This window comes from Perca fluviatilis, chromosome 13 (assembly GCF_010015445.1).
Source record: "Perca fluviatilis chromosome 13, GENO_Pfluv_1.0, whole genome shotgun sequence".
NCBI lineage: Eukaryota > Metazoa > Chordata > Actinopteri > Perciformes > Percidae > Perca > Perca fluviatilis.
This window is the reverse complement of record NC_053124.1, coordinates 11,462,818-11,516,807: the sequence shown is the minus strand read 5'-3', so window position 1 is coordinate 11,516,807 and position 53,990 is coordinate 11,462,818. Positions and strand designations below refer to the sequence as shown.

Here is a 53,990-nt window from a genome sequence, read left to right as displayed (position 1 = left end):
GAATGGTGGCGGGAGGGGGAGGGCTTGCCATCAAGCATCTGGCAACCCACCAGTCACTATTACCCTTTTATTTACCACTCTGCCCAGTGGGAGTTTGGTGGCTGCAAAATGGAATTGTGGTGGTGGTGGTGGGGGGGGGGGGGATTGTTGAGTGATATAAAAGAACAAAGTAAGGAGAGGGAGATAGCGGCAACAGGAGGGCACAGTAGGGCAGCTGGCGAGGTGAAGTATTTGTTAGAGCACCTAAAGGAGAGAGCTCCTACTCTGCATCTGGTATAGGTATGCCAGGTGACGCTCGCCACCACCACCTGCCTGCTATTGTGCTACAAACACAAAAGACTTCCCCTCTGACACACAGAGAAACACACACACACACACACACACACACACAGTAACCACACCAGTGAAACCTGAGGCTTTGATTAACAGTCACTGCTGTTTTTAAAAACACTAACAAATTGACTAAAAAGACACATGCCGGAGAGTTTTGGAATTAGACGTGTGTACAGAGAAAACGCGAGCAAAATGGTGCAGGAGTGCTTAGAAGGATCTTAGTGTTTATTTTTGCTCTTGTCAGCAATTCAATTAAGCAAAGCTGGCGTTGACAAGAAATGCATGGAATACATCACATGTTTAAGTGGCTGAGCGTAAATTAAACCAGCAGTATGCAAATTTAGACTAGATGTGCCATGTGCCAAAGACCAGGCCAAATTTAAAGTTTAATAGCTCTAAGACGTGGCTGTGTGAAGACTCATTGTTCCCAAACACACACACACTCATTCCTCTGACAGAGTCAATACAGTTAGTTGTAGCAGATGGCCATTTTTACAGTTACCGCTCTGTATTTCTCTGTAATGACGGAGTCCCAGACCGTTCCCAACAGAGTTAGAAACTCCAGTCTATTGGGCGTCCGCTGCCCTCAACTCCACAGTTCAGCCTGTGTGTGGAAAGGATTAAGCCATAATTAAGTTGTGTCTTACAGGTTAATGGGATTAATTTACATTAGTATGTGCTCTTATTTTATGAAAAACTGCTCCCGACTAGATCCAAAATTTTTAGCCATGTTAGCAGGGTGGCTCTGTTGATTACAATGTCAGTCGATCAATGGGTCGGTCCACCCCTGTTGTCACGACTGAAATATCTCAACAACTATTTGATGGCTTGCCTAGATATTCTGTACATTCATGGTCTCCAGAGGATGAATCCTACTGACTTTGGTGATCCCCCTAACCTTTGCTCCAGACAGTGCCATTTCTGACCATACTCCTACTATTTAGCGCTAACTAGCAAATGTTAGCATGCTAACTAATATAAACTAATATGGTGAACATGATCAACTTTATACCTCCTAAAAATCAGCATTAACCTGTGTTATTGGGAGCATGTTAGCATGCTAAAGTTAGCATTGAGCCCAAAACATCGCTGTGACGAAGTGCAGCCTCACAGAGCTGCAGGCGTGACTGTTGACTCTTGTCAGGACTTCTGTTTACCCCTTCAGCCAAGCATTAATCTAGTTTAAAGTGATGGTTCGAAGTAATTTCACCCTTGGGTCCTTTGCACCATGACCTCGAGCCAAACAACCCCCCAGAAGCTTTTTTCACCTGGGTCGAACATTGGGAGAGTTAGTTATCAGCTAAATAGCTTAGTGCAGAGGCTAATGGATCCACGTTTGTATCTTGTAAGTTACCCCACTAATAATGCCCGAAATGATACCATTAACTTTAAAAAATTTTATTAAAAACAAAAATTTGAAAATAAATAAAAGTTTGTTGAACTGCTGCTGCTTGCTGCTGCTACCGGGCAGTAAGAGTGCTTAGGGACGTCTACAAATTACAACACCGAAAAGAGATACAACAAAAATATTTATTAATTTAATGATTAAATAAGGTAATGTCTCCAAACTTACCTCAATTATAGCTTGTCTCCTTCTAGTTATACTACAGCACTTACTTAAAAAAAAAAAATTAATTAATTAATAAATATTTTTGTTGTATCTCTTTTCGGTGTTGTAATTTGTAGACGTCCCTAAGCACTCTTACTGCCTGGTAGTAGCAGCAGCAGAGAGCAGAAGCCAACAGGCAAGTGTTATTTACATAAACTTCTGGTGTACTTTCCAATCCATCGTTTTATGAGTACATAACCTATTTGTACTAGTGTAGAAGTTTGGGATCATTTCAGGCATTATTAGTGGGGTAACTTACGAGATACAAACGTGGATCCATTAGTGCCTGCGCTAAGCTATTCAGCTGATAACTAACTCTCCCAATGTTCGACCCAGGTGAAAAAAGCTTCTGGGGGGGTTGTTTGGCTCGAGGTCATGGTGCAAAGGACCCTAGGGTGAAATTACTCCGAACCATCACTTTAAACTAGATTAATGCTTGGCTGAAGGGGTAAACAGAAGTCCTGACATACATTCCTATAGCATAGGTTTTTATTTAGTTTGATTTGAGTTCAGTGTTCTATTTCACCCATTTATATCCCCACTGCAGCACTAAACGGGTGTATCAAAAATGATTTAAAAAGTATAAACATTGAATAATGTGAGCATAAACGGCGTAGCTCCGGAGCTTACCTTAACCCAAGATGAGCAGTCACAGTTCTTGCATTCCCTATGTGGTATCTCCATTGCTGTTATGTAGTTAATTGTTTATTTTCTGCTCACATATTTTACTTATTTTATAACTCTATTAGATACTCTAAATGTATTATGTATACATACAATTTTATTTTTATTTTTGTATGTGTTTGTTTACACCGTTCTTTACAAGATGCACACACCCTCATTTCCTGTGCATCTGCGTGTCTTCAATCAATGAAGGGCAGTGGCTCTTGATACAGACAGACAGACAGACAGACAGACAGACAGACAGATCCACAGACAGACAAGCAAAGCAGGGACTGGTGCTGCTGTTTAGTGCTGAGGTCTGGCCTGGAGACTGCTGACTGATGCAAATTAGAAACACAGGGGTGGAATAGTTAGAAGAAGGGAGAGAGAATGAGAGAGTGAGCGAAAGCTGAAGCCTGAGAGAGAGAGAGAGAAAGAGAGAGCACAGGGAGGGAAGGGTGGGAGGAAGGAGGGAGAGAGGGATAGACATTATCGAGCCAGTGTGAGTCAGCAGGTTGACAGAGCTTCAGGGTGCGGCTCCAGCACATCACTGCTTCTGTAAATTTCCCACTTCGTATTGGATTCATCCTGAAGTCCACTTCATCCTCTCTGATATAATGTGCCTCACTTTTGGAGCCTGTGGGTTTCTTATTAGATGTAAAATAATCAGCTACATATTTAGCAAGTCAATGTAAATCCTGTCAAATGTCTTTGATGTGAGGGATCATTGATGAGCGTAAAATTGATCATGATGGTGTATACTGGCTGTCTATGAGAAACGGCTCAAATACATTGTAAAGAAATATTGTCACCAATAGGTAGTGGGCAAAATATTGTTATTGAAGGCTTTTCAACCCTCCTACAATAATAACCCTTTAACCATAAATATGGAAACACTGAATTAAAATGTTGGCGTTTATTACATTTATTAACAGCTTGTGTTGGCCTTGGTATATAAAACCTAGTAAATGTGTGTGCGTGTTTGACCCGTGTGTGTGTGTGTGTGTGTAGGACCAGGAGACAACGTGCCAGTGGTGTATGGCCTGGATGTGACGGACGTGTCGAGGTGGGAGGAGACGGTGCTGAACCCTGCACTGCAGATACTGGACAGTCTCAGCAAGGTGGGGCCTCAATAGTCTAAACTAGCATCCTCCTGAACGCAGCTTTCATCTGCTGCTATGGAAAGACCTGCGTTTTTGCCAGAACCATCGGACGGCCCACGCAGGCAGTGTGAACGCAGCCTTTCACTACTTATCCATCTCTTCCAACCTTTCCTTGCTGCTCCTACCTGCTCGGTGCCTGTGGCTTAGGAGGTAGAAAAAAGGTCGTCCTTTAATCACAAGGTTGGCTCCTCTTGTCCAGATGTCGAAGTGTCCTTGAGCAAGACACTTAACCCCAGGCTGCTCCCGATGGGCAGGCCAGCACCTTGCATGACAGCTCTGCCACCATCTGTGTATGAATGTGTGTGTGAATGGGTGAATGAGAGGCAAATTGGAAAGCACTTTGTCTGATAACGTTAAAAAAAAAAAAAAAAAATAACGCTTTATAAATGCAGTCCATTTACCATTTTACTAAATAGTATTTCATAAGCACTCTATTAAAGGAACCCTGTTGTGTTTTTGATCACTGGTTAGGAGGAAGTCTTTTGCAAATGTGTTTCTGCTTTGTTTGTATCCTGCACACAAGGGTGCATGTGGGTTACACACACTCTGCTGCCGATTTGACACTATTCTGATGAGTTTGTGGCAGTTAACATGCCGACAAGCACAGCAATACACCAACATATAGGCAGTGATGAAGAAGACTGCTAGCTGGCCAACAGAACGGGAAAAAGTCCAACCCTAGAAACCCTAAAAACTAAAAACTTTTTTTCCACAATCAATCAGGGTGAGGAGCCAGCTATTCAGCCAATCAGAGTGCAGGAGGCGGAGCAGAGAAACAAACGGAGCCATCACACATGTGATCTGTGTGACAAAGTGATCATCGGTGACCTGGAGTGGACAGGTGAGGCTGTCAAACCCGCATCACATTTCATCGACATTTCTATCGCCCAAAATCATGCATCATTTTATTTGTGTTTGTATGTAGCCATCCAAATGTATAGCCCTTTAATCTCTTTCAGATTTCTAACCTATATATATACTATATGTAGTTACAGTGCACACCCTAAATCAATAAACTATTTCTGCCTGTTATTATCTGAGCAGAGGCCATACAAACCACTTCAGATTTCTAGTTTCAGGGACGACTAAAAAAAACAAAAACAAGGTGCTTAAAAATGAAAAAGAGTGATGTCAGACCTGATCGCCTCTGGGACCCTGGCTCTCGACACCAAGTTTCACAACCTGACTCATTTTGGATCATGGTTCACCGAGATGAAACCGTGTTCTCTCATGCCAAATATATCCACCAGGGTCCTCTGTTTATTTGCTTCACCTGCAGCTCACCTGAGGTCCAAAAAGCATCACTATCACGTTAGGAAGAAGAGAAAGTTGGATCCAGCCGGTGACCAAGCCCAGGTCCCCCCTGCACCTCTTGCCTCTGCTGCAGAGATTGTGGAAAGCGTCTCAGAGGACCCTTGTGCTACTGTTGCCCCGGGCTGCACTGAAACCTCGCAGGACTCTTCCCAAGACGCCAGGGCAACAGACAAGGAAGTACCTGTGACAGTTTAAGAGTGATGCAGACTCTGGACTACATCTTCATTCAGGTTCCCACCACCTTCACCTGTATTTTCTCTTTGAACCTGCAGCTCAATCTTCTTATTTGGAATATTAGAATGGGATGACCGACCTTCTTAGCCCTGTAGATACAGGAATTAACAACAATGAATGTGAATAGCAAAGAACATATTTGAAATACCGCAACATATTTTTTTAGTTGCTCATGAGCTTCCGAGTGTGGATCCTTGAAGCGGTTTATTTTTTGTAGTAGAGGTCTTGACAGTCAGGACAATTCGACATTCTGGACCCAAAAGAAGTGTGCAGCCAAAGAAATGTAATTTTCAAGGACGCTGTTTTCCCACCGCCTATTAAAGGAAAACGTTTATTTTTTATTTTTTTATTAAATCTTCCATTTTCAAATGTGTTAGCATTTCAGGATTTATCTTTGCCATGTCTCGGCTTAACCACCACGCACTTTTAACTTCATCCACTTGGTTTTAAAGATGTTGAATAAACCAAAGGATGTCAAAGTTTTTTAAATAATGGAGGAGAATGTGTTTTGTTTCCCCGAAGTGAAAAATCCAGTTGGATTTGACAGGTTTTCACATGACTTCAGCTGTAGTTTTACCTTTTATCTCAGTCATTGGCATGCTTACACAGCACTAAGTGTTTGCCTGCTGCCACCTTGTTTTACGGTCATTAAATAAGTTTGTATAGCTCTTTGTGTGATAATGACTAGTCTCCTGATTAATGCTGTTGTCTGTCAGTGCAGCTTCTGCTCTGACAGTAGTATAAACGGCTGGCTCAGGCTGTGCGGCGTAAGTGTGTTTTCCCAGCAGTGTTTGCAGGTCTTTGTTTATCCAGCGCCGTGTCGTACCTCTTTCAAACCAAGGTGCGCCTGCCTGCTGCAAACCACTTACACAACACCGGGCATCACTCCAGAGGCCTCTTTTGGCACTCCCTTTCCCTCTCCTCACCTGCCACTTTTTTTCCCCCCCCTCACACCGTCCCTCCCTTCCTAAGAATCGGACAATTGTTCCACAGTCCCGACAAACACTCCATCATCTCTTTCTTTAAGTTTTCAGTCCGAGTCTCCGACGTATTCTTTCAGTAGGAGTTTTGTTCACAGGCTCCCAGTGTTTGACCTCATCCACATGACTAAAAATATTTCCAGCCATATAATAGCTGGAAGTGTGTGTGTGTGTGTGTGTGTGTGTGTGTGTGTGTGTGTGTGTGTGTGTGTGTGTGTGTGTGTGTGTGTGTGTGTGTGTGTGTGTGTGTGTGTGTGTGTGTGTGTGTGTGTGTGTGTGTGAGCGTGTGTCCCACATTCTCTCTTTCCAAACTGGGTCAGGCCTCAAGCTTACTGGGGCTTTACCATGCAGCATGTAGTCACACTGATAGCAAAGGTCACTGTGCAACTGGTGTCTGTTTTTTATTACCCTTTCTGTGTTTGGAATCTGGTTTGTTTTTCTGTTGTACATTTTTTTTAATCAGACTTACAAATGCTTTGCTTTGCTCTTTTTTTCTCTGGGGAATTTTTATTTTTTTTATTTTTTTCCATCTCTATGATCTATGTAATTACAAAAGCTGAAACAATGAGAGTGATCTCTGAAGAGAAATTGTTGTCATCAGTCATCTGATACACTTTTAAAAGCCTCGCATTTTTTAAGCAGCTTTATGTGTGATCTGTTCTTATCTCAGGCAGTCTGGCATGGCACCTCCAGGCACTGCTGAATCACTGACTCCACATTTATAAAAAAAAGAAAAAAGCTTGTGCAAGTCAATGACATAAGGCCTCTTGAGCCGCGTAGAGGTGGAGAACTAGGGCAGCATCCACAGTCACAAGGCTAATTAGTGATTTACGCACCGCGATGCAGTGGATCATCTATGGACACACGCGCACACACACTGAATAAACTCATAGCTGCAGACAGTGAGCACAAAGAATCAACACACCAGACCAGCTTTGAAATGGGAAACCTGCAACTATGGCCTCCCACACACAAATAAGTGCTCTAAAAGTGTGGTTTTCAGCTTTTTTCAGCGTTTTATTTGATGACTGCTGCTACTTGAGCAAGCTTAGAGCAATCGTGTGTGTGTGTGTGTGTGTGTGTGTGTGTGTGTGTGTGTGTGTGTTTTTAATATGTATAGCTGCATCAGTCAGCGAGCCACACAATAATTCACCCAGTTTTAGCGCTCCATTTCTGTCTTTCCCTCTCTCAGTCCAGTCCTCTATATAGCGGCTCAGTAGCTGTATATGTTCACAGAGCACACACTGTCCTATCCACGAGGCCCACCGTGGGGGAACTACAGGCTTACTTATGTAACACATGCTGTAGCCTATAGATGTATATGTATAGTTGTCTGTGTCTGGCCTGTTTGCCATGGAGTTTTTTGGCCTCTGGTATTGACTTTACTGCATAATACTGCATCCAGTGTCCGTATGCTGCAAAATCATACTTTTAACTACTGTAAATCAGTTTTTCTTTACATTGACTTGTGAGATATAACCTAGTTTGTATCATGATGCATATATGATACCAAGGTTTGTGTGATTTAGTGCTTAAAAGATCAGTCAACAGGAAATTAGTCAATTTTTTTAATCGATAAATTGCTTTAGTTATTTATTGAGAAAAATTGGTTTGTGCTTTTCAAATCTCTTTTAATTCTTTTACATGACATATATTTGAGATGGATAAGAGGATCGATACCACTATCAAGTAGGGCTGTGCAATTAATCAAAATTTAATCGTGATTATGATTTTGGCTCCCAACGATCACAAAAACAGAATAATCGAGAAAAACAATTATTTAGCTCATTACGTTTTGCAAGTAAACTCTTATTTTCGTGTTCTGAATGAAAAAATAAAGTTTAAATAGGAAAACTATTAAGGCAAATTTCACAGATGTGTTTTTTTTACTGTTGATTTATTTAACTTTTTCCACTGTTTTTTAAGTTCAATAATTGCAACATCTTTCCAGAAGTTAACGAGTAATCGTGTCAAATTACCGTGATTTCAATATTGACCGAAATAATCGTGATTATGTTTTTTTCCATAATCGAGCAGCCCTACTCTCAAGGGTGTGTGATAAATGTTTAGCTACAGCCAGTAGTAGCTTAGCTTAGCATGAAGACACATATCTATTAAAGGTCCCATGACATGGTGCTCTTTGGATGCTTTTATATAGGCCTTAGTGGTCCCCTAATACTGTATCTGAAGTCTCTTTCCCGAAATTCAGCCTTGGTGCAGAATTCCAGCCACTAGAGCAGTCCTACAATGAGCTTTCCTTAGTATGTGCCATTTCTGTGTCTGTAGCTATTGAGGAGGAGAGAGGGGGGGGGGGCAAGATGGAGAGTGGGGGTGTGGCCTTGACCAACTGCCACTTTTCTCGTTTGAAAGCCATGATGTCTCTCTCTCATGGGTGGGCCAAATTCTCTGGGCGGGCAAAGCAGAGAAAGGGGAGGTAACCTTGCTCCTTATGACCTCATAAGGAGAAGATTCCAGATTGGCCCATCTGAGCTTTCATTTTCTCAAAGGCAGAGCAGGATACCCAGGGCTCGGTTTACACCTATCACCATTTCTAGCCACTGGGGGACCATAGGCAGGCTGGGGGAATGAATATTAATGTTAAAAAACCTCATAAAGTGACATTTTCATGCCATGGGACCTTTTAAACAAAAGAGATATATTCTTTTAATTTACTTATCTTTAGAGGTGTTGGTAAGGTTTTGGTACATTTGGATGGAGACAGGCTAGCCGTTTACCCCTGTTTTAGTCTAAGCTAAGCAGCTTCATATTCACTATTACTCATCTAACTCGGCAAGAAAGCAAATGAGTGTATTCCCAAAAATCAGACTACTCCTTTAAGGAATTCATAAATATTACACTGGTTATATGAGGAAAAACTTAAATTGAATGTACTCTAATGCAACATTTTGAGACCGTCAAACTCCATTTTGGGTTTTTCTTGGTTGTATGCTACTGATGCTAATCAGGGTCTGTGTATAGTTGAACTTCCAGGGTAGTAGTGTGTCATCCAGTGACTGTGCGTCTTGGTAACTTGAAGTCCACTTAATCCTAATCTCTAATCCCATTTGACTAAACATTCTCTGCCATCTGGCCTGGCGAGACAAAAAAACACGCACCTACACACACGCAGACATTGTTGACTACCACGAAGAACCTTTTTATTTATGAGAAATATCAGGTCTGGTAATGTGCAGGGTAAACATGTTTTCAGATAATACAGAAGGACACATCTTTGGCAGTGGCAGAATACTAGACACCACACAGTCCCATAATCTCAGAGTAGAAGTATGCGGAACGCCAAGGACTTAGTTAAGAATGTGTAACTTTTGTCACAACAGTAAACCGTGGCAAAGGGCAACTATCAGGCTGCCAGCTGTTGTGTGCATGGATTTCTTTGAGCTTTGTCTTGAATACGGAGGATGTAGCGTGCTCTTGTTTGTGCCCTCTAACATGATTTCCTTATTTATTGTCTTTTAAAAGTAGTGTGCGTGTGCATGCACGCGAGCTTCCTCTGTTTAGGGTCAGTGTATTGGTGTCTAACAGTTAGAGGACAAAGACGATTCAAAGCTCGGGTGTTGCGTAACAAAGTGAGAAACACAACACTGTCAGGTGTGACTCAATCAGATAAAAGTGCATTGTGCTTTTCTCGGTGACCCCATTTCCACCTGGTATTAAAATCCGATCTGAGTGATCCGATCACAAGTGGACAGCTCTAAGTACTGGTGGGAATGCACCCGGGAAGCGTTGAGGATGCACTGGGATCGGTTAACTCAGGCCACGTTCGGAGGTGGTTTAGGCCACATATGGCCACATTCTTTTAGCAGTGTGTCGCATTCAAAGGTTTTTTTTCTTCTCAGAAATCACTGAGTGAATCATGTGTTTTGGATGTTGGTATCATGCTGTCAGTGATTAAAGATGGCCCGATACCATTTTTTGCTTCCCGATAACGATTCTGATACCTGAACTTGCGTATCGGCCGATACAGAATACCGATCCGATACCAGTGTGTCATATATTTTATTATGTTTTAACAACTGTATACTACTATCCCTGTATGGATGTGATATGATTTCTATCTTTGTTGTCGGTCAGGTTCAGGTTAAACTCTTTGTGAAAATGGAAAAAAATGTAATGTCCGCAACTCTCCTTAAACTCCCATATTTAATACAACTGCAACAAATCATTTTTTTCATTTTAAGTATTTTCATTTGTCCTGCACCTGCCAGAAGGTGGGATGTGCACACAATTACTTTTATAAACTCTTTGTGAAACATGAACAAACACAAACAATGAATGCCACAGAACTTTCTTTTATTATCCAGTTTGACAGTCAGCTATAACGGAAAAAGAACATAAATAAACTACTTTTAATGTAGATTTTCTTTAGGGCTTTATTACGTGGTATCGGATCGGTGCATAAACTCCATTACTCCATTACCGATGCCAGCGTTTTAGGCAGTATTGGAGCCGATACCGAACATCTCTATCAGTGATGTGTGGCTGTTTTTGTTCCGGTGCTGCCTGCTCTTATATTTCCCTGGCTGTCTGGAGCTCTGTGCCACGCGGTTGCCTGGAAAAGACAGCACTCTGATGTATGCATCCAGAGCCAAGTGCAGACCATCATTTATTGATGTGGGTGTGTCTATAGGGACAAACGAGGTTCAAAGAGTTTATGCAGCCCCCTCTCTCTCTTTTCGTAGCGCTGTCTGGCTGCTAGTGGTCGCTGTATACGTAAAAGGGACAGAAGGACAAGGAGAGGATGAGATGTGATTAGATGTGAAATGCCTCTCAGGAAAGTGTCATAGGTGCAGTGTATGCATGGCTTCCTATAGTCTCTCTCTCTCTCTCTCTCTCTCTCTCTCTCTCTCTCTCTCTCTCTCTCTCTCTCTCTCTCTCTCTCTCTCTCTCTCTCTCTCTCTCTCTTTTCAATCTCTCTCTCTGCTGCATATTTCCTGCCCCGTTATGTAATGCATAATATTCTTCTACTCTTCCCAATCCAGAGCATGACATGCCTTCCTGTTTTTCCAGCAACCCGGTGAACTCTTTTCCCAGGGCAACACTTAAGAGGACACACACACACACACACACACACACACACACACTCTGTATCGTCATGTATTGTAAGTAATGTGCTTATTTTAGACAAAGCTGCTTACCCTTGATGTATTGTGTCTGGTGGGCTGCATAAATGGCATTGTCTCACATTTTGTGTGGGTGTTTGTTTCTCTCTCTCTCTCTCTCTCTCTCTCTCTCTCTCTCTCTCTATCTGCTTTCATATTATAATAATTCCACTCATCCAGCCTCCTGTCCATATCTATCGGTGTGTCCACTTGCTTTCACATTTGCTCTCAGGCAGGAAATGGGTGTGCCAGCTCATAAAGGACCAACAATGGAGCCTGACTGCTTGTTGTGTGTGCGTGGGCATTTATGTGTGTTAATTTTATTGTATGTGTGTACACATGGAGCAATGCACTCTCTGCACTGTACTGTTTGTGAGACAAAGAGGCTGTGTGTGTGTGTGTGTGTGTGTGTGTGTGTGTGTGTGTGTGTGTGTGTGTGTGTGTGTGTGTGTGTGTGTGTGTGTGTGTGTGTGTTTTTCTGGGTTTCTCCATTGTCAGTGGCTCAAGCGCCAGAGATGGCTTTTTCCCGCGGTGTTTTGTGGGAGGGGTTTTGGCTGGGCTCAGCAGCAACAAAGAGCCAGAGTTTCCCGCCCGATATGCAAATAGGCTGAGAGTGGGCGGGGCAGGTATCCTCCCCTACTGCAGCGCTTAACACTTTCACTGCCATGGTGAAAGTCAGCAGAGTGCAGGCAGGCAAGGTGTGTGTGTGTCTAAAGGACAGAACAATGAGGGAAGTCTAAAGAAAGCACAGTTGAAAGCTGAGACTTTGGTTTAGGGTTTGAAGTTTAGGATTAGGTTAAGTATACCCACGAAGTATACCCAAGATGTGTTGTAATCTAATACCTTTTTTCCCACCAAAATTAGCGCATATATGCAGGGTTTTTAAACGCGTGAAAATTTCTAAAATCAGCATTAAACTAATTTCCCATTCCTGGTAGGCAAATATACCTTATAAAAAGCAGCATGGAGTCCGGTGAAACTGTTACTTTGGTTACTTCTTTTGATATATGTCTCATTCAGTGTCTCTTTCGAACTGCGCCCGCTAATTTGGAACGATGTTCTGAGAGACTGATGACATAGAGTCAGCATCGCACCAGAAAAGGAGCGAAACTTAGTGTCCACCGGGTGTCCATCACTGCCGATCGGAGCTGGAGCCGATAAACCTGTGACTTACGTATATAGTATTACTGTGGTGGAATATCACGTGGCCCCAGATTTGAGGAAAATTTGCTAAAAAAAATGAAAATGAATTTAGGAATTTGCACCATGTACGCACAATATGGAAGTAATCTTAAAGGTCCCATGGCATGAAAATGACACTTTATGAGGTTTTTTAACATTAATATGCATTCCCCCAGCCTGCCTATGGTCCCCAATTGGCTTGAAATGGTGATGGGTGTAAACCGAGCCCTGGGTATCCTGCTCTGCCTTTGAGAAAATGAAAGCTCAGATGAGCCGATCTGGAATCTTCTCCTTATGAGGTCATAACAAGCAATTTGGCCAACCCATGAGAGAGAGGCATCATGGCTTTCAAATGAGCAAAGTGGCAGTTGGTCAAGGCCACACCCCCACCCTCCACCTTGCCCCTCCCTCTCTCCTCCTCAATAGCTACAGACACAGAAATGGCACATACTAAGGAAAGCTCATGGTGGGACTGGCTCTAGTGGCTGGAATTCTGCACCAAGGCTGAATTTCGGGAAAGAGACTTCAGATACAGTATTAGGAGACCACTAAGGTCTATATAAAAGCATCCAAAGAGCACCATGTCATGGGAGCTTTTAAAACTAGAGCTTGGCACATGGACCCTCTCCAGACAGGGCATAATGGTTAGAAAATAAAGCTGCTATAATCAATGTTGTTATATTAATGGATCAAATTACTACGTGCAGGTGAAGGGGGTTGGTCATAGTGAAGAACACATACCTAACTCTGCAACTCCCTTAACCCGTAATTCCACCTAGTTTCTTTCAACCCATTGTTCTTGTTCTTTGGTCTGCAACTTGACCGTTTTGATTCACTCACCGGTCTCAACAGCAATAGTTTCAGACGCAGCAGGCAGTTGTTTTCAGAGACAAAGCTCTGAAATCCCACTGTACACTACCTGCCCAGCACTAAAAGCCAGACAGACGAAGTTAACAACTAGCTGGTGAACATAGTGGAACATTTAGCAGCTAAAGAGTCAGATAGTTCCGTCAAAAGTTGGTATAGACCAAACACTAAGCTAAAGGAGAATGTATAGCACTGCAACATTACAATTTGGAATCTTTGGATCAAATTTTTTGTTTTCTTCAAGTTGTTTCTTAAACTGTCTCACCACTGTCCACAATATGCCTTCATTTTTTTCCCCAGCTGTGAATAGCTTCTACATTTCCATTGTGCACTGCATTGTGGGTCATTATAGTTGAGAGTGACATTTATCTTGTCACTCTTCTAGAGTGGTTCTAGTAGAGCTGTGCAATTAATCGAAATTTAATCGTGATTATGATTTTGGCTCCCAACGATCACAAAAACAGAATAATCGAGAAAAACAATTATTTAGCTCATTACGTTTTGCAAGTAAACTCTTATTTTCTCTTGCGTTCTGAGTGAAAAAATAAAGTTTAAATAGGAGTTTTAAGTATTAAGGCAAATTTCACAGATGTGTTTTTTACTGTTGATTTTTCCACTGTTTTTTAAGTTCAATAATTGCAACATCTTTCCAGAAGTTAACGAGTAATCGTGTCAAATTATCGTGAATTCAATATTGACCGAAATAATCGTGATTATGTTTTTTTCCATAATCGAGCAGCCCTATGTTCTAGCATGTAGTATGAGACTGTGACACTGGTTTTCTTACATATGACATGAAGTAACACTAAAGCTAAAAAGTCATCTTAAACTGAATCCATCTGCCACCAAAAAAAAAAAACATATTCTTTTTGAACCACCAGCTACTGTACTTCTTGACTGTTCAGTAAAAAGTCCTGCACAGGGGATAAACACCTGAACATGCTTTAAACCTAAACTACTTAAGTTTCATTGTGTTACTGATACTTCTTTAAAAACTGTAAAACCTGTGGCAGTAATTTAAAATTGGAGCACCGCTAGCTTTTTACAGGTATTGTAAAACAGATGTGTGTGGGTGTGGGTGTGTGTGCGCGGGTCCACTTTTGTGCAACTGCCCACGGCTCACCCATGTTTATAGTGTGTTATGCAACCCAACGTAACATTAGGTGGCATGCAGACCAATAGCAGCTGTTGTACCCAGACGTGTGCGCCTCACACACAATCTCTTCACCCCCATTTCAAACAAAGGGCCCTATTATTATATGAAGAAGTTGTGTGCGCTTCAACATGCTAAGTAAAGCAGCAGCAGGCGGGTTAGGGACTCAACTCAACATGGTCTCATACACCTCATACACTGTCAAATATTTCAGATATTCACTCACTGCACTCTCCATTTGTGCATTTCTCTATTACGAACTATACATGTGTATGTCCAGTTGATGCATGGGAAACATTAGAGTCATGCAGTTGACTGCGGGCGTACAACATATGTGATATTTGACCCAAGGCACTGAACGTTATATTATAATGTGCTCTATTGATTCTTTAACAAGCGTAGTGGCTTTTTCTCCAGCTGCATGCTTATGTGTGTGAATTGAATTGTACACGTAAGTCATGCAGCATTTAAAGCTTTACCCATGAGCGACACTATAGAAGGCACGAGGGTATATTACTACACTAACATTAGTTGAGGTTCTAATAATACCTTGTACAGATATACCTGCTGTTCTTTCTGCAATACGGCATTAGACTGTTTTTATACCTAATCATTTATAGATTCTGATTCAGAAAAAAGACTTTGTTGACCCTGAAAGCAATACAACTGTGTTTTCTTTTGGCACACGTCATACAGTATGTGGACATATGTGGGGATTTCTGGCACAACTTCACCTACTTCAAGGTGCAGATAAAAAGTCTGAAAAAGTCAAAACTCCAGCAAAACTTAAGTTGTAAAACATAGTATTAAGAACAACTTTACAGTGGGCTACCCTGATGAAGACTGCAAGCCGAAACGCACTAGTCTCGCAATTAAGTTTTTGTATTTATTCTTGTTACCTCCTCTGCATACATACATTATTTGGCCTTGCGATTATAGGCTAAAATGAATAAAAAACATATACTGTTTACATCTATTAACTAGGTTTGTTCGCCTTCTCTAAAGCCTCCAAACAGCCAGCTTTCAAAGAAAAAGGTGACAATGTGTTAAAAACTGCAAAATTCGGAATTTCGAATGGTTAGAAAACACGTGTCCTCATACAGCTACAGATACACTCATGTTACATGCACACAGAAACGTTGCCAATGGTCACCAACCGTTAACGACACCCGGGCTGTTTCACACTGCGGCTGGCGAGGACAATGACTTTCTGCTGATATGAAATATATGAGGGGTGATGTGTTCATCAGTTAGGTGTGTGAGAGGGAGACAACGAGGGAAAAAAAAGGAGACTGTGTGTGTGTGTGTGTGTGTGTGTGTGTGTGTGTGTGTGTGTGTGTGTGTGTGTGTTGTGTGTGTGTGTGTGTGTGTGTGTGTGCGCTGACACAAAGTGTCGGTGAAAGGCGGGAGGGGATGCCAACAGAGGGAACTGTTGAATGAGTATCACACACACAGTTTGGCTGATAAGGTGTTCCCGCCGCGGGCAGTTAACGGTTAATAGCTGATCTGTATGGGCCGAGTCCTGCCGCAGCGGCGCGACTTGAAGAGGGAAAAGCAACAATGCAAGGAGAGAATATGCAAAACATTTCAGGGGGAACTTTTGATAGCCTTGACTGTTGGAAGAGTCGAACTGAAAAGAAAATTTCCCAACTGATCCTGTTTGCTCTGCAGGTTTTCTTTCTATGATCACAACTCGAGGTTCCACCTTAAGTACATAACAATGGTCTAAAGCCAACAATGGTGTTTTTGTATTTGCATATCTTACTTCCTTATTTTATTATGAAATTGGTTGTAAGTGACTTCTTTATTGAAAGGCCCAGTGTCTCAGAGTATTATAAAGGTGCGGCGCTCAAACAATTCCACCAGGCTGGGTTTTAATAAGTTTTAATGTCCCAGGTTGATCTGAATGCTGTTTCACCACCCTGACAAAAAAGTACAGTTGTAGAGAAAACCCTTCTAGGTTTGGGCTCCAAAGTGAAATTTTAGTTAACTTCCTTGCAGCAACTTCGGTACCTTTTCAGTTTCTGTAAATCAGTCCACACAGTCATAATGCATCGCCTGCTTATCTGATTTAACTTTGTTATTTTGTACTTCATATTGTCTATTGAAAGGCAGTAAAAAATTGACGCTTGTCAGGAGTAATGCAGTTTTGAATTTGAATGCATGCCATTTGGGAACTAAAGTGAGACTTTGGTTCCTTTATTACATGACAGTTAGGGCATTAAGCCAGACCGGTGAATAGTGACTCACTCACTCACTCCTTCCAAACCACGAGATATTTGCTTACTATCTTTTAATTTTACTTTCAAATCACTTTGAATTCAGCAGTGCCTGTGCGTCTATTACAGCTGCTTCTTTCTCTGTGTGTAAGCTCTAGTTGTATTTTGCCCATTAATATGGTACTGTATGTGCTTGCTGCTCTCTTTTCCATATATAAGTTCTGACATGCTCTCCTGTGTCCCCCTGCCCTACTTTACACCTTCCCAGGACTCACACTGTGCCGTACAGATAGCTGGACGGTGTGCTAAAGCTAATTCTGCGAATTTCTTTTAAAAACACGCTTAGGGCCTTATAACAGTCACCATGACTGGTAGTGATACCCCACAAATTATGTTTACATGTTTAATTAGATTGTTTAATTATCAAACATTAATGCTTATTTTGGTCAACGGATCAATTCCCTCATTAATTATTTGCTATTTCATTATAGTGTCAAGTGACAGAGAGTCTTCTCAGCTGGAAGGGGAAGTAGGACTCCTCTGTTTTGATCCCAATGAAGTATTTATCTTAATTGGTTGGTTTTGCAGTCTTTCATAAATTGATCTTTTGCTTCCCCCTTGTGGTAAGATGGGGAACTTATCTGAAGTGCATCCTGAAACATGACAAGTGACACTCATGGCCAGCCTGAAGCCTTAAGCCTAAACCTTCCATATAAAAATATATGAGGAATACTGCATTTACTTTTTTATGCGTTTTTTTGGAAGGTGTGATGGTTAAAATAGAATAGAAACTAGAACTAGTTGCAGTTTACATCCATATCTGTCCAGACTCATGTATTATGTGCAGAAAGGACTTTGAAGGAATTTAATAAAAAAGAAATGAAGTGTATTTTTTGGCGAAACGTGGATGCCTCCCACACACCTTCAACCCAGCAGCACAGAATAATATCTCTAAAATCACAGTTCAAGATTAGGGTTACCAATTCACTATCCGACCAAATGTCTCCCCTTCTGATCCTGAGTTACAGCGTTGAAAAAAAGGCCAGAAAAGCAGTTTTGCAGAACATTATGACATCACAGTGAAGTTGGCCTTAAACCTTTAGGTTATTAAATGCCATCACTTCATCATTCTATCCTATTAGACATTTGTGTGAGATTTTGTCATAACTAACGTATGGACTCTTGAGTTATGGGCTTGTTCTGTGAGGTCACAGTGACCACCAAATTCTAATCCTCATCCTTGAGTCCAAGTGGACGTTTGTACCAGATGTGAAGAAATGCCCTCAAAGAGTTCCTGAGACATCACGTTCACAAGAATGGGACGGACGGACAACATGGAAACATAACGCGACCGGCCACGGCTGTCGCAGGTGTGGAGGCATAAACGAGTGAAGATCATGGTCTTCGTCAGGCGAGGACTTCTCAACGTCTTCACCTGAGGAAGACCATTTGTGGTCGAATCATTGCCAAGTCCATGCAGAATTAAAGAGTTCTGGGCGCCTGGGTAGCTCACCTGGTGGAGCAGGTGCCCATATATAGAGGTTTACTCCTTCTTGACGCAGCGGCCGCGGGTTCGACTCCAACCTGCGGTCCTTTGCTGCATGTCGTTTCCCCCCCTCTCTCTTCCCCCTTCATGTCTTCAGCTGTCCTATATCAATAAAGGCCTAAAATGCCCAAAAAAAGATTTCTGGAAACAGGATAGGACAGTGTGTGGGTACTTTTTTTTGTGTTTGCACCTGCAAAGATTTTATGGATGTGCGTGTGCCTCCTGATAATAGACCTTTTTCACGGCAGACATGTTGACATGTCATAGTAGGAAAAGCACAGGTGTATTCAAAACCATTAATGACGGCTGCATTCCACTTAGGAGAGGTCCTGGTATTGGGCATGCTGACTCACTGAAATAGCTCACTGGGACACTTGATGGAGTTGAGCCATTGTTAAGGTTATCAATTTCAGCTGTGCTTTTCTATGACAAGTCAAAATGTCTGCTGTGAAAAAGGTCCATTTCCTGTTCGCACTGGCCATTAAGAGACTACTTAATGGGCGTCTGTCGCTCAGTTGGTAGAGCGGTCGTCTACCAACCAGAAGGTCGGTGGTTTGATCCCTGGCCCTGCAGTCCCATGTCGCAGCATCCTTGGGCAGTGAACCTTTGATGAGCAGGTGACACCTTGTATGGCAGCCTCAGCCGCCAGTGTGTGAATGGTTCCTGTATTATATAAAAGCCCTTTGAGTAGCTGTTAACACTAGAAAAGCGCTATATTTACTTATATCAACTTGTGTAGTAGGAAGTAGGGCTGTGCAATTAATCGAAATTTAATCGCGATTATGATTTTGGCTCCCAATGATCACAAAAACAGAATAATCGAGAAAAACAATTATTTAGCTCATTACGTTTTGCAAGTAAACTCTTATTTTCTCTTGTGTTCTGAATGGAAAAAATAAAGTTTAAATAGGAAAAGTATTAAGGCAAATTTCACAGATGTGTTTTTTTACTGTTGATTTATTTAACTTTTTCCACTGGTTTTTAAGTTCAGTAATTGCAACATCTTTCCAGAAGTTAACGAGTAATCGTGATCTCAATATTGACAGAAATAATCGTGATTATGTTTTTTTCCATAATCGAGCAGCTCTAGTAGGAAGTAATGGGTGACCATATCCACAGTCATCATTGTGTACAAACGTGTATTCAAACGTTTATCTGAAGTTATTAGGAGGTTTCATTAGTCTGAGTTGGTCAAATCGACCAAAAGTGCTACTTTTTTGTGTTTTCCAAACAGTGTTTCTTTGTTGCAATGGCTTATGATAAACTGTGGGTTTTGTCCCACATCACTCACATTGAGAGCGCATTAGGAAAGCATCTAATGGTCAGTATGAACAAAAGGAATGATGATCATATGAGCACTTAATTGTTTTACAGCCTTAAAGCTCCAGTGTGTAACGTGTTTAGTTGTTCGTTATCAAAATCTGTGTTGCCCGTTCACAGACTTGTCCTTTTTCATGAATATTTACCACCACCATCAATTCCAAGTATTCCTTTTGGCTTGAAAGTTTACATTTGCATTCACATGAACTGGGGTAGACGCTCCATATTAATGCCCCATCTTGAAATACGTTAGCCGGTAAGGGACATACAGGACATACTGCTCCGCCTTTCGCGTTTTCGCTGTCACATGATAAACTCACAGGTGCTGCTAATGCTGCTAATGGATATCGTAGCTTCCTGACTCCGGCAAATTTGAAGAAGGAAACATGGAGGACCACAGGTATTCAAAATCCAAATTTCAGGAACAGGAGTCTTCTTCATCGCCCAGAAAAATAAAAAAGATATTGAAAAGAGCAAGAGACCGGCTTTTTGAAGCGTGAAGGCTACCGTAGCTGTAATACGTACTTTGAACTGCGTGGTGCGAGAGAGTTGATTGCGATATATGATCTCAACGCTAGATGGGAGAAATTCCTACACATTGGACCTTTAAACACTTGTGAACCTGTCCTTGAACCCTGTGTATATATGTGGTCAGATCAAGTGTTTGTTAACTAAACAGAGGTTATATCATAGCTATTGAGATTATGCCTATCATTGTGGCTGCTTACAGCTAATGTAATGGGATCAGTGTTGCATTGATAATACACTTAATAGGAAATCTTTTCCAGCTTTGCACCACATATAGAACATTTTGCATTAGTTATTACGAAGCTCTACAGACACACAACATCTATGGTTGAATGTAATAAATGACAAGTTTATTGTTGCACAAAATGTACAAAATAACAAGCAAATGGACAGCCCCTCCCCCCCCCCCCCCTACCTACAATCCCCCAGTTCACCTGCAATAATGAAGCTGGATTTCTGAAACCTATGACTACGGCAAGTCCGATGGTCCAAGCCAAACGCATGGTAATTCTGAGAGACAACACATACCCAATTTCAGCATCACTGAACAATTAAAAATGAATAAAAACACCTTATTTACACATTTCTGTCAGAACTTTTACAACATGCCATCTATATATTTATACAGAATATGCTTGTTCACATACCCTTGTATAGAAAATATATTATAAGATCAAATTAAATTAGACTAAGGGCTATAGACATCCAAAGTACAGCACTTATTTTTAATCTCCATTTGAATTTTTTTTATTTCCCACTTAATCAATTACTTGGTTCTTGGACAACCTCGTCCTTAAAGAAATAACTCTAGTTGTTTGCAGATTTAGATGTAGTAGTATGTTGTGTTTTTCCTGGAAGACCCAAGCTGACCATGTCAATGCCTGAGAAAAGCCTCACATATTTACACTGGAACACTTAGATCTCTCCCTTAAAATGTGTGTGGGTCTTCTGACTGCGTGTGCATCATTGTATGTTGTCTTGGCGGTTTCATATCCTCATATGTACTTAAAATGATGATTAGCAATGTTATAAGATTTCATTCCCTCAAATCGCCCCCACTCCTCGAGCCTGGCTTGATGATGTAATAAAAACAAAAACCAATCAGCTTTGGCACTGGGTGAAGAAGTAAGTGTGCTGTGGTTTTCCTAGAATGCCTTTTTTTTATTATTATTATTATTTTTTATATTATTTTACAGGTCCTGTAAAATGTGATTTGTCCCGGTTTGTGCACTAATGTGAAATCACAGCATAGCTGAAAGCAGATGTTCTCAGAATTTGAGATTTAACACGTTAGTGCAAAAAAAAGGATGAAGAAACGGATCTCTAATAAGATAGCACTGTGATATCTAAACCACATTAGCACCATGGAGAAAGAGAGAGAGAGAGAGAGAAAGAGAGAGAGAACGGCATTGTTCAAGTAAAGCCAGACTACTCACAAGATGTTTTGTGCTGGAACATATACAGCGTAAGGGCACACAACGTTGGATGGAATTTGTCTGTGCCAAGGAAAACCCACATATCCCATAGATGGATGGGTGGGTGGATGGATGGGTGGTAATAGGATTGAGGGTGATGGGCAATGAGGAAGAAATCAGGGCGAAATATGGATCCTAAAAAGACTACTCGTCCCATTGCCTCTATTCCTTCAGCTGCACCGATTGCAGAAAAACAAACGCAGCAGGTAGAAGCAAATCTCCGGAGGGCATCCATCACATTGCTTCATAAATGGCCTGCAGGTGGAGATCAGTGCAGCTGAAGGAGACAGCCACGCCACTACAGTACATCTGCAACCTCAAAAGCTTAAAACCTCCTACGGTTAAACAAAGTGTGTGAGGGGCACAGTAAAAAGTCTGTGGGAATCAGTTCGGGATCCGATCTCAGGGTAAAGTAGATGGTGGTGTTTGTGTGCAAAAATACTTGTCAGACTACTGCTGGAACATGAACCCTTTTTTTTTTTTTGTACACTTTCAGTTTGCTTCGATAATTTTGCAATATAGCTTCCTCTTTAATCCTACTTATTTTTCATCTGCTGCTTGTGTTTCACTTTTGTTTTTTAATATATATCTATATTTTCTTTTCTGGCTTCTTTTTTTTTTTTTCTCTTTTCTTACTTTACAAAATGAGAGACAGAATGATGAACAGCTGACAATATATATATCATTATTTTCCTCTTCTTATTATCATCAGGTTTCCCTTAAAACCTGGAGATTTTCTTTGTTCGTTGTAAACAAACAGGTTTATCAGCCACTGCCGTTTGTTTCCTTCCTCGTCTTCTTTTTTCTCCTCCTTCAAGTGCGCTCCTTGCCTCCCTCTCTCCACCTTCTCATTGCAGGAGGGCCCTGATTTGTTTGGAGGTGCTGTCATCGTTTAGATGCCGTGTCGTATACCTGAAGAAGGAGGTGAGAGAGATGTTGAAATCGGAATGCTCTTAGAAGTCCATGTCTCGGCATAGCTCTTTCTCTCTCGCTGAAACACACACACATTCATACACACCTCAGTGCGTTCAGAAGTCCCTCCACACTGTTGGACGGTTGCTCTTTCAGCACCTTGATGCAGCCCTTCATCTGCCCGGCACAAAGACAACACAGGGTGTTAGAGAAAGGTCAGCAGCCTCAGAATCCCCTCATCTCCTGCTGCTGCTGCTGCTGCTGCTGCAGCAGCCAAACACTGACTCAAAACATACCTTTATAAAAGTGTGTAAAGTTCAACACGTATGGTATCATACATGAGCAAACATGTCTCTATAAGGTTAGACCCCCCGTGGTTCCTTTATGGCTTGTTACTTGTCTTCACAGGTGACATGAGTTGTGAAGAGTTAAAGCAAAGCGGGATTTTTGCTCTTTTGTTATTAAGGATTTTTACAGCTTAAAAAAAGGAAAATGTATTCAGCATTTCACGAGAAAAAGCACAAAGAGAAAACAAACACTCTTTCTTGAATCATCCCCCCTCCCCTCAGATTTGCCTTGGGGGATTTCACCCCACTGGGTTAGACCACTGGATCGATATCAATGCTGATAGTGACTGTGCTGTTTTTAGATTTATTCTCATTGCCAGCTTTTTTATGCTGATTTTTAATCATATTGTATTGTCTGTATTGTATTGTCAGAAAGAAGTGCATATTTGTGTAGCACTTGCAACACTCTAAACATCTACGTCTATTTTTTAAAAGGAAAAGTACATCATCGGGTACAGAAGCATACCATTTTCTAGCCAATTTGGGCTAGAAAATGTCGTACTGTGTCTAATGTCAGTAAATAGAAATTTCAAAGGGCAGTGTTTAACAGTGTTGCCAGGCAGAAATCACAGAGATGCGCATCTGTTTTAAACACTTATGATTTGGGTGTACTCACGTCGATTTTGGAGGTCTTGGCAAAAGCCCCGACAGGGTGAACATGGTCGTAGAGAATGATGACTCCCACCATCACCCTCATGCAGAACAGCATGGTGTCTGTGTTGGTGAACCGACAGCGGTACTCCCTGGGACAGAGACAGTCACGGAGGAGAGGAGTTTAACAAAAAAGAAACCATTAAATTAGACCAGAGAATAGGACATGACATATAGAGTCAGGGTCAGAATATTGCTGCTGTTATTTAATCAAAGATTAAACATTTTAAATGTAGCGTGAAGGACTTTATAAAAGGTTTACTCTATGAATTAGCTTGATTCATTCTATTGAATTAGTGGTTCAAAAACTTCTTGTGTTCGCTTTGAAAGGGCTTGTTAATTGAAAATCTATGCTTCTGACCTTTGGAGAGAAGGACGAGCAAGGAAGGACGTGAATGGATAGAAGGGAAGGGAAAGTGTGGAAAGTACTCACGGTGTTTCCAGCATCACACGGCACACACAGGCCATGGTGCTCAGACAGTCTGTGGTGTCCTCTATGGGCAAGGTCTTATTCTGAAGGATGGAAGAAAGAGAGAAATCAGAGCAGGAAAAAAGCCTCTTTGCCTAAAAATAACATCCAAAATGTTAGGAAATCAAACACTGAGAACATTCATCCCATCCTTTCACTACACTGTCCTATGTAGTTTATGTACTGACTGAACAAAATGTTCTACCACAAGGTGGAGACAAAGTACATGAAAAGAGTATAAGGAAGGCAAGGCAATCAGATATATTTACAGTGTAAAAACACTCATTTTACATAGTTATATGGTGATTTGGTTGTAATTTATTTAGCTTCATGAGTTCTTTAGGAGTCACCCACGCATAACAAAACGAGACCAAGAAAAACATCGTGGGCATTGCTACTTGTTCATTAGTAAATGATCCGAATGCTTTCTCCACCACTGACTTAAGGTTGCCAATCCTCTGAGGGAGAACTAACTTGCTAACGCTCCCGTGATTCTTTTATTTTATGCCTTATAAATCAATTTCATGAGACTTTTGCTCGATGCTTTCAATGACAATAATCCAAACCACATGAGGGTTAAATCTGGACTAAAAAAAACCGCCCACTCTGTGTTAACCAAAGTCTTGATACAGTAGACGTCTATATGGATTTGTCCTTGGAACAATTGGAAATCTACCTCTGAAACAAACTTGGTGGTGGCGTTACTCAGAGTCTTCAGCATTGGTGTCGCTTCGGCGTAGAACAGGGACATCCGATTGGCCATCTCGTTGTTGACCTCGTTCTCCGCTTCCAGCTGTGTGCCAATACAAAACGGACATAAAGCATTAATCATCAACCGCACTCAGTCCAACAATTGTGTCATCCAGTCGATAAAATGACAGTGGCTCTAATTTGTATAACTCGAATGGGAAATGGCATATTGCTTGTACATCTTTGTGCTGTTAGGAGGAAAGGAACAGCTTCACTTCAGTCGTTAATGATTAAAGAAGCCATGCAACATAAACAGCCAGAGACAGATTGTTCCTCCAGGGCCTCACCTGCTGGTTGTTCAGCCTGTTCCTACTTATAGTCCTCCTGTAGTAGCTGAAGTCATTCTGTATGGCTGGATTTGTCATCTGCAGAGTCAGAGAAGAGGTGATTTATGATATTGATTTTCCAGTACAGTAAAGGTCAGTCTCTGATGGCTGTAATTAGAGCAGAAATTATGCCCTTCACCTTTAGTTCATCAAAGCTGAGTGTAAAATGAAGGATCTCAGCGAACTGTTTGGCCAGGGCCTGCTCTCTCTCCAGGTGCTGCATGGGAGCGTAGGGCGGGCTCGTCAGCGCCTCCAGCAGGCTGCGCAAGGCGTTCTCTGCAAACACACTTGGATGTCAGAAATGTATCTGCACAAACTGGAATCTGCATGCCGTGCTACTAATGTACAGACTGCTGTGATTGTCTCTAATCTGGCTCTGAAAGTTTCTTTCACGTCACCAGATTTAAAAACAAAATGCAGCAGCAGCAGGAGGAATGAAACTGGTTCAAACAGATGAAATCCCTTCACTCAAGTTCTGTCACCTCCTTGCTGGATATCAGTGGATACTCGTTGGGCTTTTAGAAATGGACCCAGCACTTTTAAGGCATAGTGGGATCTGGACTCAGGCAGTATAACAGACCTTTGGTTCCCCCTGTGAGAACAGGGTTCAGGTCCTTAAAACAGGGCCCTTATAGCTGTGATTTAACATTCCAATCACTGAAGCTTTGGAAAAACATAATTTTTGAGAGTTTTTCAGAGTTTTAACCATGGCTAATTAATCGGTCCACCACTTTGCTTCAGACGGAAATATCTCAACCACTACAAATTCATGGATAGACATGGAATTTGGTATAGATGACATAATGCCTTTGGTGATCTCTTAAAGAGTACTGCACAGATTTAGCATTGCACGCCTATAATTGTTGAACTCAAGATGGACAGTTTAAAAAAAAAAGGATGCAGTGGAACCAGAGAGTTCATCTTTTTTCATCCCATGCATTCTTCGTCCTCGTCTAAACCTGGCGCCTACATTACCCGCAATGACCGTCGACAGTTTAGTCGACAATTTGTAGCAGCTAATGTAGCCTCAGGCACAGATGAGGAGGGGGCTGCAGAGGTTCTGCAGTTCAGCAGCTCTCTTTTTGCCCTCTATGACCACACGCATTAACAATAAATTTCACTCTACAAGACAAACTAAATGAACACAGAGTGAATGTGGTACTCCGTAGTTATCATGCTGCGGCCGATCATACAGCCTGAGCATCCTTGTGGACACTGTATCAGTGACCATACGTATCCCCTTGTGTCCCATATGCATTTCAACCTAAGCCTTTTCAATGCTTTGCTGCCTCTAACAAATCAGACACCGCCGGAGCTGGACCTCAGAGGCTCTGTGTACTAGTAATGCCTCAGAAGCAAAGTCCCCTGAGGCCCCGTGCCTTCCTGTGCATTAAAAATGCATAAGGGCCTTCTATAAATACAGCAATGAAGTGTTTCATCTAAAGGGCCTGGGCAGAAACCCCACTCCCCCTCCTGCTGTTAGCACAGAGTGCACGGTCCCTATCCTGAGCACAGACTCCTGAGGGTATATACCGACAGATTGGACAGAGAGACACTGCAGCTGTTTGTGTACTGTATATGAGACCTCTTACACTCTTGTTGTCTCCTTTGGTCAAATAAATACCTAAAAAGAAAGGTGGTGCTAGGGGCACAAACAGGAAAGATCTTCTAGTTTGTACTCTCCAAGTCACTTAGATTTGACCGCTTTCTCTCCACAAGGACAGCAGGAAGGCCATGCCAACAAGATATCGGTTGTCCCTGTTATCTCATAGATACATTAGCGCCGATACATTATCATGAATTATTAGTCAGCCCTCCTTCTATGGTAAGCTAAGAACACGATGTCCATGAGATCGAAGTATTATTGGAAGGCAGAGCAGAGGCGGCAGCCCAATTCTATTCCTCTACTCATACTTCTCTCTCTCTCTCTCTCTCTACTCTCTCTGCCTCTCTTTGTGCTGGAGGACCATGTAGCACTGTTTCCGTAGCAACGGCTGCCTGGCTGCTAGGTCAGGATGCTGCAGAGATGGCTGGGAGGACATCATAGTGTGTGTTAGTGTTAAGGAATGCTGCCGGACTGAAATTGCATGTAAAATCATGATGGTGGTGCAAGCCGGTATGGCGTGGAGCTGTGAAGCAGCACTCGCAGTACAAGACGAGCTTCTCCCCGTTGGTTGTAATGATAAGAGTCTCCCCGGTTTTGTAACCTTAAAATGAATCTGCCTCTTATTTCAGCTTCGATGAAACGTTAACAATGTGTTCACTGTGTCAAAATGTCTTTCTTTTCGCTGTCATGGTCACAATGTATTACAGTAACAGTCTGTCACATAGAATACATGTCGCATGTCTCACATCCTGTAACTGTCGCACAGCTGTCAAAAAGACAACAGCTAGTGTTACCAGTGTCAGCAATCCTGGACACTTTTATGCACTGCAAATGCAAAAAAAAAACACTCCAAAACATTCCACACATATTTTTCTCACAAAATATGCAAACCAGAGACTACATTTAAGACTCAACAGCTTTACCAGACCTCCCTTCCTCTGATTTTATACCCATACAAGACTTTCACCCACTATTCCCTTTGATTGCCATAGTCAAGGCCTTGCTTCTTTCACTGACTGGCTGACAGCAAATGCTCTTTCTACATTTAGATTTAGGTTACAGCTGCTGGCAGCTATAATTCCAGCTCTTGTTAGACATCCAATATGGCCACCAGAGAGTGTGTTACATCACCTGAAATTACTCTGATTGTATATAATGGCCACGCTCACCCAGGCGGAGGGAAAACTCGTAGAAGCGCTTCAGTTTGGCTACCAGGGGGCAGACTGCATTCCAGGCCTTCTCCTGCAGAGCCAGGTCGCCTGGGTTCTGGATGGCCTGTGGGCAACAAACACGGGCAGAAGCACAGATGTTACTCTTCAAAATGACTCACCATCCCTTCTATCCTCTCTTCCTCAAAATATAAAAATATTTCACTTTGGTAAAACATTTTTACTTTCAACTTTAATAGTACTTCCATGTTATAGTGATTTCAATTCAGCAAAAATTGAGGTATCAAAGACTCTGTATCAAATGTAATTTACAAGCAAAACCTTAAATTTTATTGACAGGGTCACATGATGTCAACAAACTACATATCAAAGAATTGTCTGGTTATTGTAATCAATTTTTTGAAATAATTAACCAAATTATTCAAAGGGCATATACTGTACAGTGGCCTACAACAAAGTAAAATAAAAGCGCTGGTGTCCCCAAAAGACAGCCCATTAGTGGGAGCAGATTGGCTGGACACTGAATGTTGCTGGTGAGTGTTGTGCTTTAGTCAACCCCCTGATAACGTACCGTTAAGTTAGCGACCTAGCTAACATTAATGTCTTTGTCATAGAAACAAAACCCATGGGCAGCGCTTCAAAGTGCTGGGACCGCCAGCGCCCTGCCAGCTCTTTTCTGTCAGAGAAAAACGCTTCATGGACACAGGCCCTTGCTATAGTTTTCTTATTGCCAACAAATAATAATTTGAAATAATTTCCAACTTTCTATCATTTCTGTGGCACCAAGCCCAATTCCTGTCTATTGAAGATATAAATAAAAAAGGGTCACAGATATATAGTTTAACTGTTGAAAAAAAAGGCTCACTTACAGTTTTAGCAAATGCTACTCCAACAGCAGTAAATAGAGCATTTGTTGGGGGCTATTTTCAGCCATGGATTATTACACAATTGCTAGAGGCAGGAGAGTGTATTCACTCACTACAGTGGCCATGTTAATCCTAATGAAGGAACATGTCACCTAGTGCAATGGTGTGACTCATTAATATATTTTTAACAGTTCTTTGAACAATAATGGAGGTCGATGGCACCGAGGATTAAGCCACTGTATTTTAGGCTTAGTGGGATCAATTCATTGTTGTTTTTTTGGTCTTTTCATGGGATTTGTTGACAATAAGAAAAATACAGAATTATGCCAAAATTATCCTTTAATGCTCCTCTGATAATCACATCCTTTAAAACAGATGGATTCACGTATTCTATTGCCATATTCTGAAGTGTTCTCCCTCACGGCAGCTAAGGTTAGACACTGACTTCAGGAATCCTCAGCAGGTGCACATGTTAAAAAGAAAATACACACACACACACACACACACACACATATATATATATATATCGATTTCAGTACTATGCCAACAGCTGAGCAATCAGCAGCAAGTGTTTTACTGCAGAGGGAACTGGTTTGCAGTGTCGCTGAATCTGAGCACAGTATCACACTGTTTATCAAGACCAGAATACCAACTTTCTAACAGGGGATGTTGATGCCTCTACCAGAGCATTGCCAAAAAACACATATTGCATGAAATGTTTGTTTGAAAAAATACCTTCACACATTTCTGTCTCTGCCTATATTTAGTTCATACTGCATGGGCTGCTATAGGTCCAGGTTTTCACCCTGGCAGGCCATGTGAATCACATACTGGGTCCTGGCCCGACAGTTTATAGATATTTAGCACTTATTGACTGCTCCGTGCTCACTTCTCGTATCTCCTGGCCCGCGCCATTATAGGACTGCAGCTCGGCTAGGATCCCATGAGCCTCCTCCAGCACAGCGCTGACCTGGTTCCACACTGCTGTCTCTGCCTCCGTGGGCTGGGCATCTAGGAGGGGAGGGAGGAAGGTACAGAGGGAAAGAGGAAGAGAGGGAGTGGGAAGTCAAAGTTAGATGGCAGGTATGTTTGAAAATATTAAGGAGAGGCAGCAGAAAAGAGAGATGGCGGGGAGGGTGGAGGGGGAAGAAAATTAGAAGATTTGAGGAGAGAAGGAGGTTAGTGATGAAGGAAGTGCTGAAAAGATGATATCCTAGAAGGCCAGATAAATATCTGAGATAACTAATTACTCGCTTGACTGCAATTAGAGAAAAATGTCCCTACAAGTGGAAATTACTGCATTTCATAGTGTTCAGAATCTGGCCTGTAAATGAATGATCTAATTTACCCACCATAGAATTATAACAAGAGACATGGAAGCCACGCTCTGTCACACAGTGAGGTTTGATTACAGTGTGTGGTCACCCAATGAGGACCAGAAGATGACAAGTCAGTTTCACCTCAGGGAACTATTTGGATGAGGATGTAACAACTGATAGTTTAACGTTTAGATGGCTTCCAGCCGCAGTAAAAAGGCCTGGATAGCACCACTTGAACAATGTGTCTGACTCCTAAATCGTCTCAAATGTTCATTCAATGGAGATTTATACAGGCCTGGATGCCGGTAGGTGTAATTGTCCCATCAGATTAATGTTATATGTCTTATCCATCTTATTCTCACTCTCTCCATGTCTGTAGATGGGAGGAGATAATTTTTTTTGCCCTTGAGGTTTAATTGTGAGAAATGTTAAAACAAACAAGCAGCAGGCAGGACAACCTCTGGGCATGCTCACTCTTTCTCTTTCTCTGTTCAACTCATACACACCGAGCAGCGTGCATACTGTAAACTCAGTGTTTTTGCCGCCGGGCACTTCCCAGTCACAGTTCTGCTTTGGTTGCCCATGTGGCGGGCTGCATGCATACAGGAGGGATTAAGTGTTAGAGAAACACAATTTAGGATGTGTCCTCTTGAGTCATCATTGTGTTTTTTTTCTTCTAACTATGCGTCTCAGTGTGTGACTCAGGTATAAAGTGAGAGTGGGCAGCTCTCTACATGCGGTAGCACCACTGATTATTTTTGCACCCTTAGGCATTGCCTCCCTGCAGAGAAATAGTAATCATGGAATATTTGCTACGTGCACACCGGCGGCTGTAATAAGCACAGCAAGCTCTGCTATTTTAGTGATGTGCTCCTGCATTTCTCTGGTAAACAACATATCTTGTTTAATAGGTACAGTAATGATTAAAGAAACAGCATATGCTCATAGCATAGTTCCCTTTCTTGCAGAATCTGATGAGAAAATCTATACCACTCATATCTGTTCATTAAATTTGAGCTTAGCGTAGCATAAGGACTGGAAGCAGGGGGAAACAGCTAGCCTGGCTCTGTCCAAACATTTTTTTGTCACTTGTGGTGCCTGAAAGGTTTAAATGGGGCTTATCTACTGGAATATTACTTAAAGGGAGCAGTGACTACTTGTTTTTTTTACACTTTTTGGTTTGTGTACGGATTAAACAAATGAGATATAACGTTTATAGTGAGCTTTAGAGATGCTGATAAGCTAAGTGGATTTTGTTGCATTTGAGCAGAGCCAGGCTAGCTGTTTTCCCCTGTTTCCAGTCTTTATGCTAAAGTAAGCTACCCAACTCCTGTCTGTAGCTTCAAAAGTAAAGAAAAAAAGAGAAAAAAGAAGAGATAATTCAATAAATCCAAGCATCATGTTTTCAATATAAGATGGAAACTTTGAATCAGAAATTATCCACATTTTTGTCATCGGATTTGCTCCTAATCCTTCAAAGGGTTTTAACGTGGTATAATAATTAGCATTCTGCCATAAATCGTTTCATGATAGCTCAGTATAGAGTTTAAACCAAACTTTGAGCTGTGTGACAGAGGTGGCTGTGTCTCCGGGTTAAGAAGGAGAGCTCACAGATGGCACAGGGTGGCTGGGGAGGGGGGAAGTGTCTAAAGCTGCCATGCTGGGGTCTGACTCATTCCACTTGCTTTTGAAGTAAAGTGAATCACATAATAAATGAAGGGGAAATTCAGCCTGTTTGACAGCTGACGTCTCTTGCCAGCAGTGAGCTTTCCCACTCCCACTCTAACACGCAGTCAGTAAAGTAAGAGGAGGAGGAAGCCAGCTGTTAAAGAGGGGAAAGTGGTTGAGGAGGAGCAGAACATTTTGGGGTGCACGGCAAAACATCTCCATCTTGACAATTCATTTAGTCTCATAATCTTAAAGTCTTAAAATCTTCAGGAGGAATTATTTTTGACAAAGATGACTTGATTGTATTACTTGGATTACTTGTAGTATGTAGTAAAACATATTTAGCCATGATGGCAGTGTGTGTTTAGTGCTAGTTAGCAAAGATGCTAACATGTTAAACAAAGATGGTAAACGTACAGTATATCTGCTTAGCTTTGTTATTGTGAGCATGCTAGCATGCTGTTAGCATTTAGCTCAACAACAGCCTCACAAAGCTGCTAGCATGGACTTATGTTAACCATTCTGGCAAAATGTTTTATTTTTTACAACTACAGAAGATTTTAACACTGAGTACTAAAATTAAAGGACTTGTTGAGATGGACATTTCCCATTGCAAGGTTTAGAATTAACTGACTGGGAAACTGAGAAAAGGGTGGATAGAGGTGGTTTTATTTACCAAAGTTTTCTTTCAGTTTCACTTTATCAGTCTCTCTGACACACACATTTTTTAGTGCAATGCACACACACACACACACACACACACACAAACATACACACACACACAGATAAGTAAGACATACGATAAGTCACACAATAAGGCATCAGGAGATGAGGAGGTAGAGGAATGACTATAGACTTTTTCTTATGAACTATAGTCATCCCTGAGCAACAGAACAGAAACCCACACAGGACTGGCATTCACTGTTTATTTCTCCTCAGTTTTGTATCTTAGGAGCCGAGATCAAAGCATTTTTGCCATTTTGCTACACCGTCACCATGCGTGCCATTGTGCATTTGTCTGCATCTAATAAGAAGTTGCGTGTGTGAATAAGAAAGAAGGCAAATGCCTTTCAAATGCCAGTCCCTGGAGCAGAAATCAAAAGATAAACAAAAGGGTGAGAAGAGCTGAGGAGGGAGAAAGGGATAAATAAGGATGTAAAGATGACACAATGGTCAGCTAAGATCAATGGAATGAGGAAAAGAAAGCAAAGGCAACAAAGAGAAAGGGATAACTCAAAAAAATAAGAAGCGGATGGTCTCACGTTCAAAGTCAAGGAAAACTATTGGGCCATGCTCAAGTTCGGCGCAAGCCAGCACTTTCAGGAGGTTTCCCATGAGCCCCCTGGAACAGAGAGAGGGGAGAAGTCTGTGGGTGATGAGGGGACGGGTGTCGGGGTTGTGCGCGTGTACGTGTGTGTGTTTATGTGTGTGTGAGTTGTATGTGTGTGTGTGGTGTGTGAGAGGTGAAGGTGTCGGGGTTGGGGCTGGTTGAGAGGGGGTTGTTGGAATGGTATGGTGGAAGTATGTCCTGGGTGAAGCATGGCAACATGGACACAGAGCTTCTTTAATCCCACTCTTGGTATTATTTAATTCTGCTTTAAATAGAAAAAGTCATTGATTTGGTGATGATGGCAATCCTTAAGTTTAAAGGTAAAACGTTACGGAGAATGTGTGTGAATGGGACATAGAGGAGAGACAGTCGGCTTAAAAAGACTTTAGATTTGCAGAATACTATGTGAAAAAAAACAATATATAAGAATTTATTTCTAAATTTATGGGACAAATCTTAAAATATATGGGATTATATGTTTGTTTCAATGGGAATTGAGCAAATTATCCCAAGAATCAAACAAAATAGAAAAATAATAATTGAAAGAGAATGAAAATACTGTAATTGAAATTCTATGTAAAAAAAAGAAAAGAAGAAGAGACAAATACTAATGTATTTAATTTTCTGTCAAAAAACATAATTTATATGGGATTATATTTGTTTCAATATGGAGTTAGCAAAAAAGAATCAAATACAGAAAAAATAAATTGAGAGAGAATAACAATAATTTAAAACCAAACAAATGACCTCAAAAGTAAAACCTAAAACTACACAAGAGCACAACTTGAACAGCGAACGTGTGAAAGAGTTGGGTTTCTGTGACATAAAAGTGCATACAATTCAAATTAAATGGAGCACTCCTGTATAGTTTTATTGCAGGTTTTACTTTTGAGGTCATTTATTGGTTTCAAATAACTTATATTCATCCTCTATGTTTTTCTAATCTTGGGAGATTTTTTTGAATGATATTGATAGGAGGAGTCAAAGCCGGATATACTGTATAAAAGTCAGAAAATGTATAAATCAGTTTTTCTTTTATTTGGGGACAGTGTTGTTTAAGAGGTAACAGAATATATGAACACTTCTCTAAAAAAATCTAATAATAATGCCTGTTTGCCTCACTGTAATTACCTTCGCACCATTTTATTTATACCTGTACACCATCATTGGATAGAACCGCTTTCAGCATCTGAAAGCGCTGAGAGTGGGACTAGAGAGCATCTGATAATGACAAACCACACCCACAACAACACTCCATCACACCATCAACAACGCCGCAGCTCACATCCAAATATACCTCCCGTGACCCCACCCAGCATCCTCCCACTGAACACCTCTGCTGCACACATGTGCACTCACATTTTCAAGCACACAGACACGTGCACACACCCCGGCGCTCACTTACTTTCAAAGTCCAGGAAAAAATGTGGACAGTTCTCTAAATCCTTGCCAAGGACCTTAATGAGGTTCCCCATGGCTGGCGACCTGGACGGGAGGAAACAACACAATGCATACAGTATGCAGAACCTGGCAACCCGCATGAAAATACACAACATGCACATGGAGAACACAGCAGGTTGTGAATGTTTAATTATTACTTATTTTTTTTACCCATCTGCACTTTTCTAATTATCCCTCCAATCTTTTGTTATCCATCATTCTTTCTAAGCAATATACGTCCAGAGACAAGTCAGATATCCCACTCATAGATGACACTGATCACAGTTTGCATCCCATACACAGTATTTGCTGTATTCGATTAGAGGGGGTCCGAGATCCAGTAGTGTACCATTTAGCTCACTCATCGGGAGTCACGAGAGTTGAGCTGTGGTTTTAATCCATTTACATTACTATAGTAACCTAATAAAAGCCTGCTATGGACGACCTACTTTCTCCTAATGCTCTTCAAGTACAGCGGTCTATGGATACTTTATGACAAGCTCTTTATATACTTCATACCCAAAGGCCAGATGCCAGAGCTTTATGAAATCAATGATGCAAGCTTTATTAGATTATACTGTAGGTCAGACAAGCAGGATTTATATGAAATGCACACGTATATGTTCATATTTAGCACCAGACAAAGCAACATATGTCAGGTGTTTTAGAATTTAAGACCATGGCAGTGGTCCCTAGTTTCAACCTCTTCAATCCCAGACATTGTAAACTCACGGTGTGGAGCCAAATATTGTTCAAAAATAGGGATGGGCCATAGCACAAAATTAGGTTTTGAGCCGATACCAAGTAATACCAAGGTCAGAGCCACCATTTAAAAGGAAATACACCTTATGGTCATGTAGAGGAGAGCTATGTGTCATTATTTATGAGGTGGATGCATCATTAATAGGATCTTTCTCAATACAATTTTATTACTACCAATTATTAATCATATCTATTTACTAATTCTCTAATTACTTAATCACAAGGATGTTACCGACTTAGTAGTTTAAAAAGTAGTATCTTTATTTAAGGTAGTGGATCATCCCACCCCTATTTCAACCCCACAGTTTAGTCGAGTGAAATTAGTGGAGATTTTGAAGTTTCCACAGATACAAAATATTTTTTGTAATTGTGTTCAAAATTATGCACATGACATCTATACTATTTCAATTACATTGAATGGTGCAGACTGAGAAATATGAAGACATTTAATAAGGGATTTTATATTGTATACATCAAACAGCTTCAATAAAGAGCTGGAACAAGCTGATACAGAAATGTGATATTGTCAGAGAGTGTGGAATAACATGATTTTAAAAACCTTAAAGCTACTTAAAGAGGAAGATTAAGTAAAATGGATGTTAATAGATCAAAGAAAGAGAGGATTGAGAGGCCACGTGTGTCGCGTAAAAAAAACACAATAAATACAAAACCCAAGTGGAATCCAATATTCAAAAATGACTCTCAGCTGTGTGAGTATGAAAGCCTCCCTCCTTGATTGTCTCCCCCCCACACACACACACTCATAAAGGGCCTTCGGTAGCAGAAAGTAAGCAGCTGCCAAGTTTCACTTCCTCTGCCGTACCCTCCGTGTTTATGTGCTATGTTAGCACACAACGGAGGCCTATCAGTTTCCCCCTGCAGGAGTGATTTATGGCCAGCATTAGCATGTTTATGAGATGCCACCGTCCTGCAAAGAAATAAGCCCGGCCTTTTCACTGTTACTCAGCAAGAACGGTTGATGCAATGCAGCACTGAGGTACAGATAGAGAGGGATAGAGTTACACTGTCCAGTCGCTTAGACAGCTTGCTGACATTCTCCAAAGTAGCTCTTTCAGATGAGTACTAACTGCATCTACTGTTTTCTACCTAAAATGCTCTCTGATTAGTTAGTTAGATAAGTTCACTCCATCAACAAAATCAGTTGGGAGGCAGAGAAAGAGAGCTGTATGCTGAGTCACTGATGTAGCCTGTGAGCATCAGTCCAGATGTGTACTGTAAAATGCACCCCATCACCTCCTGACTTTTACACCACCTGCTCCAAGATACACGCTGAACAGACACTATGAATATATGAATAACAGAGTCACATCTTCGGCCTGTCAAGGTGGTTGCAAAGGCAAAATCAAGCTGAGTTTCAAATCAGAGCCTCATATGAAGCAATGAAAGCTCTCTGACATGTGAGTAGGAGAGTGTGTGGTATGCCGTACACACACACACACACACACACACACACACACACACACACACACACACACACACACACACACACCGAGTCTGGAGCAGCATGTGGTCCATCCTGAGAGCAGCGCTCGGCTGATGGTTGCCAGGATACTGTTGGCCTGGTAATATCGTCTGCTCGCCTCAGCAGAAGATGTGTGAGTGTGTGTGTGTATGTGTGTGTGTGTGTGTGTGTGTGGGGGGGGGAGCATCCAGCTCTGCTCACAAACTGGTCAGTCGCTTACAACAGTGATCTGATGGATCAGTCTTTACTACTTAAACAGCAATCTGTCTTTGTAGTAATTAAAGAACACAAAAAAATGACCAGGCCTTAAAAAAAAAACAGGAAATCAAGAAACTAACTGTCAGCTGTCACACTGCTCTCTTCTTACCCTGTTTTTCTACGAGTGATTTGCCTCTTCCTTTATCTTAAGCCCTCCGTTTCCTCTTCTTCCTCCTGCCTTTGTCCTCCCTGCTAGGTGAAATTGTTGCTGTGAGTAAATCCCGTGTTAGCTCAGAGCGATAACTGCAGTCCCACGGTGGCACTGGTTGCCACTCTGCTTTTTAAAGAGACTGATGTAAACTTCTGCTCTCGCTCTTTCTCCCTCTGCGTATCGCTGTCCACTTCACACTTCTCTTTTTCAGCCATCTATTTAAAGGCCTGTGGTTTTCTCTATTTGGTCTGTATGCTAGATGCTACTCGTTGTTTTTGTTTGAAGAAGAGGATAGTCTGCTGGTTGTTGGTATAAAGTGCCTAATACGTGTTCACTGTTATTTACACATCTGTCTTTTTTCCTCTGGCTGTATTGTCTTTATATGTGTCCGTATCTTTTCAACACATACGCAAACAGAGAAAACGTCTTCTCTCTTTTCCGTTTCTGACGTCAGAATGGGTTCCTCAAAAATATCCCCTCCAGCTCCTCTCTCTGCCTCACTTCTCTATTTCACCACTCAGTAGCACTCTCCCGGCTCTTCTCGTCTTGTCTTGTCACAGACCATCTCTGTCACGGTGCCATTCAGTCTCTCTGGTGGCCCTTAGGTGTAAACAAATCTAAGTGGCAAAATGGAAATGGCGATCGTCATGATTTCTTCTTAAACTGGGGTACAATTCATAAAAGCCGTTTGATGTATCACAGGCTCACAGTGTGGATATTAAGGCATGGCATTCTGTGAATTAGGAAGTGTGTTTGGTGGTCACTGGTTGCAGTTTCTCTTACACACAAACGCACACAATGTTTGCAGTCAGCCAGCGTGAAAGTGGAGCAAAGTGCTTGTCTTATGCAACTGCGCACACAGCTCTCATCTGTAGTCTGGCAAGAGGAACCAAAACGAGAGGCTCCTCGAGTCCTAATGAAGACGCGGCTCGGCTCCCACATGGTGGCTGAAAAGCAAACCTGGTCCAGACTGGAAGCCAAGCAGGCAGAGCGAGGCCTCCCAGCTTCCTTTCAGCTCTTTCTGAAAGATTCCTCCTGTTACAGCCCAGGAGCTTCACCAGTGTGGATATACTGAGCACAGAAAGAAACAGCAGCGCTCGTCTTTGCCAAGCCTAACCACTATTAACTCACCAATAATACCATCTGAACTCCCTTTCTCCATCTGTGTCCCTTTCTCTCTGCCACCAAACCACAATGATCTCTCACACACTGGCTGGCTGGGTATTCACTGGCTTGTGAATCAAACCCTGCTGCAGCTGTACTGTATACAATGGATGCAGCAACTCTACTCTCCCAGCTCGTATCTTTCCTCTCTACCCATCTCAGTTTCCTTATTCCTAAAGTGTCCATCCGTCTCTCCTCTCTCAGACTCTCCTGTATGGTGTTTCTCTGCCGTGTCCTAATTTTTCAGCTGTTGTTCATTATATATATATGTATATATATATATAAAAAATGTATACTGCTCATTTTTCATTCCTACCTTCGCTTGTGCTTATCCCTCTGGAACACTTCACTGCATCAACCAGGGCTTGTCAGCTCCACACAGTGGTTACAGCATCAGCACCCACCACCTTACAAAGAGACGGACAGGCAGACAGAGAGAAAGAGAAATTAACATAAAAGTCAACACCATGTAGGGCGGTGTCGGGAAAAGCAGGAATATAGAAGTCTTAAGTTTGGTTTTAAGAAACATTGAGTCAACAACGGCAAAGAAAAGCATGTGCCGTAAACGGCAAATTAACATAGGACATAGCAACAAAATAATACAATTATTATGTAATTAGGCTGATGTGCTAGTTTACCTTCAGGTAGGGATACGATTTTACCTAGCTGGCTTTGCAGTGAAACTTTCAATGTTACTAAGCTATAGTATAAACCTGCAATAACTGATTTTTCCCACTTGGGGACCGCAAAAACAAGGTGAGATCACACCACTAACATATCGTGACCTAAACTGATTAACACATTTGCATACAGTTGCCTAATTGCACATCTATCAGATACAGAGAAACATTAGCATAGATTTGAAGTTGTGTCTGTGTCCACCCAAAGAATGTAATGCTCTTTAGCCGCTAACTCTTTCTGCCATTTGGTGATGGGCAGGTGGTGCAAAGTTGTTCTTTGGAGCTTTTTCTCTGAAAACAGCTGTCTGATGAGGGTGAAGAGTGGACAACATAGTACAAACCAAAGCAAAACCACAGTGTGGTTGTTTTGGTGACGAGGAAACTAAAACGAGCTAAAAAGCACAGCAGCGCTGAGAGGAACTACAGAGTCGGGTGATAATTCTCTGTGACTCTTTCTCATTAGAGGTATCAATTGATCTATTATTATTATTTAAAAAAAAAAAAGGTTATAGCGGCTTCAAGTGACCCTTGATGGTCCCGATGGAAGTCATACCATTTAAACTATAACGTTTCAAAACAACAGTTGAACCCTCACCGATCACGGTCAGAAACAAAAGATGTTAAGCATCAATCCAAAAATGATCAGCATGTCCCTTCCAAACGTTAAATCAGGCTAATCTGAGAACCTAGAAGGTGCTTCTTTGTTTCCCGTTTTTACATTTCGATAACAGATTTAGCTCGTTAAGCTTATCTCATCATCATTGTGCGAATCTCACAACTCCAGCGCCGTCTTACCCGCTGACTGGTGTAACTATTAACACTACTGCTGCCGCCCTTGCATCATCGAATCTTATCAAGAGAGAGTGCAGACAGGAGAGAGGCGGGGGCCTTAGAAGAATAGTTGCCAGGGAAACACAGCCTCTCATTCTCATGGCAACACGCAGTCGGGTACCACTCAGTGTTAGCAATCAGGTGGATTGGATGGCTGTGTGAATGGATAGACTATACTCTCCTTAATCTCCAGAGTGTGTGGGACACCAAAGCATTGACTTTCCTTCTTGTGGGGGTTGTAAACCAGACCGTCCACTCCTGGAATTACACGTCCTTTACCTTAAATAGTGACTTCCATTTTGACTGTGTGTTCCCTTAAAGTATTAAATTGCCTAATGCTTATTGATCTCTCCTCTCAGTGAAAGGGCAAAGGTCAAGTACCGCACCGGATGCTGAGGTCAAGAGAGGTGACGACTTGAACTAAGACACTGAGGTTGTGGCCAGAGTTAAAGTAAACTACATCTCACTTTGCTTCTTACAGTCTTCTCCCTCCTGATCTTTAAAACGTACATTAATTGGTATCTAAATTGTGTCTGCATATGAATCTCATATATCAGCACTGAAAGTCCCTCAGAAATGTAAATTTCCCCATGTTTTCGAACCACAGAGAAGTTAGTTGTTTTTTTGTCAAATGTACCGTTAATGAAAAGCCAGCTCTATGCAGCTGTTATAAATATGAATGTTTTTTTTTCTCAGATCAAATTGAGAGCAGACATATAATTGTACTCCAGCTTCAGGGCCCTGCCTACGCAGTTTGATGGACTACTATTTTCAGTTCTGTTAATTAGTTGAGTGCTTTTAGTTTGCCATTAGCGCTCCATGCCACCTGTTTGCTTTGTCAGCAGTTGCTCAATCTGATCCGTACGCAAACTTCAAACTTCCATCTGTGTTTATACGGCATGTGGGTTTGAGATGCAACTGCAAACACCGTAATCAGATTTAGTTCATCTCAGTTACATTTAAACTGATACATTAAAATACAGTCTAATCAAAACACCAGAAAGGACACACCAACATAAAATGTCTCAGTAAGGGGCTGCCCATGTGGTTTAATGAACCACAACGTCCCTGGTTTTAATTCGGCCTGGGACCGCTGTTGCATCTCTCTCTCTCCCTTGTGTTTCCTTTCATCTCTACTGTCCATCTAATCCGCCTCAATGCTCCAGAACAGATTCAGGGCTAGGCTTGAAGGTTTATTATAATTCTCTAAGTCTGCGAGACTGAACATAATTTCTTCCAAAAGATATCTCCTCATTTGGTGTTTTGATGATGGGAAATGACACATTGCTCCAAAGGCCATAGCACACGATTCATATCATCTTTAAACTCAATAACACATTCAGCGAACACTGCCCTGAACAGTAACATAGGAATTTGTTGTTTCTCCACAAGTGTATTCTTTTTTCCCCCTTTAATTTGTCACTAGTCTGTGTGAATGCAGTGTTGATACATGTATTTTTCGTTTGAAGTATTTAAAGTCAAAACTAATGAATCAGATCTCTGGAAGACTTTAATATTGGCGCTGCCACATAGTAAGCCCCGTCATGAATCAGTGTCCTTCTAATTAAATATTAGCCTCCAGTGAGCAGACACTGAGAGAGAAGTCTGTCCAATCGGTGGGACAGTCTTTAAACATAGTTGCTTTTTCAGCAACTTCAGAAACAGATGAAGACAGAGCCGGAGGGTCTCATTGTATGGAGATGTCTGACCATTTAATTGAGAGTCTCTGGTACTCTGTTCATGTTAGTTCTGCCCACTGAACATATCCTGCTTTAAAAGAAGAAAAAAAAAACACTTGTGATTCCTATTCTCACTCTCTATCTCTTTCACTCTTTCTCAACCTTTCGCCTGCCATCTCGACACACCCCTCTCTCCGCCCCCGGTTCACTCAAAGCCCCTCTTTTATATAGCCGTTCATTCACTCATCTTCTCACCGCACACCCTTTCGACCTCTTCCTCTGTTTGTGTGTCTTTTATATCCTCCCTCCATCTTTTTCTGCTTTGTTCTCAGCATATTCTCCCTAAAGAAACAAGTGCATGAGGCTGTGGATAAATGACCAGCTCATACGTGTGTTTTGAAAGACAGGGGGGGGGAGAGGAGGATGTAGAGTGAACCAAACGCCCACCTAAACTCAGTTCATGTTTGGAGAAAAGGTGAATTATATAATGGACTCTGTTATTATACATTGCAGTAAGTGCCGATGCCGGATTGGGTGATTATCATATATTGGAATTCAGTTTGGTGTGAGGAGAGGAGATGAGAGAAAATGGGGAGGAGAGGAGAGGAGAGGAGAGGAGAGGAGAGGAGAGGAGAGGATAATGGGAGGTGGCAGTGTCAAACCCAGATAGACCATTGCTAAAGATTGACCGCTGATGGAATGCTACAGCCAATTTGCCTCAGGCACGCACGCACGCACGCACGCACGCACGCACGCACGCACGCACGCACACACACACACACATACACATTCCTACATAATTATAGATACCGCCGTCCCTTTCTGAGGTGAGGAGGGAAGGAGAATAAAAAGGGAGAGTGGCTGAATGAGGGGGCGAAGGACGGAACGCCAGAGAGCAAAAGAGAGATGGAAATGGAAGGAGGTTACAATTCTTTAGCATCACCCCTCCCCCTTCTCTCTCTCTCTCTCACACACACACACACACTGGCTGAGTCTGAGTCCGAGTCCAGAGCAGCGCACGGTGCCTCATGAAAGGGTGATTGCAAATGAGCAAAGAGATGGATAGAGTGAGAGACGTGTATGGCATGTTTCATTACGTTAACTTAAGCTGTACTTGAATCCATTTTCATTGTGTAACATGCTTCATCTTTTGGTTGAAATAAAGAACTGGGGCAGCAACTGAGGGATTTCGAGGCTTATTTGCTCAGAGGTGGTTACAAACGGAGCTCTAATGCCTCTATTGTGTAGATATTATGAAGGTTTATATGCATAACGTGCAATTTGCATCTGTTATGTACAGTATCCTGATTGTCAAAGTGTCTAACATGAGAGATTCTTTTTTCCACCATATATATATCTTATATTTTATGTAGCCATAGTAATATGAGAATACCACAATTTGGCTGAGGGGTGTTTTGAACCTTAGGGAAGCAGAGTCCAAAAAATTACAGCTTTGAACTGCAGTTTCAAGAACAGTTTCGTCTCTGAGCTTTGGCTGTCTGAGGGTGATTGGATGTACAGTGAGCTCTTGTTATCTTTATTTGTGGTGTGGGATGCCAATTAGCTTATTTCAAAGGGAAAACTACACTGTAGGCTTACACACACTTGCATGGGGGCTTGTAATGTGTGTATGTGCATACCTGTGAGTTACAACCACTGCTAAGACTATTGTTGCACCCTCCTTTCCTTGTCCTTCCCTGACCCCCTGCTATCTGTAAACAAAGAGAGCAGCGATATACGTCTGTACAGCCAGCCACTCTTTGTCCCTGATGGACCTTCTTACACACTGTGTTATATGGGTCAGGGCAGTGTGTGTGTGTGTGTGTTTACATATGAAGTTAATTTAATTGGGATGAAAATAAAATGTTGTGCTAGATGATTTGATTTGAGTTGAATTGTAGTGTGTGTGTGTGTGTGTGTGTGTGTGTCTAAGCGAGAGAAAGAGAGAGTGTAAAACAGAGAGTGAGCGACAAGGACTACTATAAAACAGTACATAAAGGCAGTTTAAACTCAACTCTCATACCCTGGCGTCTCGCTGTCTTGTGATTTTCCTCTCTCCTTCAACTCTCCTTCACTCTTTCAGTCCATTCATTGTCTGTCTGTCTGTCTGTCTGTCTGTCTGTCTGTCTGTCTTTCTGTCTGACCGCTTCCCTGTTTACTTCTCTGTGAGCATGCACCACGTCAGCAATCCTTCTCGTCTTTAACACAATTATATCTTTTGTTTGTGTAGCGGTCAGAAATATAAATTCCCTCTCCTACTCTATACAGTTCCCTTCTGTGTCTCTGTAGCTGTGTTCTAACTCCATAGGCTACTAAAGGCTTTTTGTGGCTGGAAACATGCTTGTAAAATGTACATTTTTTTTTTTTTTTTTATCACAATAGAAATAGAGAATAGTAAGAAAGCTCCAGAGGGATCTTGAAAAACAAAAAAGAGTATCACATTTTTGGTTTCTCTTGCACAAAACAATAAAGTAGACCTCTAAGTCACTGGCCACATATCCGATTGGAATTTTCAGCAATTCCAAAAGGTTTGGTGTTGTGCTCATTGACGGCTGACAACTGATCCAACCAGAACTTTGTAGGTGGGACTAAGAATGGCGACATCATCTTTCTGCACCAGAGCCAGAAAAATGATGACAGAGACATTGCCAGAAAAATGGCAACGTGCAAGGACGATGTCGATGCAGCTGACTCATAAAAATAACAACCCTTAAATTGACATAGTTCTACATTGTGAGAACTTTAAGTTAACTGCTCCTGGCAACCAATATCACAGCTGACCCAAAATCCTGTCAGCGTGATGGAACCATCGCTGCAAAATAACAACCTCAACAGAGAGCAACTCACATGAACAAACTAAAGACTAAAAACTGTATTAATGTCAGTCTAAAAGTAGAGTCAGTTTTTGTATATAACGTAACAGCAAAAACTGTTTACATTTGTATGTAGGCCTACTGTTTACTATTACTTGCGTGGAATTGGGACACAGCATGTGCCGTAGTACATGACCACAGAAAATGAATGAATGGTGTGACCTCTGACACTAGCGTGACCTAGAATCTAAATACAGCTCGGTGCGTAGAAGTCGCCCACCCTCCACGTACCGGAAAGAGCTGACATGTCCTTGACAGAGGCGATGCTCCGTCACACTGTGCTGCAGTGTGTCTCACATGGCAGCGAATGCAGCGTTACACTATTCCCATTCCCACTGGGACGGGCAAAATAGCAGCAGCAGCTCTCAAATATAGGAAAATTGGCTGTGATGTAATGTATGGGCTCACGCTGACGCAGAGAAATAAATAACTGATGGAACAGGATGAAAATGAACTTTAAAAAATGATTTGGGACGTTTTGGTGGATCCCTAGGGTGAGAGTTTGAGATCTTGGCTGTTTTTGTGGTTTATTTCTGTCCAGTGATTTATTTTTGAGTTACATGCCTATTCGCTTCTTTGTTGTTTGATGTAAAAGATAATGATATTTATATAGTAGATGAATCCTCCCTGGCTCAAGCTGAACTAATTAGTAAGTGTGTGTGTGTGTGTGTGTGTGTGTGTGTGTGTGTGTGTGTGTGTGTGTGTTTGTGTGTGTGCGTGTGTGTGTGTGTGTGTGTGTGTGTGTGTGTGTGTGTGTTTGTGTGTGTGTTTGTGTGTGTGTTGTGTATGTGTGTGTATGTGTGTGTGTGTGTGTGTGTGTGTGTGTGTGTGTGTGTTTGCATGCACATAAAGGGAAAAATAGAGAGAATCTATGTGTATCGTCTCACAGGCCTGATCAAACACTATACACAAGCATGGTTGCCAGCCCCCCCAGTGTGCCCACGGCAGATCTGGCATACACACATGTGGACAAACACACACACACACACACACACACACACACACACACACACACACACACACACACACACACACACACACACACACACACACACACACATACAGAAACAGATTGAAACATACAAAGACATGCAGTGATGATACTGAAATGGAAATTGCCCGATCACTAAGGCCCCAGCCTTCTTGGTTACTGTTGCTATGCTTGTCAAGCTTTCTGTTCTTGCACGCCACATGCAGTTTACAGCGATAACGATGATTTTTCATTTTGTACTCAGGTCTCACTTGTAAATGAGATCTTGATCTCAGTGTGATCATCATCATCCTCATCAGTTGATGATCCATGTATAAGACATAGAAATAAAGGAGCAGCATTGTTTTTGCTGCAGTGTGTTGGCCCTAGTATTAGTATACAGTACAGATTAGGGACAATTTTAAGAAATTATTGCTTTGAAATAACCCTGTTTGTTTGCTTATGTTACAGAAGACCTCTTGGGCAAGCAACACAGAGGTTATGGTGGTTATATTGATGCTTTATTGGCAGTATTTTCAAAAAATATGTCTCACTTTTAAAGGTCCCATATTGTAAAAAGTGACAGGCGTTAAAAATGAGAAAAGAATGTGTTTTCTGAACCTTTAAGCATGTAAACATGTTCTCGTAGAAACCCAAAATACAAGTAGGCTATACACCTAAAAATTAGCATAAAATGTCCCCTTTCACTTTACAAATCAAAGATTTACCCCCTCTCTGATCATCATATCCCTGCCTCTGCAGAATTATTTTTTCCCCCGGTGGGGACAAAATGTAACGCCATATGTAGACCATAATATACCTAAATAGAAGTATTTTAAACTAAAGCGCTGTAACGTGAACAGTTTATAGTGCAACAGCACGATACAATCCGAGCAGCGGATGCTGCTTGGTTGCATTTAGCCGCTACAGAGCTCGGGGACGCCGGGTAACAGCAGCAGTTGTTTTGCCGCCAATAGGTGACTGCGAGACAGCTACAGGCACCGCCAGATGATGGTCCTTTCAGGGGCCATCTAGTGGAGTTTCGTCAGAAAAAGTGAGCGTCATGCGACAATGACAGTTAAGTTTATAGGCACCAAAATGACTAGTTAAATGTAGGAAAAAGATCGTGGTCTGGATTCAAACATTCCCGAGGAAAGAACGAGCGTTTCCTGGGTGAAAGTATTTCGTTTTCACCGTGACATGAACTCCGCTCTCTGACTTGAAAGCGCTGTGTTTTATGTTGACACCACGTTGTGCTATTTCATTTTGAGATTATTTTCCATTGAATATTGAAGTGCATATTTAAGTGTTTTTGGCATGCCTGGCCGAGTGGCACTATATCCATGGTGTTGAAAGGTGGATTTAATTCTTGCATGTTTTTGCTGTTGTGCATGATCAAAAAACATCCTCCCCTCTGCTTTTTCACAAATCGCACCCTGATGCTATCTAGTAATGTTGGCCGGGGTTGCTGGAGTGTGAAATCCAATCAAGAGCTGCTAACGTTAGCCTAGACTCTGATATCATTCAGGGCTCCCACACTGTAGGTCAATATTAGGCTACTCTACACAATGGATGTCCCAGTCCTTAACGTAGCCTGGGACCCTACAACATGTTTATTAATGACATGTTGTATTGGGTTGTGGAAGTAACCAAGTTAGCAATACAACTACATAGCAAGCTAGTTAGCTGGACAGTCTAACAGTTGCAGCTTACACTGGAGCAGGTGATTTCGATCTTGTGTTTTTGGTTTTGGAAAGGCATTAAAAAAAAAGAGAGACCAAGTCTTTTGATACAGTATGGTTCTTACTAGCGCTTGACAGACATGCTGTGCTTGGTTACTGTTGTTAAGCTATGATTGGCGAAATCGCTGTTCGGTCAACTGAAGAGAAGATAGAAATTTAACAGAGAGACCTTGATCAGCAGCATAGTCCTTGACACTATGACTGTTAGACTAAATGCACTCTGTCATTCATGCTAGATAGTCAAAGTACTCCTCTCATGTAAGTGTATTTACCTTGAGCCTCAGTAACCGAACACGGTTATATTATCCAGCAGAACTTATTAAGAGAGCTGGAGCCTCGATTGAGATGCCATCGCTAAGTAGATGATTTGCCTCTTCACTTATTACACACTAATTGCAATACTGTCTCACTTCCTCTCTTCCTCGCTTCCACTCTTCCCGCTCTGCTGGCTTTGGCCTCCATCGGCCTAAATTGGCTTCACGTTCCCATTGAATTTGGGTTATTGATCTTAAATATGACCAGAGGGCGGGCATTTGTTCTGCTCATTGACATTAGTGGACAGCAATTGATCTAATCACCAACAGGCCATGACACTGTAGGAAGTCCTCAAAAAGCAGATCTGGAGTAATCTGATTACATGCAGAAATGCACCATCTCCTCTTTCATTGCCATAGAAAGAGAGAGTTTGACAAGCCAAGTCATATCTGGTTAGAAGTAAGTCACAGAGGCAGCAGAGGATTAACTGTGGCCCGTCTCTTTGTCTTACTGAATGTAATGTCACACATTTCAAAGAGTTTCAGCAGGACAGCCGTAACAAGGATGATAACAGAGTTTAATAAGACTTTTCAGTAGTTTCCACAAGTGCCATCCAACATCGAGAGTTAGGTAATATGATCAAAGAGTATCAGATCTTGGCTCCCTTGTCACTGTGAATTAAATCTCAATGTCTCCTAAATCTATTTTCTCACTGGTTCATAGCTGTCTTAAATTAAAGAATCCCTCATTTCTAATCTTGTTAGGCAAGATTTTTAATCAAGTGTTGAGTCTTTAGACTAATTTATTTCAAAACAAGTGGAAAGTAGAACTAGATTGATTTTGTTTTCACATGAAATTGCTCTGCAAAGCAGAAATCATTTGTCCTAAAGGAATACTTTGACATTTTGAAAATATGCTTAGGTGAATAGATCGGTGTCACTCTCGTATCTGTACAGTACAAAATCTGTCTACCAGCACCTCGCAAGCTCTATATTAACACGTTAAATCTTGTTAGTATATTCCGTACAAAAAACGAAGTGTAAAAGGTTTTCTCATCACCTTGAGGTTGCCAGGCAACCAGCAGAGACTTTAGGAATTTATCGTTAACCAAGAAATAGTTTATAAGCCCACTCTAAAAACACAACTTGGTGTTTTTACTCTCATTATTATGTTCAGATTAAACAAATGAGATATAACATGTTAGTCAGTGAGCTTTAGAGGTTGAATTTGTTAACTTTGGACAGAGCAAGGCTTGCTGTTTCCATATGTTTCCAGTCTTTATGCTAAGCAAAGCTAACTGAGCTAAGTTTACTGAAGCCTAGTCTAGCTTTGCCAGACCCTCCTCCAAAGCCCGCTGAAGGAGGGTCTGGCTACTCCACCTATCATTCAGGAATGGGAGGAAAATGTGCTCTGGTTTAATGGCATTTCTTTAAACCAATCAGAATCGTCATGGGCGGCGCTAAACTCACACAGAGCTGCTGCAAAATAGTTATGCAAGAGAAAACTCAGAATGGACAGATAGTCTAGCTAGCTGTCTCAATTTACCCTGCAGAGATCTGAGGAGCAGTTAACCATAGTCCTCATAAATTCAAGCGAATTTAAAATTGCAACACCAAGAAAGCGAGAGGAAATGGAAAATACATGCATCCGGCGGAATTTCCGGTTGCACCGGAGCAATCCCGGAAGTGGAACGCGATGGATATAGACTAACTAAAGCCTTATATTTAACAGACAGACATGAGAGTAGTATTGATCTTTTTTTATCTAACCCTCAGCAAGAAAGTGAATGAGCACATTTTTCAAAATGTTGCACTATTGTTTTAAGAAACCTATATTGTGAAACAGAATTTCAAGGCAACGCCCCCAATTTCTCTTTTGCCAGCAGCTTGTAATTACTGAATATACTTATTGCATAGATATAACCTTCTGCAGGCTTTATCCACCCTGTGACCCTTTAACAGGATCATCTCTGCTCTGAGGGAGTAATCCCTGATTTCTAACAATACTGGCTTAAAAACCACAAGATTACCAGGTGGAGAAGGATCCCATCTTAAATTCTGAAACGTCTATTCTAGTCTGATCCGACCTCTGAACTTCAGTGAAAACAAAAGGCTCATCAACAGCCAGGATGAAAGCTTAAGTGACAGATGTTTGAATGACAGATGTTACTGTCGGACAGATGGGACGGCCAGTCAACAAGATTAAGAGTGTTTAGATTAAGTGTGGATTGTCAGGCATTTTTCAGGAAATCACTTGGGCCACGTGGACAAACATATGGATGATGTTGTATTTTGATCAAAGGATTAAATGCACTTGGTTTTTCAAGTCAAAAGAGCAACAATACACAATTTAATCACGTACAGGATGTTAAGAGATTGTATAAGGAAGATATTTAGCGGTAAACAATGCAAGTAGCAGCACATGTCCTTGTGACTTTACAGACATTTTCATTTTGATGCTACACGTCAGGCTTTGAAATGCTCTTTTAGGCATCTATTTAGTGTCAAAATGTTTTGACAAAACACTTTTTCAGGCGTGAACCATGACACTTAGGAGTAGCTGCACACATTTCCATGTCATTGTACATGTCACTCATCTGCCTCATTCACAGACTGTCAGTGGTGCGATGCCATGTCTAGTTCAGTGAAGGCTGGGGGAGATCATTACACATCAGTACACCTGATTGTTGACAGTGCTTCCTTCAGTCGTGACAAATAACGGTAAGAAGCAGCAAAAAAATTACCCGACCTCTGCTTTTTTCATTCATTCTAACACTTATATAGCCATTCTCTACTCCCAGTCCCTCAACATTTAATAACCAACATGCTGGAGTCATAAGATTACACATATCTGTAGCGTGAAATACATGTCATCATGGGAAATATTGCCTAGCGGTGAACTTGGAGTAATTGCTGTTATGACATGAATAACATAACAATAATGGTTCATATTGTTGAGGAGAAAGGATTGAGGCGATGTACATTAAGAAAAATATAAAGAGAGCATCCTCCACCATGACACCCCAACCCCCCTTCCTGTCTTCCGCCTTGTCAAACCTGATAATCCCGACACATGCTAAGGCAACCCTAATAAGATACTGCACCTCATATGGACAGAGGAAATGGGACACTGTGAGACACACAGAGCACTAATCCTCTGCAAGACTGCAGGACAGAATGATTGTGCAGTGTTGGAAGACACCGGCACATGCTGTCAACACCATTTCGCGCTGAACATTTGGACTAGATGAGGACGAAGGAATTGACAGAATGTACCGAGGTGATAGAGACTGATCGGAGGGGCTTGGAGGGAAAGAAATATTGAGAGCAGGGATGAATTAACGAGTTACTGGCGGAAGCGAGAGAGATGAATAGAGAGAGAGAGAGAGAGAGAGAGACAGCACGAGGAGAGATACTGACAGACAGAAGAAAAAGAGAGAGAAGTGGGGGTGTGAGACAAAGAGTGACAGAGAAGGAGCGAGGAGAGAGGAGGAAATGCAGACGGGCATGTTTCTATGGGCACTCAGGAAAGAGTTGGGATGAGGGAATCTTGCATCATCGCGGCAGGCCAATGAAAAGGCTCGGTTAAAATGTTCAAAGGGAGTGTCCTAGCAACAGCAGAGTAAATACCATCGCAGCTACCAACCATTCCATCTTAGACTGAAAAAAAGGAAACCTACACACACACACACGCACACACACACACACACACACTGATCCGTTAGCTGTTTCAGTGCACCTTGCCATTTACTCAAATTGGTTGTAATCTGCATACTCTGATTCATGACCGTACAGTGAAACCTTTATGGCACTCAGTGTATGTAAGCATGTTTCACATGACAGTGATAAATCATGACAAACATAAAACATATATTGTCTCTATTTATAGATAGACAAGATGTATGATATTCAGTACTGTTATTTTAGATGGTATCTGTGTATATATGAGCATATGTAATACACACACATTTACATACACATGTATTAGGGCTGGGCGATATGGAGAAAATTAAATTTGACCAAATACCTCGATATCGATACCAGTTCAGAAAAGTACATCACTTTACTGTAATGCAGCCTTTAAAACCAGAAAAAGACAACACTTATGCCATATTACGATATTACGATATCCAAAATCTAAGACAATATCTAGTCTCATATCACGATATCGATATAATATCGATATATTGCCCAGCTCTAATGTGTATTGATAAATGTATCTGTAAATATGTTTGTGCATATATACTGTATATGAATAAGTGTATGTATAGCTATGTTGTAAAAAAAGAAAAAAAAAGAGAGGATAAGACATACCTGCTTATGTTTTGTGGATGTATTGTAAAATTACATTGTAGGTTACACCATGACCTCCTTGCAAACCAAAGTGTGTGTGTGTGTGTGTGTGTCATAAAAGTCATGGCAGTAAATCATTGTTTGATGTACTCATATGGATTATATACAGAGTCAGTAGATTAGAGAGGGATAGACAGGGACCAGATCTTTCAATTACACACCTCTCCTGTCTGTTTCTCCCCCTCCACCCGCCCATTCTCACTCAAACACCAACAGTACTTCATCATGCTTTCTCTTTCCACCTTACTGTTTATTCATCTCTCCATCCATCGCTCTCTCATTCCCCCACACACACAAAGAAGACCTGCAGAGTCGCACGCTAGTTCACCCTTTCTGTTCTCCCGCTCTGTCTAACAACCTCATGTACACCCTTTCCTCCACCAGAAAGGTTGTCACATTTGAAAGGACCAAACACTCCTGAAAAGCCATAGCCCTCATTCATCCATCCCTCCATTCAGTTTTTTCCTCCCTCCCTCTCCCTCTTTCCTTTCCTCCTCCCTGTTTTCCACTCTAGTCGCATGCACCCACCCCTTCTGATCAGCAGTGCAATCTGGGGCTATTGTTTTTAGCAGGCTGTTTGCAGAGACAGCTTACACACACACACACACACACACACCTAACTTACTGTATAAAATTGGATACTTTTTGTAGTGATGCTAAGAATTCCTGATATACTGCATTTGTGATAATGGAGCTGAAAAGGCGAGGAAGCATGTGATGTGATGGTTCTAGGTCACAGTGTATGTCCTGTGACCAAACCATCATACAAACACACAATGTGGGCTCCATATTCTCCTGATTGATTCCTGCTAATACACAGAATAATGGCTCTTTGCTGAGGTGTGTGTGTGTGTGTTTGTGTGTGTGTGTGTGTGTGTGTGTGTGTGTGTGTGTGTGTGTGTGTGTGTGTGTGTGTGTGTGTGTGTGTGTGTGTGTGTGTGTGTGTGTGTGTGTGTGTGTGTGTGTGTGTGTGTGTAGCCTATATATATAGGCCTATAGATATGTGTGTGACTATGACTGTGGCATTGGCCGTGCCGCTCTGGCTAAGCACTGCAGTGAAAGAGGACAAGCCTCAGTTGACCAGCCCCACAGGGTTTGAAGCGGTCGGACCAAATTCAACGCTCCCTCCCTACCCCCCAGGATCCTGACCCATGCTAGTCCTCCACAGTCCTTTCCTCCCACAGGCACAAGCACCATCCTTCAGCCAAACCCCTCTGCAACCAAGCACCAGTCAGCCACCAGCCTTAGTCTAGAGTCTAACCGACATCCTTCCTCCAGCCTCAGCCGCCTCCTCCTCCTCCTCCTGCAAAGCCAGCTTGCAGCCTCTCTTTTTAGGTGCAGGGTGTGACTGTGAAGCCCCTTCTCACTATCGGATCTAAACTGATGGAGCGATGGTGAGACATAAAAACGTAGAGGAAAAAATGAAGAGAGCGTTGGCTCAGCTTACCGGCTGGGCGTGCAGGAGGGGAGGATGATGCCTCTGACACTGCTCTTCCTTCCGTCTCTCTGGACCGAGGGTGAAACACAGATGGATGCAGGGAACAAAAGAGAAGGACACAAAGTGACACCAGCCGCTGGTGGCTCGAGAGAGAATGAAACGAGAAGAAAGAAGAAAGAGGATGCAAAACAAGAAGGGGAAAAAGTCCTTGTGTCGCTTTTCTCTGTCTTTCTTGGAGAGACTCCTTTATCCTTGTGAGCCAGAGGGCTGTGGATTCACCTAAACACTGAGCACACGCAAAGCCTCACGCCACACAGCCCTCCCTCTTCCTCTCGCGCTCTCTGCACTAAAGACAGCAGCTGTTGGTCTATGAGAAATAGAACGCTATGTCCCCCTCCCTCTCCCCTTCTCCTCCTACCACGCTCGCTCACAAAGACCCCCACCACACACACACACACACACACACATTCAACATGTCCTCAGAACACCCCCTCCCCCTTTGACGAACATCTACCACTAGCCTGCTGGCAATAAGAGGAGGGGGCGCCACTCTGTGTGTGTGTGTGTGTGTGTGTGTGTGTGTGTGTGTGTGTGCGCGCGCGGTGCAGAGTTGTATTGTGTTTGACATTGTTTCAGCAGCAGAGTGACTTTTTCTGTCCATACGGTGTGAAAGTGAATCATGGTGAGTAAGGTTTGTGCAGCAGGGTATTTTTGCAAACTGTGTGGGTGACTGCTGAGCATCTCTTGCTACTGTGCTGCAGAGGGGAAGGAAATTCACTTTATTTGCGGTTAG

At 41.9% G+C, this 53,990-nt stretch overlaps 2 protein-coding genes across 8 annotated transcripts in view; one reads left to right on the top strand and one right to left on the bottom strand.

Moving 5' to 3' along the window:
• The window catches only part of trit1 (tRNA isopentenyltransferase 1), a 41,635-nt gene extending 35,648 nt beyond the window's left edge, over positions 1-5,987 (top strand). For 3 of the 4 annotated variants that reach the window (XM_039820944.1, XM_039820945.1, XM_039820943.1), the window contains 3 exons: positions 3,617-3,726; positions 4,492-4,609; positions 5,048-5,987. In XM_039820944.1, the coding sequence (XP_039676878.1) occupies positions 3,617-3,726; positions 4,492-4,609; positions 5,048-5,277 (458 nt within the window). In that variant the 3' untranslated portion in view covers positions 5,278-5,987. Of the gene's footprint in view, positions 1-3,616; positions 3,727-4,491; positions 4,610-4,841; positions 5,021-5,047 lie in introns of those variants that run through there. The other variant, XM_039820946.1, reaches the window with a different exon arrangement.
• A 16,327-nt stretch (positions 5,988-22,314) lies between these two features.
• Positions 22,315-53,551, bottom strand: fam49al (family with sequence similarity 49 member A, like). 4 transcript variants are annotated; one of them, XM_039820583.1, is made up of 12 exons: positions 53,207-53,551; positions 38,694-38,784; positions 34,525-34,604; positions 29,692-29,813; positions 27,937-28,042; positions 25,301-25,437; positions 25,123-25,200; positions 24,762-24,878; positions 24,050-24,129; positions 23,582-23,708; positions 22,725-22,795; positions 22,315-22,618 (listed from the first exon to the last, which is right to left on the bottom strand). In XM_039820583.1, the coding sequence occupies exons 3-12, from the start codon at positions 34,592-34,594 to the stop codon at positions 22,555-22,557; spliced, it is 972 nt and encodes a 323-aa protein (XP_039676517.1). In that variant the 5' UTR covers positions 34,595-34,604; positions 38,694-38,784; positions 53,207-53,551; the 3' UTR covers positions 22,315-22,554. The 4 variants fall into 4 exon arrangements, with proteins under 4 accessions (XP_039676517.1, XP_039676514.1, XP_039676515.1 ...); XM_039820580.1 differs by lacking the exon at positions 34,525-34,604 and adding an exon at positions 33,052-33,131; XM_039820581.1 differs by lacking the exons at positions 34,525-34,604; positions 38,694-38,784; positions 53,207-53,551 and adding exons at positions 33,052-33,131; positions 37,172-37,637.
• Between the last annotated feature and the right edge of the window lie 439 nt (positions 53,552-53,990).

Excerpts from the sequence above, each read along its gene's own strand:
- fam49al (XM_039820580.1), bottom strand. The coding sequence starts at position 33,124 with ATGGGAAACCTCCTGAAAGTGCTGGCTTGCGCCGAACTTGAGCATGGC. Across the intron at positions 24,879-25,122 it reads ACAGGCTGAACAACCAGCAG|CTGGAAGCGGAGAACGAGGT; the intron begins GTGAGGCCCTGG and ends ATTGGCACACAG. Across the intron at positions 22,796-23,581 it reads CCAAGACCTCCAAAATCGAC|ATGAAGGGCTGCATCAAGGT; the intron begins GTGAGTACACCC and ends TGTGCCGGGCAG.